Source organism: Pituophis catenifer, unplaced genomic scaffold (assembly GCF_029215685.1).
Source record: "Pituophis catenifer annectens isolate HBS135680 unplaced genomic scaffold, rPitCat1.0.hap2 SCAF_3, whole genome shotgun sequence".
NCBI lineage: Eukaryota > Metazoa > Chordata > Lepidosauria > Squamata > Colubridae > Pituophis > Pituophis catenifer.
The window spans coordinates 33,410,264-33,471,211 of NW_027256883.1; the positions used below are offsets into that span (position 1 = coordinate 33,410,264).

At 39.9% G+C, this 60,948-nt stretch overlaps 1 long non-coding RNA gene across 1 annotated transcript; it reads right to left on the reverse strand.

Annotated features, from left to right (window-relative positions):
• Nucleotides 1-20,251: 20,251 nt before the first annotated feature.
• Nucleotides 20,252-59,348, reverse strand: LOC139315745 (uncharacterized). Its single transcript, XR_011600298.1, has 4 exons — nt 59,335-59,348; nt 28,984-29,069; nt 20,601-20,674; nt 20,252-20,452 (listed from the first exon to the last, which is right to left on the reverse strand). It is a non-coding gene; the product is annotated as an uncharacterized lncRNA (long non-coding RNA).
• Between the last annotated feature and the right edge of the window lie 1,600 nt (nt 59,349-60,948).

Consider the following 60,948-nt stretch of genomic DNA (forward strand, 5'->3'; position numbering starts at 1 on the left):
TGTATGTGACAGCCACTTGATAACAACACAATCTCATTTATTTTTTTCTATGAAATGGCTTGTAATGCACCATTTTCAGGTGTAATTCTTATTTTATTAGAAGAACTTCTAGCTTTTCTTTCTAACAGCATAATGGTGGTGACCTTTCATCCCTGTCCTTCTCCCTTGCTTAAAGGACGGCATAATTTTATCAATACAATGAGAGGACAAGCAAATTGGTTTGCAGATTCAGAAGAGTAGTATAAAAAAAAGATTGGAAAGCTATTTATGAAAGATAATAGGAACCTTAGAGCATGAGATGGAAAATAATTTGATTTTACAGATTAACAGGCATGGTGTAGCAGTTGGCACATCATGAAATGCTCTGCTAAACATAAAATGATGGGCAGAGTAACAATAGCAAGGATGCTATGTATTATTATTGGGAATGGCAGCTATCTCACAGAAAGGGCTAAATTTAATTTGGGAAGCAATTGCTTGCTTTACTTCAACTATAATTTGGCTTTTATTCTAGACACATTCTACAATGTAAACAGAGCTTGACAGCCTGATGCCTTTGGCTCACAGTGCAATGATAATGAGCTTTTCAGTTATATAAAATGAATTATCTGTGTTTTGGTTGAATTGGTCTCTACCTGTGATCTGATTCTAACTAACATTCTGGATTTAACCTCAGTTCAAAAGTACAGCGTCCTTCAGCAGCTGACTGTGGATGGATCTTTTTGTGTTGGTGCTTGTACTCTGGATTATTGAGATTTAGAATTGATTTATTGTGGTGTCTTTTATGTGCTTAGTTAAAGCTCCTATGTTCAACTTTTCGTCTTACTTACAATTCATAAGCATGATTATTAAAGGTTACTTCCCCTCCTCTTCAAGCTCTTCAAGCTTTAGTTAAAAGCTTTATTTTGATTGGTTATTGCTTTATGTATATATTTAATCTAGTTTTGTTTTTCTGCTTTTATATACTTTGGCACAGGAAGCTATAAATAAATATATTCAATAACAAATAAACAAACAAATAGTAGCATATATGTCAAGGTTCAAAGTAACACCCCCAACGAAAGAAGACTCCGAGGCTTGAGTTTCGTCAGTTCCATTTTATTAGAGATGTCATATTGGCACATCTGGGAAAACCCAAATCTGAAAGCTTCCAGGTTTTCCCCACCCAAAGGAAAGTTCAAGTCCCTGCCCAACACCCATGTCCATCACATAGTCCAATCCAAACACCATCCCAACTGGAGATGCCTCCCAGTTCCAGCTGTCCAGATGCAGGGCAAATGTCCTTGACTTTCTGAGAAAGGAATGTTATTATGACTATATATCACCCATGCTCCATACAATCCCCCTCCCAGTTTCCCACAGTAGTAAATGTGGCAGACCTGAAGATTCAACGAAAAAGATGGCTTCTAGGCCTGACAATATATCTTTTGTCCCTGGACTGTCCTAAAGATTCTTTCATAGACTGTCACAAGACCCAGAAATCTCTTTTGAATTTCTGACTGTAAAATGTTCCATGGATAAAATATCAATATAGTCATTAAGAGTGTTAAGGAATTTCATAAGAGGCCAAAGGGTGGAGGTAAAGAGCCATATCATTGTTTATGTTGTGCAATAGTCTCCTTTTTTTCCTTAAAAATACTGCTTTTGAAAAGAAAAAAGATAGCCTTTTTTAGGGTTATAAATGGAAAGCACTGTAGGTGATGTTAGATAGCAAGAGTCTTATCTGGAAGCACTTTTGATTTTTCACTGTTGTTGATCATCAGGAATATTAATTAGGGCAAGACTATACTTTTTTATAGTCTTTTAGGATTGCACATACAGGCATGCAAGTATAGATGGCAATAGTAACTTATAAGGGGTAGCAATTCTTTTTTGTAGTAGTTATATCAAAGAGCAAACAAGTTTAGTAATAGACACAGTATCTCTGGGTTTGCTAATCGTAATTATCTTTAGTTATTAAGATTTTACAATTCCAAGGACTATAAACATTGTATTCCTCCATTTTAATACAGAAAAATGTGGCATTAATGGCTGTATTATTAACTTTAAGTAAAATGCTAAATATAAATTACTGTTAATGAAATAAGAGGCTATATCATTATATTTATCAGAGGCTACATATTATAAATTTGTGCTTTCTATAGATCAATATAAGCATTTTCACCTTATTCACCACCTCCAGAATTGATGCTGGTGCAAAATTTTCAATAATTAATAACTCAGTTTTCCACTGTAAAATTCAGCATACAACAGAGTGATCAATGCCTGGAATACACTACCTAACTCTGTTGTTTCATCCCAAAATCCCCAAAATTTTAACCTAAGACTGTCTACTGTTGACCTCACCCCATTCCTAAGAGGTCTGTAAGAAGCATGCATAAGCGCACCAACGTGCCTACCGTCCCTGTCCTACTGTCCCCATTTATTCGTATCCATTTCCTGTATTCAATTCATGCTTATACATATGTATATTACCTAATATGTTCTTGACAAACAAATAAAATAAAAAAATAAATTTGCAGATTCCTTCCTCTTCTCTTCCAAAGTGTGTACTTCAGAAGCCTGAAATCATGAATTATAGTAGAGGATAACCCAACGCAGAACCAATTTAAGACTGGACAACAGAGACAATAATTCCTGTGATTTGGCCTATAAGTCTCCAGCTGTCAATTATTCAACCCTGGTAATTGTTAAATCACTGCTATTAACATAGAACAGTCTCTGAGCAATAATTATGTCATGCTAAAAATGGAGTTCAATACTACTATGACTGGTGGCAGCTCTCCAGCATTTAAGACCAGACTATTTTTAAAAAAATTATGCAAAGAAAGCAAATGATCCATAGCTTTTCCTTGTACAAGGCTTAAAACAGTCTAAATGACTGATTATCCAAACATGTTTATTTAAGGCATATTATGTCCAAAGCCTAGGGATAAAAAGTTGAGGAGGTACACTTACAGGAAAACAACTAGACAAAATAAAATCTACCCAATTGGCAATTACATCATCCTTTCAAAAATAACCAGATTAAGTATGGCTACATACGAATCAGGACCCTGAATTCCTTGCCCACAATTATTACATTGGAAAATGTAGCAACTGATTTGAAACCTAAGTGGATTTGGGTATGATTACTATTTAGATTGGAGTCCGCCAATGAATAGTTAAGGCTGTAAACAAAAACAAAAGAAATCGAGAAATTAATAATAACGAACCATTTCCATAGTGCTGTTATGACAACTGTGTGACTTGTTTATAAAGTCACCAGGAATTAAAGTGATTTGAAAGAGATATTTTAACCAACCTGATTTGCTGATCTGGGTCTGTCTCTTATGTATCTATTATTCTTATGAAGGTGAGTAGACTCTCTCCTTGTCTGCCTATATCAATTGCAATGGTAGAAACTCTGATTCAGACAAAGAGGATGACAGCCACAGAGTCTATCACTACACCAACTTTAACATCAGTTTCCCCCAATCTGCTTTTTGGTTTTAAAAATACACATATGTCCATGATTAGTATCGGTACGCAGAGTATGCCTAGAGTACGTCCGGGAACATATACAAGGTTTAAATATAAATGCATCGGAAAGTGAATTTGTAAATCTAGTTCACAATTACATGAATTGCAAATAATTTATAATATTAGGCATTATGAACTCTAAATTCATTTCACTGATATTTTGGAATAATAACAACCTTTGGAGAAAATGGAAAATATTAGAGGAAAAAGCAAAGCAGCTTTTAAAACTTTAGTAAATTTTAATAAAGCTTAAACAGCTACACTTAAGTTTGAAAAAAACTAAACAGTTTTTTAAACTTTAGAAAACCTGCATGTGAATAATTAAATATTTCTTAATATGTTTCTCCAATTTAAAGACTTTATAAAATCTGTTTCTCTTTATTTTTAATATATCACTCAATTTAAAATGGGCTGTGGAGGTGCTGAATCAGTTTGACATTGACAGCCTTACTGAAAAGCATTTTTAAAATCAATTTGTATTTCTTAAAAAATAAACCAGCAGCTGGTTAACAATGCTGACATTTAGCCTGGGGCAATTTTATGTATTTCAAGAGAATCAGTCAATATTTCTACACCTCCATTTATATCTTCTATTCTGCTGTGCATCTAAGAGAGGAAAATGCTTAAGCAAAGCACTTTAATGAGATTGATAACTAGTGCTGTGCTGAAAATTTATTCTGCATGTTTTGTTGAAGGAGCCACTTCCACTGTCCAGTTCCTCTCTCCTAAGGATACATTGAGGAAATTTATTCTGGAATAAATTTATCTGTAGGCCAAGACCATTGTTCTTTCTTTTTGCCAACTTTTTCTCATTCACCAAGCTGGTCTTTCTTTGTTGGGTTTTTGAGAGATTTCATGCTGATGAACAGATTCTAGAATCCTTTTAGATCACCCACAGGCCAGTTATGTCACTTGCTGGCCCTGCCCCCACCCGATTTAGTGAAGGGGGAAACAATCCCGATATGTCACGTGACGCTGCTGTGACGACACAAGTTTGACACCCCTGTTTAGATAATTCCTTTCCAACACAGCGGTTTGTAAGCATGCCTTTCTTTTCCAATTCCTGTCCCAGGAAAGATCTAGGACAACTCGATGCAGTTGCCTCACTGCGGTCACCTTGCCCCAATCATCTCACACTGACCAACTAGCCCTGACCAATTCTCTATGGCAACTCACCATGGGACAACTCACCACAGGACAATTCAATGCAGGATAACTCAAGAGAGAGACAAGTGAATTGCAGTGGGCCTTGTCTTGCTTTGGATTTGAACCTTAACAACTTAGAAGTTCTTGGGGCTGGCGTGAGCCAGAGTGTGGAGTCACTTGTCCCTCTCTTGAGTTATCCAGCATTGAATTGTCCCACAGTAAGTTGTCTCATAGTGTGTTGACCATGGTGAGTTGTCCTGGGTGAGTTGGCTGCAGCGAGTTGTCCCATTCTACCCAGGAATGGCAGAAAGAGGCATTTCTATTTTTTCCATTTCTCTTGTAATGAAAAAACCCAGAAAGTCCAGTTGCCTCTTGAAAAAGCATTTTTGTGACAACCATGACCTGGATGACTCTGAATCTCCAGAAATGAAAAAAAAAAACATGTTACATCTCTATGTGTGTGTGTGTGTGTCAGTGTACACTTTCAAATCAGGAGTAGTGCTACATACATATTGCAGCTGTGTGTAACTGTGTGACTGTGAAAAATTAAGGCAGGTACATATATATATTGCTGTGTGTGTGTGTCTGTCTCTCTGTCTCTCTGTGTGTAGGCATGTGCATGTATGTATACTTGTTCATGCAGGTCTAATCAAAGGTGGACATATATGTGTTGCCTTGGTGTATACTCATCTTTCCTCTCTTCCTTTGTGTTGCATCAACAAAGGAGAATATTTGTAGCTCAGGGTTGAAATGAGAGTTAGGCTTAAACATTAAATGTCTACAAGAAAATAAGTAAGCTCAAAGAGCACCAAGGACCCCAAGGATTTATGTTGCATCTCTGCATGTTTGACAATATGTATGTGTAGGGAGGACTGCATATTCTGTGCACTTGGTCAAGCAATGGGGGAAAAGAGGGGGACAATTTAAAATGTAGCAGTTGGCCGTATTCTGAACTACTTCCCAACTCCCTCTTCCATGTAGCAGACCAATTTGTTCTAATATTTTTTTCTCACCAGCCCTCAGCCTGATAAGATCCATTTTAAACTTTGTATTTGCTGGTTTCTCCCTATATCACTTGTTCTGTTCAAGGTTTTTTTTTTTACTATCCTGAGTCCTTTTTCACAATTTATTTCCAATATGTCATTGGCTTAAAAAGAATAAAGAGGACCAGGGAGACTGTGGAATGATGGAATGATAAGTGACAGGAGGAAAATCCATCAATAACAGCACACATTGCTACCTTACAGTGATAAAATAATATCAGAAACACCAACAAAAGAATTCAAAAGAAAATACAAGAAACAGATAAAAGAACAGACCAAGATAAAAATACGGTACTGTCACTGAGGTGTGATAATCTGGAGGCCATCCTGTTCAAGTCAAGTAGTTTATCATACTTGGAATCTTGATAATTTTCAGTCAAGAAGATAAATTTCTGCAAAGTCAAAAATGAAATGCACATCTCTCTCAAAGGCACAGTGTTTATGTAATTGGTTTTTTTTTTTAGTTGATATGGATGGGGACGGTTGTGTGCCCATTTTCAAATCATTCTTTATTCCTGGTGGCTGCCCAGAAAGTCCCTGCAATTCTCTTGGCAAGATTTGCCATTGCTTGCTTTGTAGGGCTGAGACAAAGAGAGTGACTGGCTTAAGATCACCCAGTTAAATTTGTAACTAAGGTAGGTCTAGAACTCAGTCTCCCACTTTCTTGCCCAGGCATTTTAACTACTAAATCAAACTGGATGAATAGATAGATAAGTTGTCAACTATTTTTCCAATTGTTATATCTTTCCTTTCTTAATAAGATTAATATCCACTCACTTAGTTAAAGCTGGATGATAGAAGCAAGTGAGTTTAAGTGGATCTGATATAGTTACTGAATCCTAAGAAGATTGTTAAGTAAAGTGTGATATTGAGAGAAAACAGGAAAACAATAATAAAAGTAATTATTGTACAGAAGACCATGCTGATTTCTGTACTAGTTACATCTAGCATGGAGCAAAACAAATGACATACATGGCTACCCATCACCCATTCGCTTTTGGGGTAAGCAACTTTATGTAAAATGCAAAAAAACAGTAAGAAGTAGTAAAGTGTATCTTTGTCATCATCCCATCCTTGCAAACCATCTCTGTTTCTATTACATTCATATACTGATTCAAACACTGCTTTTTGTTCTTGCCTCTGTTCTTTTTGAATCAACTTTCTAACCATACCTTTCTGGGTCTTCCCCTCTTGTTGACCCATTCAATCTTCCTCCAGATGCTAATTCTGTAAATTGATCCACATTCATTCTGTCCATATGACCAAGCTATTTCAGGGTACGTATTTCATACTGACCATTCAGGTTTGCATTATTGAATGTACTTTTAATTTTATGTTTACTTAAAATATTCCATAATTCAAGCCTGTATTAAACTTTATTATATACTTTCACTAAACCAATACAATACATTTTCTTTCTGATAATTATTCATTTCTCCATGGTTCCTGAAGAAGAAAAGTTTTATCTATTCTTCGGCCAGAATGAAATTGCACTACAGTTTCCAGATATTGCTCACTGGAATGTCTTTTGTGCTTTCAAGCAGTATTCCACCCAAATCTCCCCAATATCCTGTAGGTTTTTTTTTTCAAAGGATTTCCCCCCCTTCCATTTGTATAAGGGAAAAATAGCTATGTTCTTTCAATAATCAGGTACAGATGCAGGCTTGATAGAAATGTTAAACAACTTGCACAGGCACTCTATAAGCATTTTGACATTTCTCCAGTTACACTGACTACATTTGCAACCTTGTTATTTTTTAAGGTTTTCATAACATTTTTCTCCTCAGTCATTACTTAAAGTACCATTTGACTGTACTTCACTTCTGGAAAGGAGCCACAGTCATACATTTAGAATAAGCATTTGAGCAGTTTCAGGTGGGTGTAAGTGACTGTTCCCTGTGTCTATTATTCCTTAGGTACAGGAATGTTTCTTTGTTTTCCAAGGACTTATTCTTTTATATAATAGGCCTCAAGACAAATCTGATTTCTTTGTTATAAACTATGCAATTTAGAACCAAACCATAGCATTCACGGCCTAAATTATTTAAGTGCCATCCATCCAGGCAAAGAAAAATTAAATAGATCCAGAACTGGTATCAAATTATAGTATTCCTTTTAGACAACACCATCAAATCCTGCTGTGCTGGCAACATAACTCTTACAATGGAGAATTTATGAAGAGAAGTCACAGGAGTAAGAGGCTAAGGTACAGAAAAACAACATGAAATCTGGAAGAGATTTTCCTCAATAGAAAAAGCATACTTTTCCTCAGCTTGATACTTAAAAGATGCTTCAGAAGACATAGCACCAGGAGAAAGATAGATCAAAGCTAGATTAGAAGCACAATTATTTTATTTTAAGGAAGGAGAAATAACGAACTAATTATTACAAATATAATAACCCCATAGATGTAATTTAAGAGTCATCCCCAGAAATATTGACAGAGGAGTAACCAATTCACTGAAGCCTTATTTAATTGCATATGGATTGCACTTTTCTGTGTAGTAAACCAATGAACTAGAAAGGCTTAATACATAGTATAATAAACAAACCGAATGAGAGCAACTGTTAAGCAATTGATTTAATATTATATCCACTGTTTTATATATGAAAAAGACAAGAACATTAGTCAATTTCTAATTGTCCTTGAGAAACTAAGATTCAGACCCTTGGCTCTCATAGCAAAAAAATAGAATGAAGACAAGACATGGAAGCACATTAAATTAATTCTTTGATAAGCATCTGGACTGGATCTGAGAAATTATGATTTATGGGGCATCTACCTAAATCTGACATGCACTGTCTCAAGAGTGAAATACTATTTCAGTATACATGTGGGTGTGGGTCAGTGGTGGGTTTCTACTGGTTCAGCCTGGTTTGGGCGAACCGGTAGCGGCAGCGGTGGGCTTTGCCCACCTGCCCGGACATCATCACGGGCTGCGCGCGAGCGAAGCAAGCAAGCGCTCATAGTTCCGAACTCGTAGCGAAGGTAAGTGAAACTCACTACTGGTGTGGGTGGATGTTTCTGTTTCTGTGTATGCAACAGACATACAAATATCGGGACCATTGGGATAGAAGGGAAATTAAATCTTTAGATATAGTATCTATCTGTCTGTCTGTCCATCCACTCATTTATCCAACCTGAATGTATTCACATCATTTTCATACATAGCTTTGCCTTGATGTTTGTCTGCCTCCTCCTTGATAAGGTCTCCTTGACTTTTCCTAACTACAATTCTAATACATTTGCATCAAATATATAATATTATTCCCATAGAAAACACCAACCTTTCCATTCAAAGTTTCTTCTTTATTCTGAATTTTTTCCTTGCCATGTTTAGTAACTATACTTTCCACTCTCTGTTGAATTACTTACATGGAACCTGACTATAGTAAATCAAGCATATAGTAAACCACTGAAAAAGATGTCTCAAGCTTCCCATCTCACCTACTAAATCTTGGATAAGAAATGTATTCAACTAAATGACCTCAAAGAGATGAATTACTTGAATCTGTTTCTGGTGTCTGTATCCTGCAGATAAGACTTGACCCATTTAAGGCATAACATTTTGTTTAGAAGCCTAAAAATACTAGCTGGCATTAATTTTTTTTTAAAAAAATCACATATTTGCAGTGATAAATTTGAATAATATTCCAATGCTTCACTTTCTTTCACATAATTTTCTAATTAGTTTATGTATTCATCATTTTAAATTGATTTTAATACAGTTGAAATGGAATTTTATAATTATAATCAACAATGAGACATCCTAGTGAATAACAGAGTTTAAAATATATGTTGGGATACTTAGTATACTGTGGTTTTTTAAAAAATATTGCGGTAAATAATTATTTTTCAACTCCTAGAACAGACCAATAATAAAATTAACTGAGATTTTGTTATTAGTCACCAATATTTTTTATTACTGTAGAATATTTCAACATATGCAAGACAATATTAACCATTGATTCTCTATAGTACAATCTTCCATCTGCAGGTTGAATATTACTATTCTAATCTGCTGACATGACAAATACATTGGTAGAACCGATTACAGTGCGAGGGATGGGGGTTCTGAGCAAGATCCCCTCTGGACATGCCTTTAGTTCCTTATTGCAGTCCATTAGCAGAAAGCTTTGATCTTATCTTTCTCATTTTTACCCTTTATCCCTCTGGGCTTGGGAACACACAATATGGAAGCCATGTTTTTTGCCTTAAGCTAACATCTTTATAGGAATTCTCAGACTATTACAGGACATTTTCTCATTAAAATGTCATTTTCTCACTACAGATCAATTCCTCCAATCCAAAATGTAACAGATACAGAAATCTTTAGTTTTATTTTTCAAAGATTCAGTCTTATGTTAAGAATGTTTGCAAAATGTATCTCTTCTGCAAAGGAAGTGGTCTTTGTATTATCTTGGCTCTTTAGTAATCACAGATAGTTTTCAGAATAAATACTTTTTTCCCCTAGAAAACACATCAAGGGGGGTTTACTAGCTAAAACGTGGCCCAGACTTCATTATTACTGTTGGCTACTTACAATGTAGTCATTAGATGAGTCATCACATGATTGTATCTGATTTTACAGTCACTTTACCATGGTTGTTAAATGAATCACACAGTTTTTAAATGAATCCAGTTTCTCCAACTTGTTGGAAGCCAGTTGGGAAGGTTGCAAATCATAATTACATGATTGCAATTTGCTGCAACCTGCGTAAATGAGAACTGACTGCCATGTACCTGAATTGGTAGAACAGGTGTAACTTCAAGTACTGATTATAAGTAACTTTTTCCAAAACTATTGTAATTTTGAACAGTCATTAAATAAACAGTTATAAGTCAAGCACAATTACATTGCTTGAAATCAGCTTGGTAGGATCCAGTAGAACTCAATGTTTATTATCTTTGTAATTCTTCCATACACATTCACCTTCCTCAACTCTTCCTACTGATTAAAATGGCTAGTTCCTGCATCTTGGGCAGTAGCACTTTTCACTTTTACATCTTCACAGCTGCCAATCAGAATTCAAAGAATATAACAGCCAAAGAGAAGAGGACAATATAGATCAGGGATGTCAAACTGGTGGCCTGCGGGCCAGATGCATATCGCACAGGCCCCGCCCACCCCAGCTCGGCAAAGGGGAAAAATATCATGATATGCCACGTGATGACAACATAACACCATGAGTTTGACACTGCTGATGTAGATCAAATGAAAACTAGGGTAAAGATAAGGAAAGTTTCTTTTACTGCTCCTTAGCAAAAAAGAAGTACATACCTCATGCTTCAAACATGGAAGAAATAAATGTGTTTCATCTCTCTGTGTTGGAGACATTACTTAATTGCTGTTGGAGAGCGGAGAGCAATTGAATAGCAGTTCAGCCTTAAAATGTAGACATATGGGAAATGGGGAATAGTGATCAAATATTATTGGGTATGTCTTTTAATTTTTAAAAAAATCTGCTCTGACATTGCTGCAAAATAGTTATTAGCCACTTATCCCAGATCTAAAACAAATGTCATGGTTTTCTTACAGGTTTTATCATCTGAGGAAAAAGAAGGATAGAAACCAAATAAGTTGCCAGGTATGTTTGATTCAGGGAGCAAGGCCATAATACCATACCAAAGTCATAGCAAATCAAACTTCACAAGTCCTAACTCTGCAATTATGGATTCCTTCAGATATTTAACTACCCAGTTTGTGACAACATAAGTGCTACTGCTTCAAGAGGCAAAAAAAAAAAAAAAAAAAAAAAGGAAGATATTTAGAGGAACACTTCTATCCATTGTTGCTTATCTCCTGAGTAGATCAGTTTCTGCAGATCAAGCTGATAGCACTACCATCTTTGGAAGCTGGGAATCTCCGGCATAAAAGATCAGAGCAATAAACTGTTGGAAGAGTTTCTCTAATTGGACCTTGTATTTTGACTCCAATCCATAATGGAATATTTGGACTTTACAATTACTATCTGGAATTCTGGGAAAGAATTATGTTGATTTGAACCCTAGGTACGCTATAGCTGTGACTTTAGTCTAATGATTCTACTATGAGAGTTTCTGGTACTAATGCAATGTTAGGACTATTGCAGGGGAACCAGCCTTCTGGTAAATCAATTGGCATAATTAACAGCCATTATTAGAAGAATAGTCTCAGCCCATTACATTATATATTACACATATGAATTGAGCTGAATCACATTTGGGCTCACCATCCCCTGTACTTGTGTCATGACATCTAGTGCCTTCTTTCTTCTTCATAGATTTTTGACAATGCTACTAAAATAATTCCTATATTCTTCTCTTAATGTACTTTATATAAATAACTCCATAGTGTTTTCAATTACTGTATGTAACAGATTTCTTAATCAGCCTGTTTGGAACACAAAGAAATCACAGGTTTCACTGCTAGGCAGTCTCTACAGAGCAAACATGCTCAACTGCTATATTCCACATTAATATCAAAACTAGATACTTTTGCTGCTTGTGGTAGAAAATGTTGGCTTATTACAAGACCTGAATTGAAACAAGGCAATCCTGGCCAACTGAAACTAGTATTTGTGTTTCAGAGAGACGGAGATAGAGACACTGGAACCTTTGAATGAATTGGCATAACCCAAACAGCTCTTAAAATTTAATTGGCTTAATCCAATTATGTCTGAGGTTTTGTGGGCAAATTGAGGCTTGCCACTGATATTGAAACAGTACAGGCCCTTTTTCAATTAACATGTCTCCTCTATAGAGCCTGCTCAGATTGTTCCAAACAAATGTCTGTTGAAATGTTTCTTAAATATTCTTGCTTTATAGATCCAAACTCATGGTAAACTAATCCAAACTAGACTGCAAAAAATACGACTTCAGTAACAGAGTTGTCAATGCCTGGAATGCACTACCTGACTCTGTGGTTTCTTCCCCAAATCCTCAAAACTTTAATCTTAGACTGTCCACTGTAGACCTCACCCCATTCCTAAGAGGTCTATAAGGGGCATGCATAAGCGAACCAGCATGCCTACTGTCCCTGTCCTAATGTTTTCTCTTATTCGTATCTTTTTCATGTATTTATAATTATGTTTACACTTGTATCTGTCATAAAATACATGGTGGATGAAATTATATATATAATTGTATCATATATATATATGTATGTGTATATATATATATATATATATATATATATATATATATATATATATATATATATACTGTATATATATATGCAAAATAAGTGAGGGGCTGGGAGAAAGACTTCTTATGAAAGGATCTGTACAAATGAGAACCCTTTACTGTAGTATTTTTCATTACTATTTATTTCTCTTGAGAATATATAACTAATACATTTAGTTACACAATTTATTAATTGATTATGTGCATCAGTTGATGTGGATTCTTAGTGTCATAACAGATTTTCACCAGGTTAATCTGTCTCCAACCTGGTACTTCAGATGTTCCAATTGTATCTATCAATACTGAGTCCATCCATTTTGCTGTTCGTTGTTCTTCTCTTTCCTTCCAACTTTTCCAGTATTATAGGCTTCTCCAGAGAGGTAGGACTTTGTGTAACATATCTGAAGCTCATACAATATGGAACATAAAATAATATATATAATCACAGAGTGGGAAATTTAAGTGATCATATATAATGAGAGATTGCTGTTTAGCCTCTGCCTGAACATGTCTTAATATTTGCTATAAGCTGATATAATAATACACCAATTGACTTGTTAATATTTTGGGTCCTTATTTTCAAACTGATTCTATTTTCATTTCAGTTTAATCTGGTGAACATTTATTTTCAATTTAGTCTAACAATATTTTGTAAAGTTGTACTCTTTATGGGATGTATCAGGACAACATGCTGATTTCCATTCAGCATGCAACCATGCAACCAGCATGCAACCATGAACTGAGAGGTCACAAATTCAGGTACTGTTTGCATGCAACCATGCAAACAGTACCTGAATTTGTGACCTCTCAGTTCATGAAGAGAAGATAAACAGAAGTTGAAAGTTGCAACAGTGAGAATGTGAAATCAACCTCATTTTTATCACTTGGCACTAAAAGGCCTCGTTCTTCCAAAACCCAAATTCAGGGAGTTTCCAGATTGTAAATGTATTCTGCAAGCTTTTAAGAGCAGTTCCTAACCAAATAGCTAAGTCAACAGGCAGCAACAATCACACATATTTTGGTATGTTTACTCCATTTCTCTCATTGACAGACTTAATCTCTTTCCGGGTACCTTATCATCAGAGTGGTATGATGTGGTTGGATAATGAATCTGTACTTGAAGTGGAGTTGCTGTTAATATGAATGCAGGTTGTTTTTTTTTTTACAAAAGAACTCTTATTGATGTGTGCATTGGAAAATTCTTTGGCTGTATCTGAAAGTTGCTCTAAAGCAGTGTTTCTCAACCTTAGTAACTTTAAGATGGGTGGGCTTAAACTTTCCCATGGCTGGCTGGGGAATTCTGGGACTTGAAGTCCACCGATCTTAAAGTTGTTGTGGTTGAGAAACACTGCTGTAAGGCATTTTCTCTTAGTACTCTGGTTTGATGATCTTCAATCATGAAATAGTTCCATCAGCAGCATATTTCACATATCAATTATATATAGGTATTTGAGGAACAGGGGTGGTTAAAAATGTGAAAATAAATAAAAAATAGAAGCAATAATGACATGCTACATATATTGCATTATGTGAGCAATAATGTCATGATGTCCTTCTTGCTCCTCTGTGGATGTCGTTTTGAGCCATGGTGGTACAGTGGTTAGAGAGCAGTACTGCAGACTAGCTATCCCCACTGCCAGGAGTTTGATCCTGACCGGCTCAGGGTTGAGTGAGCCTTCCATCCTTCTGAGGTCAGGCACATGAGGATACAAACTGTTGGGAGCACTATGCTGACTCTGTAAACCACTCAGAAAGGGATGTAAAGTACTGTGGAGCAGTATGTAAATCTGCTATTGCTATTTATGCCCCTCAATGAGGCTTGCAACATCTTGGCTGATGGTTAGTAAGCTAAATTTATATTTGCAAGCTTGCGAGATCTTAGCTCAGTGTTTCAGATTATGGAACTATTTATATCAGTACACATTAGGTATCTTTGTCAGAGTTCTGCTGTAAAATGTATTAGCAGTATGCGATTTTGTTTTGTGCTTCCTGTTTTTTCCTTTTTCTCCTAAAATTAAAAGATAGAATAATTCAGTATAAACTGAAATGATTTTTCTTTGCATACAGATTATTAAGGAACAATTTGATACTGAACATTTTTTTTCCTTATTGGTATTTCTAAAAATAATGTCTAGCAGCTGCAGCAAATATCACCATTGTAAGAGAAAATATATATTTCAATACATTTTTGTAAATTTTATAAGTTGTGGAAATTCATAAGACTTTTTACCACAAACAGCTGCAATTAATGTATTAAATGCTTAAGGCTAAACAAATTGATGTATTTTATGAAAGGTCACCAAATGGTCCAAATGAAACACATTCTCTCTCATTTAACTGTAGGGAAAATTCCTTGTTTTATGTGATTAAAATATATATTAAAAAAGGAAAAGTATATAGTACAGATAAACCTCAATTTGCGATGGCAATTGGGAATGATTACTCATTACTCATTATAAATTAGTACAGTTCTAAACCAAGGGACCCGCCTGACAGATCCAATTTTATGACATTTTTTGCATTAGATCTACGAACCCATTCTTTGGAATGGGCTTTTTTCTTTTGCTGTAAAACAGGGAAAAAAATGTCTCCAGCTGGTGTAAAGGCAATGTGATTGGCAAGCACCCAAAATGTAGTCACATGCCTGTGAGGGGAGGGATGGCACATCATTTTCAATGGCCAGAAGTGCTTTACAGTACATAAAGCACCATTTCAGGCCAATCATAATTTCAAACAATTGTTAAATGACTGGGCCTAAATCAGGTGTCTGCACCCTGTGGCTCCGGAGCTGTATGTGGCTCTTTCGTCCCCCTGCTGTGGCTCCCTGTCTGCTGAACCCACCACTGGCTGGCCCCGCCCCTTGCCCTCCCAGTCAGTCCTGCCTGGCCTAAGAAGGTAAGGGCGATTACCTAAGGTAACACCAGGAGGCACAAAACCTGGGTAAGTGTGGCTGAGGGAATGTCATGTGACTGGGTGGGAGTGAGTGATGTCAAGTTGGCCACGCCCACCCAGGTTTTGTGGCTCCCGGTGATTTCTTTTCTGTGGGAAATGGGTCCAAATGGCTCTTTGAGTGTTTAAGGTTGCAGACCCCTGGCCTAAATCAAAAGACTACCTGTAAAGGCAAAGTTTTAGGATGACATAATGCAATATCAACAATGCTTAGAATAAAAAGCCAGGTAATTTAAAACCGCTTGATAAGGAAGAAAACAAAATCATCAATCTTTTACAAGGAAATTATGGAACTAGACATAGAACAAAGTGTCTGTTGAATGTGACATCATACGTAGCTGGGGGGGAGGCAGAATTAAATGAGTCAGACCTTAGAGTCATTATGTTCCCACAAATGTTCTAAGTCCAACCCTTCTTGAACTCTGTTGACCCTTATCTGGTGCAAATTTAGCACTGCGCTTCAGTTGACTAGATTCTTGGATATAGGCTTGAGCAATAAATTTTCTGAACTGAAACTTCATTTACGGTTCTTATTATTTGCACCTGACACCACGTAATTTGTACATTAGTGTGCAACTGAGCATTTTCTTTTGGTGAAAATGAATTACTTTCTAACTGGTTATTGGACATATAAATGCCTTCAGATTCACATGAAGCTATATAGCCAGTCTGATGCAATAACTAAGATATACAGTTAAGAAGATTGAAGTTCAAGTCCACCACAGTAAAAAAAAGATCACTTGACAACTTTGATAATATGCTCTCAGCCCAACCTCTCTCACAAAGTAATTTTGTAAGGATAAAACGAAGAGGGACACACCGCACCCCCCAATGCCCCATTTTGGTGCTAGCAGGCCTCCCTGAAGTCTCCTGGAACCAAAAATGGGGCGTGGGAGGGTGCCACACCCCTCACCCCTGCGCATGCATGCATGACCCCCAACTCCCACGCATGCGCCTCCTGGCACAGACCTGAAAAATCAGCTGGCCAGTGGGAGGTGCACGGGCATGAGAGGTGGAGCTGAACCAAGTGTCGGCTCGCATGCCCGCAGAGATGACTCCACATGCTACCTGTGGCATGCGTGCCATAGGTTTGCCATCATGGCTCTAGGCCCACAGGGCCTCAACCAATCATAATACTTGACAAAGCCCACCCAAATATGAATGTATCAAGTTTCCCTCCAAAACAGTTGAAGTTAACAGTTAGGATCATCTAAAGGTTAGTTTCACTTAAGCAGGGCTTAACACAACTATATATATTCAATACATCACAAGCTCCTCATTCTTTCCCTCCTCTTCAGCCATTCGTTTATCCTTCATAGACATCCTTTCTAGTTGGGATAATCTTTCATTTTCTTTATTGCAATAATCAATGTACTTATTTTTCACACTGTTTACTCTCACGTTCTCACTTTTTGCTTTAGGAGAAGCAAACCTAATCACTTTATCAATTTTACCCAAGCATAATATTGTCTTTATCTATTTCATTTTTTAGATTTGTCTTGTAATACAATTTTTAATATTTTCTCTCTACATCATCAACCTCTCTGTACTTCTTTTGTGCTGGTAACTCACTTTTGTATTAAATCCATTTTCATTCAGCATTCATTAATTCTTATTTACATGTAAATTTGCTAGGTAACCAATTCCCACTGCTTTTTGATTTTTTTGCTGCCTTTTTCTCACATACCCAATTTTCACTTCCATATAAAAAAGTGCAGAGAAGCATTCTGTTATATAATGACATTCATTCCTTACAACAGACCACATGCTACTCATTACATTTCTATCAGCATTTGCATATATTAAAAATTCTCCATCCATTTCCCAATGTTTCGTAAATATTTAATTAAGGTATACAAATGTATCTACTTGCTTTAGTTCTATGTGATGACATTTATAATTTTCAAGCATCCATTCCCTTTTTCCTATCAAACACAACTATCTTGGTCTTTGAAACATTGATTTTCAGATCCACATGCCTTATGTGATAGTCTATAATATATAGATTAACATTCAAAGCAAAATATTTGACTCCCACCCAAAAGCACAGTATACCAATAAAATGATACATTCATGTCCCAATTAATACATAATACATTGGGAGACTATTTTTTACCATTGCATGGCCACAACAAGACAAACATTTGTACACATTTAACCTATAAAATATTAAATAACCAAAGGGATGTCCCCTCCAGCTCAGTATCAAATTACTTGCTAGTCATACTGTTGATTTCTTACAATTTTTCAACTCTATATTTATGTCAAACATTCCATAATTCAAACCTATTCAAGTCCTTCTTTACTTCAGACCAGTGGTGGGTTGCCCCCAGTTCACACTGGTTCTATAGAACTGATAGTAAAACCGTCAGGAGGCTCCGCCCACTGACCCTGACGTCATCAAAATGTTTCTCAGTATGTGCAGAAGCTTCTGCGTGAGCAAAGCAAGCATGCGTGCGCACGGCCCCATTGCAAACCGGTAGTAAACGTAAGTAGAACCCACCCCTGCTTCAGACATTACTGGAAGTCTTCTATTGATCTAATAGAATCATGGATTTGACCAAATATAATGCAGACTTCCATTACTAAACTGGAATTAAGTCTCATTGACAGAAATTGATTTATTTCCAAATGCACACAATGCACAAAGCACAATGTTTATTGAATATGTATTTATTTACACCCATTTATGAATAGTATTTATATCTTATAGTTTGCTGGCTTTCAAAAACAAAATGAAACAAGCAAACAATGATATTAAAGGCTGAAAGAACATTTGGTGTAACAGAAGATAATGCTGTGATTTTCTCTTTTCCTGGAAGTATTTTAATTTTTATGAAGATGTCTCATGAAAATGAGCTCCAGTGTAAAAATATCCTTATATCAGCAGAGTACAAAAGCATTAAATAATTGTAACATCCAGAGAAGCATCACAACCATCAATTAAACGTTACTGCATAAACTGATGAATTATTCAGATGTTAAAGGGACCTGCATTTTTAAAAGTGTAGTTATATATCAAATACTATTAGCATGGTTATGCTTCTAGTATACACATCAAAAAGATATACCGTATTGCTCCTCATTGTTCAATTGTGTGGCCATTCACACAAAAACAACAACAACAATGTCTCATTAAAACCAACATTGAATCTAAATTAAACTTTTTATGAAACTAAACAAATATACACTCATTCTATTACATCATTCATGTGAGGCTCCAGGCTGGAAGTTCCAAATCTGCAGCTTTGATATCACTACAATGGATGTACTGAAAAGTCATACATAATAGTGTCAGGTATAAATGCCCTACCCGTGCCAGGGATCAGCTATAGCTCAGTAGTGCAAGGGTTAACCCAGACATCCACCTGGTCAGCCCCTCCCATAGACCCCTCCTTACCTGAATCCCCGCCCACATGTATAAAAGGTGGGCACACTCCTCCATGTTGTCCAGATTCTGATGTAACCTGTGATCACATGAAGAACCTGTAAATAAAGGAGAAATATTTAACCTGATGACTCAAGTCTCATCATTGGGCCTGATCCATCAATCCTCGTAACAAAATGGTAGCAGAGGATGGTTGGTAAGGCCCAGCGATCCCAAAACACAAGACAAGGATCCATACCTACCTACGGAATGGCGACACCTCCGAAGCAACGGGAAAGCAACCCATTGGACTCGCCAGGGAAGGTAGGAACCCCAACCGCCCCCAAAACCACCGCGATGGAAGAAAAGGGGGAGATCGAGAAAGGGAAAAGGACTCACCACAACGACCAAGAAGAAGAAAAGCTGCGACTCGACGTCCTGCAGCTGTTGAAGGAGCGAGCCGGCGACAAGAACCTCCTTGCCGACCTGCGGAGCTTCATAATCGACCGCAAGGTGGCAAGGAGCGAAGAAGACTCGGACTCTGAACTCGAGGAGCTGGACTCGGAGTGGATCGCCCAAAAAGGCACCCCCAACGGCCACCGAGCCCCGAAGCCCCGAAGCCCCGCTCAAAATTTGAAACGGCGGCCATCTTTGTCCACGTGGTCGGACAAGATGGCCGACCCCCGACCAATCGGCAGCCAGGATTCAAAATGGCCGGCGCGCGAAAAATGCCGGACCATGAGCCGCGAAGAAAGTGACCGGGGAGAGGGGACAGAATCAGACTCAGACCCCTGGTACACCCCCAGCGAGCGGCAAGTAGATAGGGCCATGAAGACCCTTGCCGCCGCCTTCGGCCCAGGCCTCAAAATTACGAAAGAGAAACCGGAGAGGCCAAAACAGAAGGGGAGACGAGGAGAAGGGCAACGCAGCACCCACCCGAGAGCCACTGACGCCCGTGCCAGCTCACCAGCCCACCTACGTACCCCAGGGACACCGCACCTCCGCTCGCCCAGGCCGCACACCCCGGACCGCATGGACTGGGGCAGCTACTTACAGCCGGAGCCGGAGCCTCAGCGCCGCCAGGATCTTCACCTCGGAGAAGCAGCTGCAGGACGACACCTTCCGGAGCACACCTGGACCCCCAAGACCGAAGCCGAGGCCTACCCGACCGACAGAGGCCTCTACACCGGAGCCGCGATGAATAGGTCCTTCCACGACGACGGCAGAGCTGAAATGGACTTCGCGCATGCGCTCTTCCGCCTAGAAGAAGAAAAAAGAAAAAAATTACAAAGCGGGACTTTTAAACTACCGGCAAGCGTTCCCATGCCTTACTGCTGCTATAGGCACATAAGGAACCATGGACAGCAGCCAGCAGTAAGTAATTTTTCAAATAGTGCTGGGAACTTACCAATAGACTTCCCCAAGTTGAGAATGGATGGGGGCAATATCCTAGAGTGGTCACAGCAGCTCCAGGTGGTGTTCCTAAAAGAAAACATGTCTCATTTTATTAATGACCCCCCAGAGAGACCATGGACTTTAGAGCTGGATTGCATGCACCATAGGGCATTCTATCTTTTAATTGCCAGCATATCCCCCACAATTTACCACTGTATTGGCCATAACCTCACAGTATCAGAAATTATAGGGAAAATGTTTGGGTTATTTTACAGTGAGAGTGTGTCCACCACCACCCAAATTTCCAAGGACTTCTTTTCTGCCAGACTTAAGCCAGGGACCCCCATGAGTGAGCACCTAGTGTCCTTAAGCGGCACCAGAGCAGAGCTACACCTTAGGGGAGAAGTTATTTCCGACCAGATCATGAAGAGCGTGATAATTAACTCTTTAGATCACTCATGGAATAACTTCTTAACACACTTAGACACCATTAGTCTAGGAATGCTATCCGTGGAGAAGCTATCCAACAAGCTAATCGCGGAAGATAACCTGAGAAGGAGCCGCCCCGGTCCTCCCAGAGAACATAAGAGTGAGAAGAGAGTAGTCTTCCAAGAGAAACAACACAACACGCCAGAGTGCTACATCTGCGGGTCGAGGGGACACATCAAAAGGGACTGCCCCAAGAACTATAGGGAGAGAGGCAGGCCAGAGCATAGGTACAGACAAACGGAAAGGCACACATCTGAAGAAAGGTATAGGCGCAGGGACTCACCCAATCCCAGGGACAGGAGGGGGAACAGAGACAGCTCACGCGACAGCAGGACAGGATCCTTATACGGGATAGGGGAGCACACACACACCATACACCAAGACAAAGGCACCAGCTCATGGCTCCTGGACTCGGGAGCCTCCAACCACACCACCTACAATCAGAAACTACTCTCATCATTTAAGAGGGAGGACTTTTCGATCAAAGTTGCGGACCAAAACCAGGTTAGAGTGACGGGCAAAGGGACCGTTACATTGTCAGGTGTAGGGAAAATAGAGGGGGTACTGCTAGTCCCGGAGATACCGCACAACATCCTAGCCGCAGTAAAGCTTAGCAAGGAATCAGGGGTTGAGGTGACTTTTACAAAAGGTAATGTCAAAGTTAGTAAGGAAGGGGAAGATATAGGGAGAGTAACCGTCAACCAAGGGTTACCTTATATAACTTTCTATGAAAATGACACCCACAGTGTGTACACCAGTTCAGAGAACACAGAGGACACTGACCAGGGCAGGACTGAGGGGGAACAGGTAGACGGGAGAGAGATAGATAACGATAGTAACACGACGCAAGGAACACAACACAACAGACACACCCAAAGGGGGCCCTCAATAGGCAAACCCATACATGACGACTGTGCTCACCTGTTACACCGGAAGCTAGGGCACGCCAGTTTTCCCGTGGTCCAGAAAATGGCCAATTGTACCGAGGGTATCAAAATAAAAAACTGTGAAAACTACCTCGAGTGCTCAGTGTGCAAATGTTCTAAATTAAAGGTAAAACCCAGACCCAAGAAGTCGTTACGTGCCGCCAAACAAATATTCAACTTAGTCCACATGGACCTGGTAGGGCCCCTAAGGCCATCCGTAAATTATAAGAAAAGGTACTTCCTCACTATAGTGGATGACTATAGTCGATATGGCTTCGTCTATACCTTAAGAAAAAAGGATGAGGCCTTCCAAAAATTCAAGGAGTTTTACAAAAGAGTAGAAACCCAAAACAACACCCGGATCAAACAAATCATGACCGACAGAGGATCTGAGTTTCTATCTAAGGACTTCTCCCATTGGCTCAGGTCCAAAGGCGTGATTCACTTTACGTCGTCCCCGTTCTCTGCCTTTCAGAACGGGGTCGTAGAACGACGGAACTCCATGCTACAAACAATGGTCAGGTGCGCCTTAGAGGACGCGGGCATTGGCCAACACTTCTGGTCTGAAGCCCTGGTCTACTCCAACTACACACTTAACAGAACATGGTCCAGTGTGATAGACAAAACACCATACGAGCTCATGTATAACAAGAAGCCACAGATAGCACACTTACATGTATTCGGCGTAACTGCTGATGTACACATACCCAAGCAGTTGCGCAAGAAAGGGGATAAGGTATCCAGAAGACTGAGGTTTATGGGATACGAGCCAGGAACCAAGGGCTTCAGGTTTGTGGACAGCAACAATAGATTTGTGGTATCTAGAACAGCGGCATTCCATGAGCAAGCCAACTGGTCCAGAATACACTTAAACGAGGTACCCACCAAGCGAGAGGATAGTCCAATCGAGCAAGCTCAAAACAAAAGCGAGATAGTGGATAGACAGGAAGGGAGCAGGCCCAAGCCCAACCTCCAAGGCATCAAGGTTGAGGGATGGAAAGAGAATCACCCCAAGATAAGTGTAGACTCACTGACGCAAAGAGAGGCCAGATACCTGCATGACACTGAGCAGACAGTAGTCAGACCAGTCAGGTCAACCAGAAACCAACTGCCAAGAAGGCTAAATGATTACGTGATGCACGTGCACACGAATCACGTTACACCAAACTCCTACGAAGAGGTACTGAGACTACCCCAGGAGGAGAGGGCAAAGTGGGAGTTAGCCATGGCCAAAGAACTGGACAGCCTGAGGAAGCTAGAGGTCTACACCCCAACCAAAGTCTCAGAGGGCAAGAACACAATAGGCACCCGATGGATCTTCAAGGTCAAGAACTTAGAGGGTGGCCAAAGCCTATACAAAGCAAGATTAGTTGCCCAGGGGTTTGCTCAAAGGTTTCCAGAGGACTACACTGACACCTATTCGCCCACCGTAAGAACAGAGAGCGTCAAAAGCGCCTTGGTCATTGCATCCCTGCTAGGGCTGGAGGTGCACCAGTTCGACGTGCAGACCGCCTACTTGCACGCCAACCTAGACAAAGAAATATACATCAGAGCGCCCCACAGCAAAGAAACCAACAGAGGGGACACCTGGTTACTTCACAAGAGCCTGTACAGGTTAAAGCAATCAGGCAAACGCTGGTACGAATGCCTGGTAGAGGCCCTGAAGTCTATGGGATTCACGGCGACCATAGCTGACAACTGTTTCTTCACCAGGAAAGAGGGGGACTCGCCAGAATACATCCTAGTTTACATGGATGACATACTATATATTTATTTATTATTTATTTATTTATTAATCAAATTTCTATACCGCCCTACTCCCGAAGGACTCAGGGCGGTGAACAGCCAAGATAAAATACAGACAATACAAATATTAAAAATCCCTTAAAATTATTAAATATTTCGGCCGAAACACAGATTAAAACACCCAATTTATAAAATCACGAATTAAAAAATTTAAAATTTAAGAATTTAAAAGAGGGGAGTTAGGCCAGGCCAGCTTGCTGAAATAGAAAAGTTTTGAGAGCACGGCGAAACGTGCGCAGGTCCGGGATCTTCCGTATCTCTGGGGGGAGCTCGTTCCAGATGATAGGTGCCCCCACAGAGAAGGCTCTCCCCCTGGGGGCCGCCAGTCGACACTGTTTGGCCGACGGCACCCTGAGGAGCCCCTCTCTATGGGAGCGTACTGGTCGGTGAGAGGCTATTGGTAGCAGAAGGCGGTCTCGTAGATACCCCGGTCCAATGCCATGGAGCGCTCTAAAGGTGGTAACCAAAACCTTGAAGCGCACCCGGAAGACCACCGGGAGCCAGTGCAGCTCGCGCAGGAGGGGGGTCACATGGGAGCGCCACGTCACTCCCATAACCACCCGCGCGGCCGCATTCTGGACCAGCTGGAGCCTCCGGGTGCTCCTCAAGGGGAGCCCCATGTAGAGAGCATTGCAGTAGTCCAAGCGGGAAGTAACAAGAGCATGAGTGACCGTATTTAACGAGTCCCGATCCAGAAAGGGACGCAACTGGCGAATCAGGCGGACCTGATAAAAAGTCCCCCTGGCCACGGCCGTCATGTGCTCTTCTAAAGACAGCCGTGAGTCCAGGAGGACACCCAAGTTGCGAACCCTCTCCGTGGGGGCCAATGACTCGCCCCCAATAGTCAGTGATGGCGCCAACTGACTATATCGGGATGTCGGAAACCACAGCCACTCGGTCTTGGATGGGTTGAGCCTGAGTCTGTTTCTCCCCATCCAGATCCGCACGGCCTCCAGGCACCGGGACATCACTTCAAGGGCATCATTGGGGTGGTCCGGGGTGGAGATGTACAGCTGAGTATCGTCAGCGTACTGGTGGTACTTCACCCCGAAACCACGGATGATCTCACCCAGCGGCTTCACATAAATGTTGAACAGAAGGGGCGAGAGGACCAACCCTTGTGGCACCCCACATACAAGGGGCCTCGGGGTCGACCTCTGCCCCCCTGTCAACACAGACTGCGACCGGTCAGAGAGAAAGGAGGAGAACCACCGTAGGACGGTGCCCCCCACCCCTAACTCCTCTAGCCGGTGCAGCATGATACCATGGTCGATGGTATCAAAAGCCGCTGAGAGGTCTAATAGGACCAGGACAGAGGAACCCTCTGTCCCGAGCCCTCCAGAGATCATCAACCAACGCGACCAATGCCGTTTCCGTGCTGTACCCAGGCCTGAAGCCTGATTGGAACGGATCCAGATACGACGATTCATCCAGGTACTGGGGGAGCTGTCGCGCTACCACACTCTCAACAACCTTCGCAATGAAGCGAAGGTTGGAGACTGGACGATAATTTGCCAACACTGCTGGGTCCAGGGAAGGTTTCTTGAGGAGAGGCCTCACCACCGCCTCTTTCAAGGCGGCAGGGAAGACACCCTCACTCAAGGAAGCATTTATAATCCCCTGGAGCCAGCCTCGTGTAACCTCCCGAGAGGCCAGCACCAACCAGGAGGGACACGGGTCCAGTAAACATGTGGCTGCGCTCAGTCTGCCCAGTATCCTGTCCACGTCTTCGGGCGTCACAGAATCAAACTCTTCCCAGATAATACTCACAAGACCTGCCTCTGTCCTCCCCGCTGAATCTACCCAGTCAGAGTCCAGATGTTCCCGAATCTGAGCGATTTTGTCATACAGATACTGTACAAAATCCTTGGCTCTACCCTCCAAGGGGTCCTCCCGCGCTTCCTGGTGGAGCAGGGAGCGGGTCACCCTAAACAGGGCAGCCGGGCAATTATCTGATGACGCAATAAGAGTGGCAAAATAGTTATACTTCGCCACTTTTATCGCCACCAGGTAGGTCCTAATATGAGACCTTACCAGTGTTCGGTCAGATTCAGAATGGCTGGCCCTCCAACCACTCTCCAGGTGTCTTTTCCGGCGCTTCATCTCCCTCAGCTCCTCGGTGAACCAAGGAGCCAGGCGAGATCGACGCCGGGTCAGAGGCCGCAAAGGCACGACCCGATCCAAAGCTCCAGTGGCCGCCCTATCCCAGGCGGCCACCAGCTCCTCAGTCGAGCCGTGTGCCAGAGCCTCAGGAAATGGCCCAAGCTCCGTCTGGAACCTATCAGGATCCATCAGGCGCCTGGGGCGGTACCACCTCAATGGTTCCGCCTCCCTGCGGCGGGGTGCGGCGGTTCGAAGGTCAAAGCGAAGGAGGGAGTGATCTGACCATGACAAGGGCTCGATCACTATATCCCCTATCTCAAGATCACTCAACCACTGACCAGAGACAAAAACCAGGTCTAGCGTGTTTCCCCCCATGTGAGTAGGGCCATGAACTAACTGGGTCAGGTCCATGGCCGTCATGGAAGCCATGAACTCCCGAGCCACCTCAGACGCCTCACCGACGGATGGCAGGTTAAAATCCCCCATGACCATAAGCCTGGGGGTGTCAACCGCCACCGCGGCTATAACGTTGAGCAGCTCGGGCAGGGCTGCCGTCACGTGGCAGGGAGCCAGGTACGTAACCAGCACACCCATCTGCACCCCATGACCCCACTTCACAAGGAGGGACTCACAACCAGCCGTCTGAGGAACAGTGACCTCCCTCGGACCAAGACCTTCTCTAATGACAACCGCCACCCCCCCCGCCCCTCCCCTGTGTCCTCGGCTGATGGAATGCGCGGAAACCGGGTGGGCACATCTCAACAAGGGGAACCCCCCCTCCTGGCCCAACCAGGTCTCCGTAATACCCGCCAGGTCCGCTCCCCCCTCCTGAACAAGATCACAAATGAGGGGGGCTTTATTTACCATGGACCGGGCATTGCACAGCATCAGCCGAAGGCCCAGGGCCTGAGGGTCTGTGCAACCTGGGGAACGAGAGGAGCATTGGAGGCTGGAGCGCGCCACCGCTTGGAGCCAGTGGGCGCGTGCTCCCACAACCTGATGTGGCCCCCTGCTCCCGCCATATCTGCCCCTCCCACCCACAGTACCGATGTAATGACCATCCATAACACAAGCTCTAACCCCCACCTTGACCCCGGTTCCCGCATCTCTAGTGCCGTGCTCTTCAGCCGGCTCTGGCCTCCTCCCCAACAGGTTCTCCCCCAAACCCACCGAACCCACCCCCCTCCCAGAAACCTTTAAAACCTTATCTAAAAATTTCCCCAAAAAACCCCACAACCCCCTCCTCGCCGCATGCCACCTCTCGGGATTCCAAAATCCGTCATCAAGGTAGGCCCTCGATAGTGAGGAGGGCCAAACCTGCGAGAGGGGGGAGTTTCGCAGCGCAAGCAGGTCAGCAGCCATAAACATCGCACAAAAACAGAGATGGAGAGTCAACTGGTCAGGGCTTCACCAGATCGTCCAATAATACTGGGTCAAAGTAGATCTTCATATCAGGAGCTGGTTCACTGCCCTCTCACGACAGTGAAAGGGGCCAGTGACATCCCCCCACGTCTGGAGGATAATTATCCCAGTCACCCTCTCACAGTGACTGGGGCAGATGACACCGACAATAAAGTCACAATAGTCCATCCTTTCATCTGGCGGATGACAAACAGCCCCCTCAGCACCTGCACACCATTTTGCCCAGTTCTCCTCCAGTTTGGGGTCGCACAAGAAGCCAGCAATTTGTAAAGTTATTAAAAACAATGATGATAATCCCACAGGCACAAGTTCTTCTCTGGGGCGAAAGTAGGGATAGCAGACAAAAAACCCAGTCCAAGTCCAGAGTGGGTGGCCATCAAAGGCCAACACCCACACATACCTGAGGGAAGAAGGGGGGGGAGAGAAGCCACCCGAGGCGACCAATAGAGCCCTGGTCAGCCTCCCGCCTCTCCTGTCCCAAAACTCCCCAAATCCCCAGTCTCAGCTCTGATGACAAACAAACCCCGGATAACAGGGGTCAAGGCTCAAGATATATCAGCAAGCACGAAGGGAACCGCGACACCTTTGCCAGCAGACTGAGCGAGCATTTCACCCTAAAATACCTTGGGAGGATAAACCGGTACCTGGGGGTACAAGTCAACCAAACACCAAAAGGTTTCCAACTGTCACAGAAAGAGAAAATAGAAGAGTTACTCCATAAGTGCAACATGGCAGATGCCAAGGGGTGTGATTCACCCATGCAGACGGACTTCCTAAAAAACATGCATGATGAACCACCCGGATTTGAAGACAACACGCTGTACAGGTCAGTCATAGGCTTCCTCCTGTATATCGCTAACTGGACAAGACCGGACATTGCTCTATCTGTTAATTTATTGTCCAGGCACGTGAGCAAACCCACCACATACCACTGGGACGCGGTGAAAAGGGTGCTAAGATACCTGAAACAAAGTGCCAATGCATGCCTAACCCTAGAGCCTGAAAAATTCGACGAACCCATCCTCTCCTGCTACGCTGATGCTGACTGGGCCGGAGATGCCAAAGGCCGGAAAAGCACGTCTGGGTACATATTCTACTTAAATAACAGTCCGGTACATTGGTACACAGGTAAACAAATCTTGGTGGCAACCTCGACTACTGAAGCTGAGTACATATGCCTCTCCAAAGCCACCAACAATCTCATCTGGTTCGACGACCTACTCGCCAGCGTGTGGAGAGAACCAGGTTACCCAATAAATATCTACGAGGATAACAAGGCCGCCATAGAAATATCCATGTCCGACGCTGTAGGGCAAAGGTCAAGGCACATAGACATAAAGTATAAACACATGAGACAGCTCTCCAGAATCGGTTTCATAAAGGCCATACACTGCGATATAGAAGAACAGACCGCAGACATACTCACAAAACCTCTACAGGGCAAACAACACTCACACTTAGTTTCCAAGCTCAACATTCGCCTCAGGGTACCAAGCAGTCAGTCAGGCTTAAAGACACAGGTCAGGCATTTAGAGGGGGATTTGTCAGGTATAAATGCCCTACCCATGCCAGGGATCAGCTATAGCTCAGTAGTGCAAGGGTTAACCCAGACATCCACCTGGTCAGCCCCTCCCATAGACCCCTCCTTACCTGAATCCCCGCCCACATGTATAAAAGGTGGGCACACTCCTCCATGTTGTCCAGATTCTGATGTAACCTGTGATCACATGAAGAACCTGTAAATAAAGGAGAAATATTTAACCTGATGACTCAAGTCTCATCATTGGGCCTGATCCATCAATCCTCGTAACAAATAGAGCTGGATGTAAGAAGTGAAAGCTGGGTTTTGGAGAACCTGCTCATTCCCTTGATGAAATTTAGGTTTGGATTGTGTGTCAGTTGGAATCTCACTAACATTTGATTGCCTGAAAGCTCTGAAGAAGCAACAAGTCTTGCAATTGCAAGTCTTGCATATTTCCCTGCTTTAACAAACTGAATGCCTACTATCAGTAGCATAAAAATAAATATTAACAGGCCCAACCCAGGATATTTAATTACTATTTATTATCTACTCTGATCTGCTTCTTTTACTGGTTATGCTCAAAGATGCCAATACACATAAATTGTAGACATAAAAAAAGAGAGCAAAAATTATCTTACAAGTTGAATTTCATTAATTATTATTTATATGATTTATATTCTGTGTTTCATTAAAATGAATATCAAAACAGTTTACACTAAAACTTTAAATGTAATGTAAAAATATGAAAAAGAGTAAAAAGATAAAACCAATACTTAATCGTCACTACTAACCTGCCTTCAACTGAGGACCTGTATACTTCACGAGTCAAAAAGAGGGCTGTGAAAATATTTACAGACCCCTCACATCCTGGACATAAACTGTTTCAACTCCTACCCTCAAAACGACGCTGTAGAGCACTGCACACCAGAACAACTAGACACAAGAACAGTTTTTTTCCGAATGACATCACTCTGCTAAACAACTAATTCCCTCAGCACTGTCAAACTATTTACTAAATCTGGACTACTATTAATCTTCTCATCGTTCCCACCACCCATCTCCTTCCATGTATGACTGTATGACTGTAACCTTGTTGCTGGTATGCTTATGATTTATATTGACTGTTTCCTAATATGATTTGATTGCTTATTTGTATCCTATGACTATCATTAAGTGTTGTACCTTATGATTCTTGACAATTCTTTTCTTTTATGTACACTGAGAGCATATGCACCAATACAAAATTCCTTGTGTGTCCAATCACACTTGACCAATAAAGAATTCTATTCTATTCTATTCTATTCTATTCTCAGAACCAGACATACCTTATATGGACTGCATTAATCCAGATAACCACTAGATGACAGCAAAGAGATAAATAAAACTTTTCTCCTTTATTGAAATCTAGTGATCATCTGGATCTGCAGCCCAGCCTAAGTAGGGAAGCTGGCTAAAGAACAGAGCATGCATTGTTGCCTTGAGTAAGTGTCACTGAATTTAGTGATAATTATGTTCATTTTGGAATGCATAGATTCAGCTTGTAATATTTATAAATATATATTAAAAACATTCCTCCAACTGCACTGCAACTGTTTGCTTTTAATCAGAGATGCTAACAAAGTTTAAACACAATCATATTTAATAGAGCTATCTGGCATTTGGAGTGAGAGCCAATTTTCAAAACGTCAGAAGCACATAGCCTAAAACCAAAATAGTCCATTACCAAAACAAGGGGAAGAATTTTTTTTACGATGTATGGCAGGGAAAAGACACAAGATTTTAAGTTTGATCTCATTATAGATAAAAACTTGTAAGCAGCAATTTACTGGAAGCCTTCTGTAATATCTTTATTAGCATTTTTGTAATAAAATACCCATCTTGCAAGTCTGTTCATGCCAGATTTTAATCTAGCCTATTGGGAAAAGCCTGACACTGGATTGGATGCTAGAAAGCTGCTTTAGAATGCTGTATACAGGTGTGCAAATATAGAGTCTTTCTGAAATGTTTTAAAGCAGCTGCATCTTTTCCAGGATCACATGTTGGCCACGAAGGGCTTGTTTGAAGAGTTGGCAATAGATGCTATGTTTGCACTCTCACGTACAAAGAATCATTTTGGAAGCAAATCTAAAATGATGCAAAATATAAGAAATATAGAAACAGCTTCAAAACAAAAAGGAGGAGGGGAAGTATGTATTTCTACTTGAACAGTTACTCGTTCAACTGGCATCAATGGTGGGTTGCTACCAGTTTGCCCCGGATTGGGCAAAAAGGTAGTGGCGGTAGCAGGAGGCTCCGCCCACCCGTCCAGATGCTTCTGCGCATGCACAGAAGCATCGTGCGAGAGCGTGCGCATGCACCCACGACCAAAATGGTAGTGATGGGATGATATTTAACATTAATTAGTTAAGGAATCATATTAGACAAGCATCCTCCTGCACTTGTTGGTGTTATAAACTACTGCATTCATTCTTCCATTAAGAATGTTTTGAAGAAGCATCTGAGCTTTTTCCAGTAGCATGCAGAAAGCCACTTAAAAAGGCCAAATTTCAAGCTGGTTTTACAGTGAAGCATTTTTATGAGCTTGTCAGATGAGGTTCATTAATTCCAAAGCATAAGAATTTGAAGAACTGAAACTTTACCTGTGTAGCTTGTATCCAGTACTGGAAGCCTTCTGTGTGAGCATTAATAACAGTGAAGACACTGAAAGGGAATCAAACTGAATTTGGAATGGTGAATGTTTAATGAGCCGTTTCCACAGTTCTAGCTGATGCATCAAATCAGTATTTTTTCTCTCTCCCTCCCTCCCTCCCTCTCTCTCTCTCTCTCTCTCTCTCTCTCTCACACACACACACACACACACATACACACATACACACACAAAAACATATCCTTCAGTATTCTGTACTGTACTGCATTCTGTACAATATTGTGTGAAAATATTTTAAAATACTAAATCTGCCAGTGATCTTCATGTAGCCATAGAAGAACCCTTTAGGGAAATGTCAACATGAAACTGCTGCTTTAACAAAAAGTCAAACTGAGTTCATGTGACTTGGACAGAGATAACAGCTCTCCTTAATTCAAAGACACAGTCCATCACTTTCCTGTGTAATTTCCCCCCCCCCCTCATTTTTGCATTCTAATATCATTCAACTCCAAATTATATCTTTTAAAAAGTATATGAATCTTCATTTGGATTTTACACACTTTCTTTAGCTAACATAAGACACCATATGGAATCTGCTCATTGTGTGTAATGCAGTCACAGTGATTCTTGCTTGTTCAGCTGTTTGTTCCCATTTTGTTTGCACATGTTTACTTTTCCAATTGAACTTCTAGTGCTTTATTATTGCTCTGTGTGAAAGATTAAAGATTCTATTTTCTGGAAAGTCTCCTGGGTGAATGTTTGTACTTTTAGTCATTGAATTAGCTTCTCCTCCCCCTTCCATTCAATCATGTCCAATTCTCAAAGACTGCCTGCCATTTTCCTGGCAAGATTTTTTTCCCAGAAGTGGTTTGCCATTTCCTCCTTCATAGGGCTGAGAGAAAGTGACTGGTCCAAGTCACCAGCTGACTTCATGCCAAAGGAGGCATTAGATAGAATTCAGTCTTCTGGTTTGTAGTGTTGGAAGAAATACCCCTCTGGTTCAGTTCCAAGCTGAGAGAAAGGCACTGGAGACAAAATGGAGGCTAATTGGAAAGAGGGTCCATTTATTGATGAAGCAGAATCACATGGGTTTGTGATTCTGCGAAGTGACTACATGAAGTTGAGAGTTGCGGGGGGGGGGGGGGGGAGGTTGTCTCTTGGGCTTTGCACTAGAGTTTCCTGTTCCTGTGCAAGAACATGTATTCTATTGGCTGTTGTCAGACTCCAATGGTTATGTAGGGGTCATAGTTGGCGCTATAGGCAAAGTACAAATCCTAGATGTTTGTCTGAACTAAATTTGGTTGAAGTTTCTGAGGGTGATGCAATGAAGAGGCTTGTGTTCTGAAAGGGTGTTGGGCAATTCCTATTGTGGCTTAATGGCTTTTTCCTGTGTTGGATCTTGGGTGATGGCTGCTTGTAATCCTACCATTCTGCCTTTGTTTCAAAATATCCTGTCTTGAATGGATTACTAAATCTGCATTTCTAAAAGCTGGCCTCAGCATCTGCTGGGGCTATTAAGAAAGACTTGGAGGCTGCTTTCTGTCTCCAAGAGCATGTTTCTCCATTTCTCCTTTAGAGAAATATAATATTCTGCCTTTTTAATATTTCCCAAAATATTTCATTCTTCTGGGAGATGGGTGCTTATTTTCTACACTAGTCTGATGCCTTGACCATTATTTAAGGTGTTGGTTCTCATCTTTAAAGCGCTCCATGGCTTAGGGCCAGGGTATTTGCGAGACCGCCTGCTGCTACCGATAACCTCCCACCGGCCAATACGCTCTCACAGAGAGGGCCTCCTCGGGGTGCTGTCGGTCAGGCAATGTCGGCTGGCGGCCCCCAGGGGGCGAGCCTTCTCTTTGGGGGCACCCGCCCTGTGGAATGAGCTGCCTCCTGGAATACGATTGATCCCGGACCTCCGGACCTTCCGTAAAGCCCTGAAGACATTTTTATTTCATCAAGCCGGCCTAGCCTAAATGGTTTTTAATTGGGATTTTAAATTTTATGGATTTGGGGTTTTAAATTGGGTAGCCAGTGATTTAATTCTTTTTAATTATCTTAACTTTTGCATTTGTATGTTTTTTAATTTTGGCTGTTCACCGCCCTGAGTCCCTTCTGGGAGAAGGGCAGTATACAAATTAAATAAATAAATAAATAAATAAATAAATAAATAAATAAATAAATAAATAAATAAATTATATTAAGCTAACTTTATCAAGGAATTAACACTAGGAGGCAGCTTCAATATGATTAATATAGTGTCATTTTTCCTATGAGAAGTCTAGTGGGAGCAACTTCCCACAGAAACACAAAGACATTTGATATAGCATCAGAATGCTCAAAAGAGCCCTGTTAGATGGGCATGTGTCACTTTCTGAGACACAAAACAATTTATTTGTTCATTCAATTTATACAGCCACCCATCTTACTTTTATGTGACAGTAGGTAATGTACAATTAAACATTTCTTTAAAAAAGAACAAAATATAAAAACAAATAAAAATAGAAACACATAGTAGCTGGGCCTAATTGCCCAGAAAATCAGCTTAAAAATGATGATGTTCTGTATCACTACTTTTAATTGCTCCTATCATTATGATAAAATATTTTACCATGGTTATGCTACCCCAGTAATATCCGTAGCCCAAATGGCAATGTTGTATGGCTGTAAAAGCATTTCTTTCCCCCTTCTTTTGTTTTCCCCCTCCCATCTTCTCTTTTTCTCTCATAGACATATATATACACTTATTGTTATGCTGTGTCCTATCTTTTGCTGTCTGGTTCATGAATTATGTGTCTGCTTCACATTTGTGCCTTTTGCCAGGGTTGTTTGCTCATCAGAAGTTGATCATTTTTCATCAGCTATGTGATATATAGTCATTGTGTTCAGCAGTAGCCATTCCCAAGCAGAAAACAAAATCTATATATGTGATACAGAATTTAAATGCCTTTGGGGCCAATCTCTTTGGCACATCAAAATCTAAGCCTGACATAAAATGGCACCTAACCACTTAAGTATATTTGCTGGCCTTGACAGGCATGATCAATTATCTCTGCACTCAACACCATAGTACCATGAATTAAATAATGGTAGAACTGATCCTGAAAATATTCAGCCTACCTCCTCAGAAGTCAACAATACATTTAATCTAAGCCAGATAGAACAGACAGTATATAAATAAATGTAGTCTTTATTTCTCCAAAGAATAAGGTTTAATTCAAGATGCTAGGTTATCTTGTTACAACTAATAGACTGCTTTGCTGCAGCTTCCAATGTACCGTAAATACAATGGCATGTTAATTTACAGAAAATATGCTCTAGTAAATGGATAACATTAAATGGAAAATTAAAAAAAAACACCTTTGCTTTAGAGACTTCTATGCTGGCTTGTTTAATTTTTTATTAAAGGGAAAGGACTAAGATTGACAGAAATTGATGCAAACTTAACAGGCTGCATCTGACAAGCTTTTAAAAGAAATTCCCTTGAGTTTTGCCATGAAATATTATCTTTCACTCATTTCTATGATCTATCAGTCAGTATCTCTTCTGATCTCCTTTTCTTGTCCAGTGCAATGAAGCCTGCATCTAGGCATCCCATCACCAGATCTAACAAGTCCGAACAGAAGATAGTAATATAGATCTATCATGCTTTTATATTGCAGAAGCTGTTCAGTCATTTCAAATACTGTTTGCATTGTACTAAGGTGATTAGAAGAGAGAGCAGCTGACAGAACTGATTTCTGTGAAAGAGAGAGAATATTTCATGGCAAAGTTCAAGGGAATTTCCCTTAACAGCTTGTTGAATGGGATCCATATGACAGCAACTGTTTTCCTTGAAGGAACTGTGCAATTTAGATTGGCCATTCAGGTATCCCATTTCTCCCACATTTATCCAGCCCTGTTATCTTTAAATACCATAATGGCAATATATATCCTTCCATTTAACATGGCTATAGTATTATTGAATAGGATATGGAATGCATGTAGAACATAACTTCTAGGACATTTTCTAAACTGTTTACCAGCAGTGGATATAGAATTTGGAAACTTAGAATGGGACAATCCATGTGGAAAAAATAACACAACCAGAAGAGACTCTGGAAAAAAATCTCTGGAAACGATGACTTTTTGGGGCAGGAGGGTGAAAGAACTAGGAGTGCAGATAGTTTTTCCATCAATGGAAAACCGTTTCACAAAACATGGCACAAAACTCTGAAAGTCAACAATTGACTACGCAAGTGATGACACCAAGAAAGATTTAGATTCTATGACAATGGCATGTGCTATCCTCAGAAAGGAGTCCTGGGATGAATTAGATATTTATTACAAAACTGGGAAAGAAACATTGAACAAGTGCCTTGTGAAATCATCAGAAATATATCAAAAATATATTAAACTAAAAGAAAATGGAGACAATGGAAAACAAACAAACCCAAAACTGAATCTGTAGCCAGGCAGAATACAAAGGGGGGGGGAAGGAAACTCAGAAATTTTGCAGGTGTTTCTATAGTGATACCAGGAGTATGGGAAAAAAACAGAGGGAACCAGTGATCCTAGTTCAGGAAAACAAATGTGATAAGACAGAAGTCATTCAGATTTGGTGGGATGATACTCATGATTGGCACATAGCACTGGAATGTTACAATTTATTTAAAAGGAACAGACCCAATAGTAAAGGTGCAAAAGATACACAATATCCAGTATTCTTGTACCAGGGGTAAAATCCAGCAGGTTCTGACAGGTTCTGGAGAACTGGTAGTGGAAATTTTGAGTAGTTCAGAGAACCGGCAAGTACCACCTCTGGCTGGTCCCAGAGTGGGGTGGGAATGGAGATTTTGCAGTATCCTTCTCCTGCCACACCCACCAAGCCATACTCACCAAGCCACGCCCACAGAACCGGTAGTAAAAAAAATTGAATTCCACCACTGTCTCGTACAGAAAATCTGGAATCAAGATGGGCATCATGTAGAAAGTATGCATAAAAAGGAGACCTAACAAAAGTAAAATTAATGAGGAAATTTATTATACATTGCCTGAACAGGCAAATGATACAGATAAAACACTTCTGTATCAGATGATTAGTCTTTCAAATAATTAAAGAAGACCAATAATAAGGAATTTCACTTATCTTGACATCTGCTAGGAATCTGCCAAGAGAAAGAGATCCCACAAATTCTTGTCATCTGTTGTTGAAAAAAAACGCCAGACCCAGGAAACTACAGACCAATCAGCCTAACATCAATACCTGAGAAATACTGGAAAAGATAATAAAAAATCAGATCTGTCAACACCTAGAAACGAGTAAAGTAATAACTAGCAGTCAGCATGGTTTTGTTAAAAACAGATCATGCCAAACCAATCTTATTTCATTCTTCAACATAGTGACTAAATTAATAGACCAGCGAAATACTGTCAACATAATATACTTAAACTTCAGCAAGGCATTTGACAAAGTAGACCACAACTAGTTCTTTGTAAGCTAGAAAAAAGTGGGATAGCTAGCTTTACCACTAGATGGATTCGCAAATGGCTGACAAACCGTACTCAATAATAGTCCTTAATGGGTCTAAGTCTACATGGAGAGAATAAGCAGTGGGGTGCCACAAGGTTCCATCTTAGGTCTAGTACTCTTCAATATCTTCATAAACGACTTAGATGAGGGAATAGAAGGGGAACTCACCAAATGTGCAGATGATACTAAGCTGGCAGGAATAGCTAACACTCTAGAAGATAGGCTCAAGATCCAGATGGATCTTGACAGACTTGAACACTGGGCTCTCTCTAACAAAATGAAATTCAATGTAGACTTACACTTACACTTTCTTACACTTAGGTAAGAAAAACCAAAAGCACACATATAAACTGGAGGAAACCAGGCTTAATAGCAGTGACTGTGAGAGGGATCTTGGAGTCTTAGTGGACAATCGGCTAAATATGAGCCAGCAGTGTGCAATGGCAGCTAAAAAAGCCAATGCAATCCTAAATTGCATTAACAGAGGGATACAATCAAGATCAAGTGAAGTACTAATACCACTCTATAAAGCCCTAGTAAGACCATACCTAGAATACTACATCCAGGTTTGGTCACCACACTATAAAAAAAGATGTTGAGACTCTAGAAAAAGTGCAGAGGAGAGCAACCAGGATGATTAGGGGACTGGAGACTAAAACAGAGACTAGAACGGTTACATGAACTGGGCATGGTTAGTCTAGTGAAGAGAAGGTCCAGGGCAGACATGATAGCAGTGTTGTAATATTTGAGGGGCTGCCACAGAGAGGAGGGGGTCAAGCTGTTTTCCAAAGCACCTGAAGGCCAGACAAGGAATAATGGATGGAAACTGACCAAGGAGAGATTCAACATAGAAATGAGAAGGAACTTTCTGACAGTGAGAACAATCAACCAATGGAACAGCTTGCCTTCGGAAGTTGTGGGAGCTTCATCACTTGAGACTTTCAAGAAAAGATTGGACTGCCATCTGTCAGAAATGGTAAAGGGTCTCCTGCTTGAGCAGGGGGTTGGACTAGATGACCTATAAGATCCCTTCCAACTCTGTTAATCTGTTAAGTATTTGATAATTTCATCTGGTAGAAGTGGAAGACGGACAAAGGAGCCTGTTGTCCTGGAACTAACCTTTACCAAAATGGGGTCAGGTCAGTGTCTCTCACCACCTAATCTATTTTACAGGATTTTTGTTTTAAGGATCAAATGATGAATAACAGCCCCATTTAAGCTGCCCTGAGTTCTTACAGAAAAATCAGGGCATGAATGGAACTAATTAAGTATATGTGCTAGCTATAACCATATTTTGTCAATGTAAAAAGTTCAAAGATGATAAATCTAATCTTAAACTTGTTGAGAGCAAACTTGGTATTTTACTCTAACTGAATTAATGGCAGGCACAACTACCACCACAAATGAAACTCAGCTGTTTCTTTTCGAGGAAAAAAACCTTCATGGAAACATTAAATATTGAATACACAGAAGAAATGATTTGTCAAGTGTAAGATACCTTTATTAACCTTTAGCTTTAAATGGTCCACTTAATTGGCATGTGGCTTGGGTCAAAGTTAATGGGAGAATTCTACAAAGGGGAGTTTCTAACACACGTCAATGACTAGAGCTGTCTTTTCTGTTTAAATGCTTTAAACACGGAATGACTGAGATATAATAATCTCATCTTGAGGGATATAATTACAGATTTTCATGCAGACTTTGATAATTTTCAACAAGATAAATTGCTGGCAATTATAGACTATGCAGGACAGTGGCTTACATTCTGCTACCTTGGAAAAATATTGCTTTGCTTAAGGTACTTGAAGATGTCGATACATAAAAAGCAATTGTTTGGAACGTCTTTAAGGAAAACAAGCCATTGCTGCTTTTAAACATTTTATACAGAGGTACAAGAGTCACATTTCATATTATTGCAGCAAAAAAGCCATTTTTTGGACCATTATCTAGATAGACATTGAAACTCTTTGTTAGAATTGAACTAATGACATATACAGTATTTTGGAAATCATTTATCTCATAGGACAAGGAATCAATCAGTAAAGTGTATCTAAATACATACATCCCAAGTGATCTAAATGTATTTTCTTATCACAAAAATTTCAGCATAAATGGCAAAAGAAATAATATGCCTATCATGATCTTTTGGAAGAAATGCCTGCAGTTTATTCTGCACAATAACAGAAGCAACTTTATCTCTTTGATTATTTATGGGGAAAGTATCCTAGGTATTTAATGCAGATATTATTGCTATGAACAGTGACCTCAGCTGGATCAGATTCTGTCTGGTTTTTTTTCTGTCAGGTAGCTGGATGTACAAACAAGGTTGTATGAATGTCCAAACACTGGTCTTATTGGGAATTTTCCTCTCATTAGTACTTAAATGGGGACAAAGTTTTAAAGCCCTCTTTCTCATGCCATTTTGCCAATCCAGCCTCTCATCCCATTATTAAAAAAGAAGTAGACATATCAGCCCTAAATGCATGAATCACTTCTTTGATCCACTTTTCTCAAGTTGTTTAGATTTGTTCTCCACTGAGACATAGATAATTTTCATGTTGTGCATCAACTTGCTATGTGCCATCAATAGCCACTATTAATTTTTCAAAGCAGGGTTCAAGATCAATAGCTAACTATTATAATTGTTATGAATGCCTGACACTTAATAGCTTTACTTTACTTTGCTATTTGAGGGGTGAATGCACAATATATCATCTTTGCTTAGTGGTAATTATGCTACTTCTTAATTTTTATCCTAGCCTATATCTGTCCTTCTATACTCATATACTGTCAAGGTTCTGACTAACGAACCCAAGCAAATCAGAACTCTTGAATCTTAGCTCTTTCTCAAAGGTCTGTCTTCTTTAATGAGTACATCATATTGGCACAGCTTCAATGGAAAACCAAATTTAAATCTTTCCCGCAGTTTCAGTATACTTAAACTAGGAAATAACCCCATCCCCAAATGTCACAGGTCATGTTGGCCAATTGGGTTAATTGGCGAGCTCTTCAGGGACTCCTTCTCCAACTTTATCTGCTGCCAGTAGAGACAACCTTGGCTCTCATGAAAAAGCTCTTTGTTGTGTCTAGCAATGCATTTCAACTTCCTTCTCCCCTTCCCCCGCTGTGTGGCAACTGAGGAACAGAAAGATGGCTGTGGCCAAATTCAGTTCGAAATTGACATAAATAAATAAATAAATAAATAAATAAATAAATAAATACATTTGTTTTATTCTTTTATGATAAAATTCGTAGAACTAGGTGTTTTCTAGTTCTAACCTGAACTAGAATTATCTAGAACTAAACTAACTAGAATTCCTAGTTATTTATGTTAAATACAGATAGTCCTTGACTTACGACCACAACTGAGCCCAACATTTCTGTTGTTAAGTGAGTTCTGCCCCATTTTACGATCTTTCTTGCCACAGTTGTTAAGTGAATCATCACAGTTGATAAATTAGTAACATGGTTGTTAAGCCAATCTGGCACCCCCATTGACTTTGCTTGTCAAAAGGTTGAAAAAGGTGATCACATGACCTTGGAACATAGCAACAGTCATAAGTATGTGTCAGTTGACAAGCATCTGAATTTTGATCTCAAGATCATGGGGATGCTACAAAGGTCATAAGTGTGAAAAACGGTCATTAGTCACTTTTTTCAGTGCCGTTGTAACTCTGAATGGTCATTAAACTGTTGCAACTCGACGACTAGCAATATTCTTGCAATATTCAGTACTTTAAAAATTTCTTCCCATTCAAGGATTGATTAATCTGGACATCTTTAATTCTTATGCTTTGTCATTTCAACCCATTGTGTATTTCTTTTCAAAATGCTTTGTCATTTTGACCCATTTGTACCTCTTGTGATCTTTTTTTTTTTTTTTCTTATGAGAATGAAAAAGTTATAATTAGTACATTCTCATCTGGAATACTGGATATGGTTTGGTTACTGCTATTGCACAGTTCCTTGTAACTAGGAGGGCAAGGAAGGGAAAGAAAGAGTCTTGGATTGGCCAGGAGTGTATTATGACCCAGGTGGTTGAGGCAAGGCAGGCCTCTAGAGAGTTCTTTTTATTTATTTATTTATTTATTTATTTATTTGATTTGATTTGATTTGATTTGATTTGATTTGATTTGATTTGATTTGATTTGATTTGATTTGATTTGATTTGATTTGATTTCTATACCGCCCTACTCCCGAAGGACTCAGGGCGGTGCACAGCCAAACAATAAAACACATACATACAAAAGTTAAAAGTAGAATAAAATCAAATTAAATAATTTTGGCCCCGAATTAAATAATTTTGGCCTCTTGATGAATGTTCAAGCCAATATCTCTCCAACGACTGGTAAGACTCCACCCCCATGCTACCCTGAAGGCAGCCACACTCAGTCTTCCAAAGACAGCCCTGGTAGTAAAAAGAAAGCTCACAGAGTAGGAGCATGCCCACAGGGCAAGGTCTAGGGTTCCAGTTCCAATCCACAAAGCACAGTCCAGGCACAAGACAAGGGCAGTCTTCAGGATAAGAAACAGGTCCCAACCAAGAAGCAGTTCCAAAGGCACAGTGAAGCAAAGGCCAAAGATAGGACATAAGAGAAGGGCTAGGTCCAAAACGAAATGCGAAGAGCAATCTTCCAAGCGACGCAAGGCAAACAGCAACAGGCATGAGTCAAAGCCAGAAGCGTGTAAGCCAAAGTAAACAATTGTTCCTGGCAAAGACTAACTTCCCATAGATTCTCCTTAAGTTACTCCCCACCAGGTGTTCCTTGTGAGGAGGGGTGGGGCAACCTCTTCCCGAGTAGCCTTGCAGCCCTTCTCTGGGCTTGCCTACTCTTCACTATCCTTACCTTTAGATCAAATAGAGTAGGCAGCTGTTCCTCATCAGAGATCAGCTGCCTATCAGCACCACTGGCAATCAGCAGCTGATCTCCTCTGTGTCTGTGCAGGCAGGCAGCTCTCCATCTGGGGCCCAGGACAGCATTGTCCTCAGCTCCTGGTGTACCTTTTGGATAGTCCCAGTTCCAGCTCCTTCTCCTTCGAACCGGCCTCTGATGGGGTCATGACAGAATGAGAGGTAGAGGCCTGATTTGCTTCAGACAACTACTTTTAGAAGCTAATTTAATGGGTGAGTGTAGCTGACTATTGCTTTTGGACAGACTGGGAAAAAGCCAGTCAAATTTCCACTGCCATATGAAAATAGCTATAGGAAAACCAATGGCAATTTGAAGTATGAGTAATATGATTTATTACCAGATTTATATAGCTGCCCATACTATAGTAGTAGTAAGAGCTCTGGCTAGCATACAAAACAGTAACACTAACAAAACTCCCAAACCAAAAATAAAATCAAGAAACCTCTGTAAAACTCTATAACATTCACAAAAACTCATGGCACCCCAGACTAGTACTTTCGCAACATCTGTATACCATTATGCTGCATTCTAGCCTCATTGTATGCTAGTGTTTTAGGAAGTGCCAGCTCTATGAGGCCTTCCAGAAGGAAGGGGGCTTGCCAGATTTCTGGGGGAAAGGGTGTTCTATAGGGCAGGAGAAGCTACAGAATAAGCGCAAGTCCCACTAGATGACACATTTAAGGGAAGGGACCTGGAATATGCCACCCTATCTGATCTGGTGGAACAGGAAGATACCCAGGGAGAAATGTCCTGCAGATAAATTTGGTCCAGGGGTGGGTTCTACTTACCTTTACTACTTTTTGCGCAAACGCAAAAGCTTCTGCACCTGTGCAGAAGCGTTTTGATGATGTCGGGATCAGTGGGCGGAGCCTCCCGCTGGTTTTACTACCGGTTCTATAGAACCGGTGCCAAACGGGGGCAACCCACCACTGGTTTGGTCCCATGCCATTTAGGTCTTTAAAGGTGATAATCAGTACCTTGAACTGCATCTAGAAACTGGGAGTCAGTGCAGCTTGCACAGCAGTGGTGTAATATGAACAAAATATGGAACAGCCATCACTTCATGCATTGCCACATTCTGGACCAGCTGTAGTTTTGGGATGATCCTCAAAGGCAGGCCCTTGTAGAGTGCATTGCATTACTCCAACTGGAAAGAGACCAGGACAAGAATGACTACAAGCAATACTTCTGGGTCCAGGAATGGCTGCAATTGGTGCACAAGATAGATCTGTAAAAAGGCCACCTTAAAAAGCCTGTATTGGAGACCATGCATGAATAGGACTTATTTTCAGAACTTACTATTCAAACTGTCCAGACTGGACTTAGTGCAGAACTAAGGATGTTGAATATGCTTCATGCCCCTTACAATATGCTTACATAGTCTGTACATGTATAAGTACTGAGCAGAGTATATATCAAGATTAGTATAATAGAATAGAATGGCTAGAAATCTGTGCCTTTTTCAAGAGCAACATTTCATGTAAGTTAGAGGTCTAAAGCCAATGATACCGATTTTAGTACTTCATCATGGCCTATTGTACTGACTAGAGAGTGGCAACATGGTGAAGACAGAAAATCAAAGATTTAATCTGTGTCTTCTGTTTAATCTATGCTGTGCTTGCTTTTTAAATAAGTTAGTTGGAAGGATGATAGCAGGCTCCTTCTGATTTCAACTACAGATAAGAAATCTTATAGTGCTTTAATCTGAATCATATAGATAGTGCTGTTGCTTTATATGGTGGTTCAGAAACTATAATCTGTTTTCAAAATCTTTATGAAGCCAGTAAAAGTTCATTATTTCCAATTTTGCAATATATTAGTATATACTATTAGTAAAATTTGTTATAGATTAACATTGGAATCACCATCTGTTGTCTAATTTATTGGTAACAGAAAGTTACTGATGTGTTTATATGAGACAGATCTATAGCTGTCCTATCAGTTACAGATAAAACATATAAACAATATGTCAGAATGTAGTTATTTACATATGGGCTGCACCATATCAAATCAAGTGAAACTTTATATGTGGCCAGAGGTTTTTCCACAGAAAGCCAATTTTCAAATTGGGATTATCATCAGGACACATTGAGTCAGTGGTGAGAAAGGAAAGGAATCTATATCACAACAAATTATTTTTAAAATTATATGTATCAATAAAATCAACTACAGTGATGCATGTAATGTGTATTAGTGCAAATGATTTATAATACTTAACTAATGTCAAATAGCTGTGATTATCCCATATAATCTTCCGGGTGCGCTTCAAGGTGTTGGTGACCACCTTTAAAGCGCTCCATGGCTTAGGGCCGGGGTACTTACGAGACCGCCTTCTGCCACCAATAGCCTCCCACCGGCCAGTACGCTCGCACAGAGTGGGCCTCCTCAGGGTGCCGTCCGCCAGACAATGTCGGCTGGCGGCCCCCAGGGGGAGAGCCTTCCCTGTGGTGGTGCCCACCCTCTGGAACAACCTCCCCCCAGAGATACGTACAATAACAGACCTCCGGATTTTTCGTCGGGCCCTGAAAACCTATTAATTTCAACTAGCTGGGCTGGCTTGAGTTAAATTTTAAATTGATTTTAAATTGGGTTGTTTTAATTTACAGCCAAAATATTTAATTATTTTAAACTGTTTTTAAATTTTGTATGTTGTTTTTTACTTTGGCTGTTCACCGCCCTGAGTCCTGTTTGGAGAAGGGCGGTATAGAAATGGAAACAAATAAATAAATATATTGAATATATTATTTCTAGCCAATATTCTGGTCTCATAATCTACTTTGCCTGACATGTTTTTGACCCAATATCCTGGAAACAGTTGTGTTTTGTAATATATAATGTATGGTAGTACATAGTCTTCAGAAATATTGTGCCATTTTGAAAACAAATTATATTGCATATAAAATGATCATCTTAAAAATATTTACTGACATTTAATAACATTGGCATATATATATGCCAGTTATTAAAGAAAACCACAATGAATAATGAAAGACTAGACTTTTGTGATTTTTAAAACCTTGGGAAAAGCTATAGTGCTAGAAAAAGAGAAATATGAGTGCTTGGCAACTGGCAACTATAGCTGCTGCATCCTAGGGTCATATGATTGCCATTTGAAATGTTCCCAGCCTGCTTACAACAAGCAAAGTTAATGGGGGGGAAGCTAGATTTGTTTAACGACCATGCGATTCACTTAGCAACTGTTGTGATTTTCTTAACAACCATTACAAGAAAAGGTACAACTCACTTAATGACTGCTTCACTTAGCAACAGAAATTCCAATTGCGTTGTAAGTCAAGGACTGCCTATATGTACAAAAGTTTAAGTGAATTGGTTTATATATTGTTTATACAACACAAGTAAGTATGTCCCTTAGATCAGGGGTGTCAAACTTGTGGAGTCATGGCAGCATCATGTGATGTATCGTGAGTTTCTCCCCTTTTGCTAAACTGGGTGTGGGTGTGGGCAGTGCATGATGCATCCGGCCCACGGGCCATGAGTTTGACAGCCCTACATTATATAGTAGATTTTGGTCATACTAAGAGATAGCAAATTGTCACCTGATTCAATTTTTACTGCCATAATAAAAATTCCAAACTACAGAAGGAATTTTTTTATCATCTTGTTATTAATTTATGTTAATTTATGTTAATTTATGTTATTGGATTGTGTTTTTAAAAGAACAAAAATAAGCTGGTTACTATATTATCTCAATATAGTAATCAACTGATTTTCTTCTTTTAAAAAACACAAACCAGTAACATGTATTAAGTAACAGGAGGATAAAAATTCCCCTATATTTCATTTCAGATCCTTCTTTTACAATAGAAAAGCTAATTAAAATAAAATATTTGCAGAAACTCGGGATAAACATTATAGGGTGGATAGATAAGGGGAACTTGAATAAGTTACCAAGAACAATTTTAATTCCATGCATATGAATTTTATTCAGAAATACATTATATCCATCTACTAATCAGGCAACATCTAACATTTTTCAATAAACTCAATATAGGCCCGAAAGAGCTTGTGTGGATAAGGGTTAAATTGCAGAATTGACATATATATAAACATGTAAACATATGTTTATATCCTCACTAGATCATGGAGTTCACCAGATTATCATCTTTGGGTCAGTAGCTATTATTGTTGTGAGGATATATGAACTACATTGAACCACTAGAAAAAAACTGGGATTGCAATAAGATATTGGGTAATCTTTAATAATTCAATTTCTGTGAAAATGTTGCATACCAATGAAGCTTAAAATTTGTAATAATATTTATTTTTGTGCTTATCAAGTCAACAAATGTATTAATCTTCTCTGAAGAGATGATTAATACATGATTTATGAATACATAATGCCTGCAGTGGTCTGCAAGCTTTCGAACAACTGCTCTGTCCTCTTACTCCATTTTAATATGATTTTTAGTGCTGCTCAAAAGATAGTTTGGGTTCCCTCTGGTGGTTGATTCAATTTGTGACAGTCTTCTACAAAAGATGAAATCTTATTAATAAAGTTTGAACTTTGCTAAAGGAGCAAATAATAGCAATACTTTTCAAGTACTAAATCCTATTTACAATGAGGGATACATTTCCAAATTGTTGTTTTACTATCTGAAGTATAACTGATGTGAACACAAACATCAGTACCAGTGGCAACAAAGCCATATCAAATGGCTTGCATCAGACTTTGAGAATGCACTGGTTCTTGCATTAGTACTGTGTTTTCCCGAAAATAAGACCTATCCCAAAAGTAAGCCCTAGCTTGGTTTTTGAGCCAATATAAGCCTTACCCTCCACAAAATAAGCCCTAGTTAAGACCCCCACCCACTCCTGGATGAATGGGGTGGGGAGAGGTGCATGGTAAAAATCAAGCTAGGGTGGGGATGGGAGGATGGAGCTGTCCTACTGGTACTACCTTCAGACAGGTGCAGCCAGGCCTCGCACACCCCTACACCTGCCTCGCCTTGCCAGCCCACTTCTTCTGCAACCACTTGCCACATAACAGAGCTCCATCAGCTGCAGAGGCCTTTTGTGAAGGCCTCTGATGGCGAAATGAGGCCAGGGAGCACCATGTGCGTCAATCTGGAGCTCGTTTCTCAACTGCAGTGGCCTTTTCTGAAGGCCTCTGACAGCAAAATGGAGGACGGGGGCAACATGCACAAGTGGCGACAAATGGCCGCAGAAGAAGTGGGCCAGCAGCAAGCTCCTGCTGGGCAGGTCTGTTGGTGCCATCACCACAAGGTGACTCAGTGGAAGACATCACCCAAAAATAAGAGCTGGTAGCTTTTTTGGTGGAAAAAAAATATTAGATAGGGTCTTATTTTCGGGGAAACATGGTATTGAATATGCTATCTGATTTAGAAGATCTAATTCCTCAGGAACATGTTATTAATATTTGAATTTTTAGAAAGTAAAATTGTAGCTCTCACAACAGTTTAAGATTTTACAGTAGTCCTCGATTTATGACCATATTTGAGCTCGCAATTCAGGTTATAAAACGTGACAATCATTAAGCAGGTCATCAGGTGATTGTATCTCATTTTATGACTTTTTTTACCATCAACATCAGCACCACCAGCTGTCAGCCGTGGGGGCCATCTTTTCTTTGGATCTTCAGGGCTGCCACATTTAGTGCTGTAGGAAACTGGGAGGAGGCATTGCATGGAGTGGTGGAGATATCTAGCCATAATAACATTCCTTTCTCTGAGAGTCAAGGACTTTTGGGCCTGCACCTAGAGTGGCGTGACTGGGAGGCATCTCCAGTTGGACGGTGCATTGATTGGACCATGTGATGGACATGTGGGTGCAGGGGAAGGGACTTGGACTTTCTTTTGGGTGGGGAAAACCCGGAAGCTTTCAGATTTGGGTTTTCCCAGATGTGCCAATATGACATTTTTAATAAAATGGAACCTTGAGGAACTTCTAGCCTTGGAGTCTTCTTTCGTTGGGGGTGTTACTTGGAACCCTGACACCAGCAACAAAACTACATCAAATAGCTTGCATCAGACTTGAGAATGCACTGATTTTTGCATAAGTATTGATATGCTATCTGATTTAGAATATAATTTCTCAGAAACATGCATCTTATTAATATTTGAATTTCTATAAAGTAAGATTATAACTCGCACCACAGGTTAATATTTTACAATAGCCCTTGATTTACAACCATAATTCAGCCTGCAGTTCACGTTATAAAACATGACGATCATTCAGTGGGTCATCAGGTGAATGTTTCTGATTTTATTATCTTTTTTTGGCTGTCAAAATCCTGTGATTATAAGTGAACTTATTGTTCACTATAGGGTGCAACCTTATGCTCTAACAGTATAAATTATATCTAGACTTCAACAGTTATTTTATATATAGAGAGAAAGGATGTCAGGAAAGAGGATTTTTGGGAAACAGAAAATGAATTCTTAGTTCAGCAGTTAAGAGTCATTTTCCAGGGGCTATGGGTAGCAACACTATGCCAGAACAAACTCTTTTGTCATGCTTACAACTTACCCATTAAGTAACAGCAGGTATTTTCTCTGGAAGAAATCCCAGAGGACCTGCATAATTATGGGAGATACAGCATAACAACTGTTGGCTGTGCCTGTATTGAAATCCCCATTTCATAAAATGATTTACTGTTCTACCCCACAACCCAACCCTTTAAGTAAAGCTTTTTAAAAATGTATTTTACATTTATTGCATATTTATTTATAAATATTTATTGCACATTTATAAATATGGCAGATTCTGAAAGCCACAAATGACTTTGGCAAAAAGGATTACTATGGAATAGGTACAGTAAATGTAAATGTAAATATTTGAAGTACAAAAACCTTGCTAAAAAGCACAAAAATGTATGGCTTACTGCATTACTATCATGATAGGAACTTGTCTTCAAATCAGGACGATGGGGAAGAAAGGAGCCAAAACATCAAGTGTGAAGAGTCCTGTGGCTGGACAATACTGAGACTGGTGACCCCACTCTGATTTTGACAGATCCAGCAAGTTCACAGAACCCTTTGTTCACACCCACTGAAATAACTCAGACTTAAAATGTTTTGGTGCTTAGTCTTAATGGGACCGAAGACTTGCAAGCTGACCTTTGCAGATCTGAGAAACAAGCCAAAAGGCATGGAAGCCAAGAAAGCAGACTCTGCAACTATTGTTTGATGAGTCTCAGATGTGCACTGTATGAGGTTCAGTATGCCTTATTTACTGTGCTTATTTCTGTTTGACATGCCAGGCCTAATACTGCTCCTGTAACTTTCTGCAGCACAGAATATTTTTCCTATTCCACAAAAAGGAATAGTATCTAGGTTGGTCATCCACACAATAACAGGTGCTGCTTTCATTATTATATAAATATATGTTGTGTAAGGATTGCCTGTCCTTCCAACTTAAGAAAGTAAAAACTCTTGAAACGTGGTTGTTCAAAAGGATCCTTTTATTAAGCAGAAGTGAAAGCCACCCAGTTAAAGCAAGATCTGAATACCCTTAGGCAAGACAAGTAGGATTAAAGCAGTAGAGACCCCTCCCTTTAAGTCAGAATGCAGATTTTAACCAATAGACAAGTGTGAAGATGCTTTCTTTCCTAGTTTCCGTGAGAACCTGAACAACCATGCGTTCACACTGTTATCCTTTAAAGTGAAACAACCTGCATGGCTATCATAAAAATTCCTCCAGGTAAAGAGGATCTCAGGGCTCTTTGGCGCCAGGATGTAGGTTGTAAAATATCTGTTGACACAGGCAATGCTAGTAAATCGAATCCAAGTCTCTCCCTTCCTCCAATTGAATGGCAGTATCACTTTTAGGGATCTGACATGCAGCATCCTTCACATTGGGGAAGCAAGAAGTAAATTCAATTTTATTCCCGTACTTTTAATGGTTCTCCAAAGTATGTGGGTTTAAAATGTGGAAATATCCATAGGGAGATATTCTTTTGAAAGCCAATTTGGTGCAGTGGTTAAAACACCAGGCTAGAAACTGGAAAACTGTAGGTTATAGTCCTGGCCTAGACGCAAGCCCAGCTTACTGATTTGAGCCAGTCACTCTCTCTCAGCCCTAGAAAGGAGGCAATGGCAGACCATTTCTGAAAAACTTGCCAAGAAAACTTAAGGGTTACTCTAGGCCAGGGGTGTCAAACTCGATTTAATTGAGGGCCACATCAGGGTTGTGTTTGACCTTGAGGGGCTGGGGTGGGCGTGGCCAGCTCAAAATCACTCATTGGGGGCGCCTCTGGAAGCCTGAGCACTCTGCCAGTGAAAATGGGCTCCCAAGCTCCATTTTCAGCTGCAATGGCCTCTTGCAACCCTCTATCAATGAAGGTTGCCAAACAGAGCTTGGGAGGGCTGTACACAGTCCTCCCAAACTTCATTTTCAATGGCAGAGGCATTGGGGAGCATTTTTGCATTGTTTCCAGGTAGATCCCGCGGGAAAGACCTAAGCACCCCGTGGGCCAGATCTAAGCACCCCGCAGGCTGGATCCAGCCTCCGGGCATTGAGTTTGACACCCTGCTCTAGGCAGTTGAAAGGAATCAAAGCTCACTAGAAGCTCTATCACCCTCAAAACATATTACATATTATTAAATAATTTAAAAAATACATGTCAGAAATATAGCAACAAATGCAAAGAGTAGAATGGCTGCTAAGGATAAGAAGTGATAGGAAATGTTACTTATGTACTTTATCAATGAAGTAATACCATATAGCAGTCTAAAATATCTGTCTGGGTGAGTTGAGCACTTTATATGCACTTGATCCAGATATTAAAGTTGCTTAGCTGCATCAGTGCCTTATATGTGTAAAATAACAAAAATGCTTTTTCAGCAAGATAGCAGAAAAACTGACCTTGTAACAGAAGTTTACAAAGCTCCCAATGTTTAGGATGCCTAAAGTAATTATACAAATGCATGGATAGGATTGGTGCTAGACACCTATTCCTTCACAGCACAGCAGAGCACAATGTTGTATACATTGTGAGGTTTACAAAAGATCTCTGTTCTGTAAAGCATTTTTTGGAACCTTGCAGACACGATGCAATGTATAATCTATTCTAAAGACATTTTGTTGTAAATCTGAAATTATTTTGTAGCCCAGAGTCATGGTTTATAGATAATGGAGTGTGATAATAATGAAAAATGAGTGATTTATCTAACAGGTAAATCCCCAGTTCCTGCTAACTCAATGTTAGTCATGGGAAGATTATGATATGAATATTATTCATTTATGCCAATGGGTTTTTAATAGACATTTAGATAAGGGGTATTAAATATACTGAGATATAAAATTAAAACTGATGAATGCAAACCTTAACATCTTTTTCTTTACTTTATACTGTATATTTGAAATTAAGATGGTTAACAGAACTAAGTAAACAAAGCATTGTGCATATTCTTTTTCGTTAGTATCTACTGTATTATCTTTTGCAGAGTATCAATATTTTGTACCCAAACACTGCAAAGGTGATGTTAAAATAATTCCTAGTATCATATAAGAAAGAGCAAAGAAAGGCAGTTAGTATTTGATCAACCAATCATCATAGCAAACTTAAACTCAGGCATACAAGTTTGTAATCAATAGCAAAAATCTAAAAAAGAAAAATATGAACATCTCCAGGACCTATAATCTTTTATGGATTTTATTATTTCTTTTTTCTGGGTTTATGTGAATATACTTTGAAAGTGGCTTTAATCCTTTGGTATTGTTGTACTCCTGTCAATATATGCAATATTCAGAGAGGTTGGAAATTGATGTTTGGCACCTCTTCAGAGATAATCTAGTACATATTTTGCTCTATCTTTGAGAGCAAGGTAAAGACTGTGAAGATGCAACAGAAGTTAAGATCCAGAAGAACTGCTATAGTACCCACTCTCTGGAACATCTTAAGGTAAGATTTTCCCCCACTCTCTTATCCTGCAAGAGCCTAAAGCAGGGGTGTCAAACTCGGAGCATGTGGGCCGGATGCGTCAGGTGCAGGCCATGCCCAACCCAGCTCTGGGGAATGGGGAAAACGTCATGTGACAGCAACGTGATGCAGTCAGTTTGACACCCATGGCCTAAAGACTTGGCTCTGCTGGTTAGCCTAAGAGGTCCATATGGGAAAATGTCATGGTGGAGGTGGATGCTAGATTGATGGCAGAATCTATCTTCCCACCCTGCTATCCATTCATCAATTTTTTTGCTCAACATATTTTTCTCATTGTATTGCTTTATTGTCGTTTATTTTATTGTTTTATTATTTTGCTTCTGTTCTGTTTATACTCTTTTCATTTTTCTTCCTTTTTTATTGTAAGTCATCTAGAGTAGCCCCATGGCAGCAAATAAATTTAACAAATAAGTAAATATTAAATAAGATGAGAAGCAGGAGAGAAGATTATTCTGTTGGAAATAATGTGTGCAGAGTTAGACCATGGACTGAGAATGAGTGGGTGTGAAAATTCAAAGGACACAGAATCTACATGACTAGCATAAATAAGACTGATGACTATTAGAAGAGAACAGGAAAAACCTTCAGGGGAAACCTCCAAAGATTACTAATATTAATGGACAAAAAAGGGCAAGGTTAGGTCTTTGTTATATTTTACTGTTGCTATGGTAGCTTGGTATTTTTCTCATTCCCCTTTGACCCATTAATTGGCATTTTAGAAAAGGACAAACCAATATAGAAAGTATGTTAAATTGAAAATTATATATATTTATAAATATGATAAAACTTGTTAAAGGATAAAAGGAATATGCAAATACACACATATATATATATACTACATATATGAATAATAGATTAAATCGATGTTAATGAAGAACAAAAATAGAATATAGTAAAAGATACTATATATTTAAAGATGTACATAATGTATAAAATAATAGGCAATAGATTGGAATTATGAAATTTGAATTGTTACCGATAGTTGAAAGCTGTAAAAATGAAAATGTGCTTTTAAAACTAAAAATGGTTGAATAAAGACTATTTAAAAAAAAGGACAAACCTTCTTCCTATTTTCTTCCTTCCTGTTCTTCTAGTCTTCTACTCTTGAATCTCCCTGCATTCTCCATGTGACTTGATCATTCCCTAATCAATGACGAGATTAAGTCTGAGAGAGAGCTCAACTAAGGTTTATCTTTATCTGACCATATTTTAATTATTTGTTTGTTTGTTTATTGTATGGGTATTTATTATTTATTTATCATATGGCAGATTCACATCACATTTCATAAAAACACAAGATATAAAAATACAATATGATGTGTCAGTCTAGTTCAAGGGTGTCAAACTTGTGGTCATCACCTGACGTTTCATGACGTTTTTCCCCTTCACGGAGCTGGGGTGGGCATGGCCTGTGTGTAACACATAAGCTCTATTTTGGCACTCTGACACTATATGTTGGATAGTTGGCCACTAATATATATTGTTTACAATTCTTCCTGTTTCCAATTCTCAAGACTTTTGTGAAGGACCTTTCTCTCAATAAATATAAAGAATCATTGCATCTAACTCTCTCCTTGATTGGCGTTAATAATCCAATGTCTTGGCTGCTGAATTTCACCACAATATTTTCTCTGTTATACTTTCTAGGATTTTCTCCCCTTTGTTCTTATGGTCCTATTGAGTTAAAATTTATCTATGTATAAGAAATGTATAAAAACCTGTATATGTTGTGGGGATGAGAGTGTAGCAAGGTAAAGAGAAATGGCCACATTATACTTTTCAAATTCTGTAATTTAAAATAAAATACTATTGCCTTTCACCCTGTTTGCAAATTCATGGAAGTAAGAAAGTAGATGATAACTGGACACAAAGTTTTAAAAAATATCAATCCTTTCTCAGATTACACTTAAATTTTACTACCTTGTTTCCCCGAACACAAGACACTGTCTTATATTTTTTTGAACCCTGAAATAAATGTTTGGCCTTATTGCCATGTGCTCAAAAGCTCGATTGGGCTTATTATCTGGGGATGTCTTATTTTGGGAGAAACAGGGTAATACAGAACGAAGCAAAATATTTTAACATTGAACATAAGGATATTCGTGAAAAATGAACCAAAAGTTAATTTTAAGAGTGCCTGCCATTATAGATATACTGTGCTTAAAAGATCTTATGGAAGAACAAGTTATACTGGAGGAATATAAATCTGAAAGTGGATTTAAAAATGACAGACTGCCAGAATAGTATGGAAACAGATGCTATACTGGATATATAAATGAAACTGGCTGATGTCTTAATAATTAAAATGCACGTACACATAACAAACCAAAAGGTTGATCTGGATAACTTTCCTATATTGGATTTACAAAAGAGTTTGTGAGAAGGGACAAAAAAATAAAAATAAAGTGTTGGGACATTATTAAAAGGCATTAAAGACCAAGATTGTTAAAAGTAAGAAATTAAAATAGATTTATTTTAGATTTATTTTAAGTTTATAGATTAAACTTAGATAAATTATTATCTGTTAATGGACTTATGCTGACCAAGTTTAAAGGATATGTTTACAGACAAGTGATGGAATAGTGAAGAAAGAGATGATTTGTTGAATTTTAATAGGTGGTGGTAATTCAGTAAAACTATATTGTAGTGATGAAGGAGAAAGACATTTCTTTATATATTTATTTTCTTTTTCTTTACTGTATTCTTATTTTTTCTTTCTTTTATATTTTTCTTTTTTGCACTTATTTTATATTATTTTTATTTTGTTTGTATTAGTTTATATGTTTTAATTGTAAGGTGAATAAAATTATGTTTAAAAAAGGGAAAAATAATTGCCGAGAACAAAGAGTTAAAACAAAAAACACAAAAGTAGGAATTAATTCAAATTTAGAAACAATGTGTCATTTTAGGAATAAAAGGAATGGAAAGGATGTTTTTATTCATTTTAATCATTATTTTATATTTATGGCTGTCCATTTTTATTTGCTACATTTCACTATAATCACTATATTTTTAGTATATTTCATTCACTATAATAAAAATGAAAAATAATTTTTTTAAAAAATCATATAACCCAGCAACCCTTGCTGGAGTTGGTTAAAGTTGGGATTCATTAAAAAATAAAATGATGGATGCAGGGCAATGTAACAAAACATGTGTCCTCTTCTGTCCAACATGAATAATTCATTAAACTTATTAATAAAGTTGATTACCTTCAGTGAGATGTAAATGCAACTGAGTTGCTCAGATCCCAACATACTGGCTGTGCTTGAGTGGGTAAATCTAATAAAATGGACTGGTAGAAGATACAGCAAAAACAAAAGGAACTAATAGGTAGTCCTCCAGCTACAACCACAATTGAGCCCAAAATTTATGCTGCTAAGAGTGACATTTGTTATGTGAGTTTTTTCCCCATTTTACAACCTTTCTTGCACAGTTGTTATGTGAATCACTGCAGTTGTTAAGTTAGTGACAGAGTTATTAAGTGAATCTGGTTTCCCGATTGACTTTGCTTGTCAGGTCACAAAAGGTGATCACATGGCCCCTGGACATTGCAATCATCATAAATATGAGTCAGTTGATAAGTGCCTGCATTTTGCTCATGTGTCCACAGGTATGCTGCAATGGTCATAAGTGTGAAAATGGTCATAAGTCACTTTTTTCAGTGCCACTGTAACTTTGAACAGTCACTAAATGAAATATTGTAAATTAAGGACTACCTGTAGTTTACCTATAGCCATGACTCCTTACTACAAGAAACTGAAGCTAATCTTTGCCAACTTGCATCTTTAACTGAGGAAATGTGATCCAGGTTATGGAAAAGGACTGAGTGTGGAAATAACAATACCACAATTAAATGGAGAGATTTGGCTTCTTCATTATCTGGATGGCAAAGCCAGTGCTACCACATTATATTTCATACACTGGGAACAAAGTCCTTGGCTGAAGCATATTAAATGTCATTGGGAGCTTTGAAGATTAATTCTTGGGGGTTTAGGGACAAAAATCCAGAACAAATATAGAATAAAATTAATGTCCTTTGCTATCACATACTCATGCTTAAAATATGTAACATAAGCGAAATGAGCTTAAGTTCTCATATTGCAGGAAGTACTTAAGGGTTTTCGGTTAGCCAGATTCTGGGACAAATGGAATTAAAAGAATCAAAAGAAGATGCAGTTAGAAAAAGAATCATTAGCAAGAGCTCCTTAAATAGTTACATATGAAAAGGAAGCTCCAGAAAATTCCAGTAAGAAAGAGAGAAAGAAAAACAGTATCAAAAACCAGCACAGTTGCACAAAACAAAGATCTGAAAACCAGAGTAGAGAATACAATGTAAATGAAAAGGGAAACAGGTTATTAAGTATATATAGGTAATGTGGAAATGGTATCAGAAACATTTCCCTATTTGCCTTATTTCATCATTTCTTCTTTAAACTCAGATAAGCAGCTAAATTCTATTAAAGACAAGTCTTTGCTTCAATGATACTTCAGCAAAAGACAATGCATTTCATATAGTAAAATTTACTAAAGGAGAAACATAGCCGATGCTTCACCAAAACTTGTCACCAGTGATGAGAATATGTTCGGATTTATTTTTTTACTGCCATAAATTTATGAAACGCATGTCCAATTTTCTCTGAATCCTTTAGTCCTCAACATTTAAAATGATCCATGATCACATGATGCAATCCTTTTTTCCATCCTCGGCAAGGCCCATTACTATTACACACTCCTAGCTTCTAATTATAGTCAGCCATGACTGAATGGATGCCATCATCATCAACTTCTAGCCATAGTTTCTTTCTACACTTGAATGGCTCTTAGCTTGGTAATTTCTTATGGACGGAGACATTACACTACTTTACACACAATGCTACATTGAAAAACAGTTGTAGAATGGATTTCCCACCTACTCTTCCTCTTAGCTGAAGATTTGGACATACTCTTGAATAAGTTGTACAGTAGCATATTCAGTATCCTATGACTATCACTAAGTATTGTATCTAATGATTTATGATGAATGTGTTTTTGTGATAACTATGATCATGATTTATCACTTGTTGCTTGTACATATACTGAGTGCTTATGCACAGGAGACGTCCAATCACGCTTAGCCAATAAAGAATTCCATTCCATTCCATTCCAAATGGCATTTATTGTTGTAGGATATATGAATAATCTTGAAATATGTCAGAGTTTGTCTCTGCTATGTCTTACATTCAAAAAAAGGACAGGCTTGAGTTTGTTTCTTATATTTTCTTCTTTCCCAGGTCTAAGTAATATTTTCTGAACCATCTCCCTTTTCCTCATTTATCCTTTTCCCGTTCCCAGAGCCAAGTTTACATCCCTTTACTACCATTCTTCTGAATATAGGATTACGCTGAAAAAGAAAGGACACTTGATATGTAAATAAACTAATGGCCCTGAACGCAGATTTAGCGCTGCTCTGCAATTATGTTAGCCCTGAGTTGAAAAGCAACGTAAAGAACAACTGATAGGCTTGAGGAGAGTTGTTGCTGCTTGACTTTAAACTCCCATGCTTCCTTGCTGATCAGTTAATGCTCAGGCTGAATCAAGTTTCTGAGCAAGATATGAGGGAGAGTCTGGTCTGAAAGAGCAGGACTCTTCCAGTGCTGGAAGCAGAATGGTCCCAGAGGATGGGATTTTGTACTGGGGAGAGAGGAGTATGGTGTCAACTGGATTCTTCCATGTGGCTAGGGGAGTCACTTGACTGTGTCACTGACTGAAGAAGATCAGATTATATTCATGGCAATATCTGGATCAGGAGAAAGGAGGTTGTAATAGTGGTACACATAAGAATAACTTTAGATATCGCTGGGATATGAACATGCAGGAAGAAAAAGAAGAGTTTGTGCTATGGTTAGACACAAAGTAGGATCTCAAGCTCTCAACCCAGAAATTATAACATACCATCTGACTTTGAGATCTTTCTCTCTCTCTCCCTTCCTCTCCCTCTCCCTCTCCCACACACAAATTTCAAAACACAACTGTAGTAACTATCACCAAATAGAAGGATGGGGCCAGAAGAGACTTGAAAGTTGTGGGATCCTCCCACAACTTTCAAGTCTCTTGAAAGTTTAGGGACTTTCAAGTCTCTTGAAAGTTTAGGAAATGCTTAGAGACATTCATGCCAAAGCAGATTCGAACTCCAGATTATTCCATACTCTTTTATTTAGGATACAGAGGTATACTACTATTAATTTTCTCATCATTCCCATCACCCATCTCCTCCCACTTGTGACTGTATGACTGTAACCTGATTGCTGGTATCCTTATGATTTATATTGATATTGTTTCCTGATTGCTTATTTCTAACCTATGACTATCATTAAGTGTTGTACCTTATGATTCTCGACGAATGTATCTTTTCTTTGATGTACACTGAGAACATATGCACCAAGACAAATTCCTTGTGTGTCCAATCACACTTGGTCAATAAGAATTTTATTCTATTCTATTCAGAGCACAAAAAGGATAGGAGGTCAGGGATCAGTTTGCGGGAAGGGGGAGCGGGGGTGAATAGAGAAGAGCCACATGTCTCGCGAAGCCTGAATACCGACGGGGAACTGAAACTTGCCAGCCCACTCCCTTTGGGAGGACTCCCCCCCCCGCCCCGCCCCCGCGTTGCACTTGCTGCCATTCTCCCTAATGGTTCTTTCCACGCATAAACGGAGCCTTGGCAAACCCTCTGGTGGAGTGGAGACGAGGGTGATCCCACCTCCTTTGTCATCGGGCTATTTCATCCCGGAGAGAAGCCCCCCGCAGTTCCATCGACGCCCGTCGGCGAGCAAGGAGAACAGCGGGAGGGAGCGGAGGTAGCAGTGCAAAGACCGCGCGGGCCAGGCAGCGCGCAAACATCTGCGCCGCGCAGTGGGCGCGCGCCTTTCCGCGCTTCTTTCGGCAGGTGGAAAAATGCGCAACTCGACCGCAGCCGGGAGTTCGAAAAGCTGAAAGAAACCTTCCGAAACTAGCGGCGCTCGTTCCGGCCGGAAAGCGAAACTAGTTCGGCTCATACGGAAGTTCTCGGCGGTTTTTTAAAAAAAAAGGCAAGCCTGGTTCGGCTCCAAGAGCGGCTCCGCAAGCGTTCCTCTCCCCTCCGCTTCAACTAAGCCCCAAAGTGGTCTAAAGACGAGGCTGTAGGACGGCTCCCCGCCCAGCCTTTTTATTTAATGTTAATTATTACGGAAAGCTCGTTCTGCTGGCCGTTCGCAGCCCTCAGCACAAGACGCCGCCGCGGCCAGGATTTTGCACCGGGACGGTAGCGCCATGGACGTGACTCCGGCTCCATCATGAGCAAGCGGCGTCCGGCTCGCGGACCATGTCCCATGGTAAGGCGAATGGCGCGCCCTCAGCCGCGTCTCCATATCCGGGAAGAGCGTGCGCCACGCGCTCTTTTGGGCTGCCCAGGCGTCGGCGGACGGAGGAGCGGAGGAGCCTTTCCCGCCCCCTCAGCCTGCGACCCACCTGGCTTCTTCCCGGCCCGCGCCGTTCTCGGCGTCCTTCTCTGCAGCAGCTTCGCCGAGTGTGGTGTGAGGTTTTGCGGGCTTGCGCCTCGCCTTTTATCCCTTTTAGCCACCGACGGGGCTTTCCCAATTTCTAAGAGAATGAAAGTGGAAGCGCCTTATTCCCAGCAGCTGTGGGAACAAAATACCCGGAATGTCCCGAGGGGAAGCCAAGGGAATGGATAGTGGGAAGAGCAAAGCAGGTCGGAACGAACCCTTGTCATTAACCCTCAGGGTATTTTGGCTCCTGTTTGGGAAGCCTCCGGCGGCTTCACACACCCAGAATACCGAGAAAACCCACCTCTTTCCGACTAAGCCGGGCCAAATTCCAGCTGCTGCGGCGTGGGTTCTGCAGACCGAAACTGAATCGGGGCTTGTGTGCGCGAATCGTTCGCGCTATTTTTTTTTGGCTTATCTCTCGCCTTTCCCCTCCAATAAACCTTTCTAAAGTTAAAATAAATAAATTAAAATTAAAAGGCCATAGCGATGAAGGTGACATTTCAAAAGCAGTCACGTTTGAGATGAATTTCCGATAGTAGCCAATCGATGATAATTCTGATAAATTTGAAGAAGAGGCCTGTGGTTTTCCATAAAGAAAAACAACAAGGGAGGTATAGAGAAGATTTATAGACATACAGAGTTTGAACCAAAATCAGGCTCCCCTGGACGTTTTGCAAGCAGGTAACCTGCTCTTTTCAAATGTCAAATAGGAAAATGTAATAGGCTCTGAATTGCCATAATCTCAATATAATCCCAGAAGTTTTCATTCCCTGGAACGTTTGCTAAAGATAACATTTTAAAAAGTGTTTATTTCCTATTAAACTATTATGATAGAAAAATCATAGGTTTTGTCTTTACTCACATTCTTTATTTTAACAGAAGCTTAATCTATAGTAAGGTAAAGGGGAAAAGAGGCTTGTAATGCTTGCTAAAATCTATGGGGCTGCCTGTTATCTTCCTTCTGCTAGGCTTTCTGGAAGTCATGTGTCTGAGCTGAAACATGTTTCAGTTTCATTGTATCCAGGCTGAATGAGAATTATAAAACTGCCAAGTTCCAATGTTTGCTTTTAGTTCCCAGAAATGATTGGACTATGCCCGCTGATTCAATAAAGTTGCCAGCTGACGATCAGAATACTGTATTGGAAAGGTATATATAAACTGTGGCTCCCCATTCATTTGCCATTCATTGATGGGAGTTCTGTGTAACTTTGCTCCTGCCAGCTTTTTGCTCAATTGCATGTTTATTCACATGCTCACGAATCCCTAATCTCTCTGAATTGTTGAACTGGCTGTAAAAACAATGTAAGAAATTACTGTTTAGGAGCAGGTTGAAATTAAGAATTATTTCTGAATGTGCTGAGGATTGTGTTAATGATACAGTACCCATCCCAATGGATTACCCAGTCAGAGTGCTGTCTTCCTTAGTATCGTCACTTTTTTATATACAGGTAGCCAGTGGTGGGATTCAAGTAATTTAACAACCGGTTCTCTGCCCTAATGATTTCTTCCAACAACCAGTTTGCCAAACTGCTCAGAAAGTTAACAACCGAACTGGCTGAATCCCACCACTGCAGGT